Source organism: Myotis lucifugus, unplaced genomic scaffold (assembly GCF_000147115.1).
Source record: "Myotis lucifugus unplaced genomic scaffold, Myoluc2.0 scaffold_10, whole genome shotgun sequence".
Lineage (NCBI taxonomy): Eukaryota > Metazoa > Chordata > Mammalia > Chiroptera > Vespertilionidae > Myotis > Myotis lucifugus.
Window position 1 is genome coordinate 7,746,953 of NW_005871058.1, and position 71,318 is coordinate 7,818,270.

The 71,318-nt window shown below is 48.0% G+C and overlaps 1 protein-coding gene across 1 annotated transcript; it reads left to right on the forward strand.

The window, feature by feature from the left end:
* Window positions 1–1,408: 1,408 nt before the first annotated feature.
* Window positions 1,409–35,559, forward strand: CD9 (CD9 molecule). Its single transcript, XM_014451608.2, has 8 exons — window positions 1,409–1,611; window positions 23,403–23,505; window positions 30,156–30,253; window positions 30,994–31,068; window positions 32,867–32,965; window positions 33,092–33,181; window positions 33,852–33,935; window positions 35,041–35,559. Exons 1-8 carry the CDS (start codon window positions 1,546–1,548, stop codon window positions 35,104–35,106), a joined length of 681 nt encoding a protein of 226 aa, XP_014307094.1. The 5' UTR covers window positions 1,409–1,545; the 3' UTR covers window positions 35,107–35,559.
* The last annotated feature ends 35,759 nt before the right edge of the window (window positions 35,560–71,318 follow it).

Genomic DNA, 71,318 nt, shown 5'->3' on the forward strand with positions numbered 1-71,318 from the left:
ACCATCTCTCTCTCTCTCTCTCTCTCTCTCTCTCACACACACACACAACTCTGATCCCCTTGTCAGGCTGCCTGAATCCCTCCCCAAGTGGACTCAGAGCTCCTGGAGGTCAAAAACAGGACCAGCTCCTTTCCTGTTCCTAATAATAGGCCCTCATAAGTAGATAGTGAAAAGTGTTTTGAATGAATAAGTCAATGAGACTAACTTGCAGTGAAAATAAACAACTAAATAAGAGCTACGAAATGCTAACACTGGCTTTTCCTGGTGGGTGAATTGTTTGCTTGTTGATATTGTCTGATGTTTCTGTAGTGAGTGGTTCTTGCTTTTGCAATACTAAAAAAAAACAAAAGAAGAACACTAAAGGGAACTTCATTTTGATAAAAAAAAAAAATAACAAGGGGTTTGAGGATTGAAGACTTCAAAAGAAGGAGGAATCTCCTCTTTTGGGTGAGAAACTAGAAAGAAATGTTGAAGAAGCCACGGAATTTCTACAAGTGAAGAGGGGAGGGACAGCCTGCACGCAGGCGCAGGCAGAGCTGGGTGCAGGTGTGGGTGCCAGGTGGAGCAGAGTGTCCCTTTACAGATGCAAGATGAGAAATTTCAACTTCGGTCATTGAATGGAGGGAGGCAGACAGCTTCTGAGCAGAGGAGAAACGCTCCGCACTCCGCATCCGGAGCAGTAAAGAGCTGGCACTGGGCAAAGTCCTAAGGGCAAGAGCGAGGGTGCTGTGGAGTAGAGGCCGGAGCAGAAGCCCAGCTACAACTCTCTCTTCCCCTCTGGGGGAACCAAACCGCAAGTCCAGGAAGCGCCCCCGGACTGCCCGGTCCTCTCTCTGCCTGACCACTCTTCGGTGACGGGCATTTGAGAATTACTCCCATAAACCGCCGACCTATCTTCCCACCTGGACGACAGCGCTTCTAACTCCTCCTGCTCCACAAGGTGCCAAATACGAGTGTAGTCAACGAGGGAAGTTTTTCAAGGAGAAATAACGCCTGGCAGCTCCCCTTCAAACCGAGGCCGAAACCAGCAGTGCCCTCACCGTGCGGACAGCCGGCCTCGGGGGGACGGGACTCTACCCCGACGACCTGACCGGGGGAAGGTCTCCCAAAGTAGAGGCTCCCGCGGGCGGGCCGGGCTCTACCAGGCGAGGTGAGGCTCCCATATAACTCAGGTAGAGGCAGCAGGGGCTGGGGGTCCCGGGAGGTGGGAGGGAGGAGGGGGGAGCGGGCTGAGCCGGAGACCATGCGGGAAAGAGGGAAGGGCGGGTCGGGGGGACTGTTGGAGCCCGCATCCCCGGAACCTGGGCGGGGGCGGGCCTTGGGGCGGGGGCGGGGCAGGTGGGGCCGGGCGGGGCGGGGCGGGGCGGGGTCCACGGCACATGCGCACCGCGGCCGCCGCGCGCTGTAAGGAGTGGTACTTTTTAAAAGTGCAGCCCGGAGGCCAGCCCGCAGCCGCCAGCTCTTCGCTCCTGACCTGGTCCTGCTCGTTCCGGCCGCGCGCCCCCGTCCCAGACCAGTGCAGCCCAGGCCCGTGCAGCCCTCGCCATGCCGGTCAAAGGAGGCACCAAGTGCATCAAATACCTGCTCTTCGGCTTTAATTTCGTCTTCTGGGTGAGTGAGCGGGACAGCCGCGCGCTCCTCTCCGGGGGCACCTGTCTGCCCCCCGAACCCTCTCCGTGGTCGAGGGTGTCGGTAACTGGCACTGCCCGTTGGGTAGGCTCGAGGCAGAGGAGAAAGGGCCCTGCGGCCACCAGCTGGCTGCTCGGCGGAGTCCGGAGACGGGCGGGGCGGGCGCGTTCGTTGGGGGCTCTCCGAAGCCGGGCAGGCGAGGGGACGCGGGGGCCCCGGTGAGCTGGGGCGTGGAGACCGGCCCCCGCCCGGCCTCTCCTTTGCCAAGGGCGTGGGCTGGGGTGTGTGTCTGCCCCTCCGAGTGCAGGGGGTGGGGAGAAACAGAGCACCCCTTTCCTGGGAACTCAAGACCGGGGCCAAAGAAGACCGGGGCGGGCAGCGCAGTTCGCGCCCGGGGTGGGGGTCTCACAAGTCGCAGAGCCGCGAGCGGGGAGGACGCGGGCGCTCAAGGATCTCAGGTGGCGCCGGACGCTCCGCCGAGGGCTGTGGGCACTTCTACCCGCGGGAGGAGGGGCGCGCGGCCGTCGGTGGCCGGGTCCTCGTCCCAAAGTTGGAGTCCGGACCACCCCCTCCACCCTCGGAAGAGGAACCTTCGGCCGCCCCACCACCACCACCACCACCCCTCCGCCCCTCACACACACACACAACCATTCTCAAACTTTGATTCTGAGCCGCTGTGAGAAAGGCCAGGCTCCCTCGAAACTACCTGAAAGACTAGCTTGTCTTGATTTTTTTTTTTCAAAGGTTTGATAAGTATCTGACTGGGGAGAATTCTGGGAGAGTTGGGGAGGGGAGGGGCAGAGGCCCTCGGGCGCTTTTAGTGGGTTGAGCCTCGGTTGAGTCTTGAGTGTCTCCATTTCCGGGAGAGATCAGGTGCTGGCCCCAGGGTCTCCGCCTTGTGCCCCCTCCCACCCCCGTTCCCCCACCCGTTCTCCCCTCCCCAGGCCCCTGGGCGGCCAGGTGGGGCCTCCGGGAGCGCACCTCCACCCGGGCAGTCCGCTCCCTCGGGGAAGCCTGAGGGAGGCAATGGAAAAGGGGAGTCTCCCCTACACACCTCCCCTTAGGGGATTAAGGGACCACCCAGAGACCTAAAGGGGGAGAGGGGATAGGTTCAGAGGGCCACCTCCCCTGCACACAGATGGACAGTATTTGCTCCTCTGCCGCCTGGAGTTTGGAAGGCAGCCCCAGCGCCACTCAGATGTTTGTGAATACAGGGGCGTGCCACTCGAGGCTCGTGGCAAAACAACATGTACTTATTCCCCTGGAGCTGGTCACCGGGGTCCCGATGAACCGGGGCAAATCTCCTGAGATTTAATCCTCTCTGTGGAGCTGACCAGATAAACTGTCCTTGCAAGAGTCACCACATCCGCCCAACCTTTGAACCAGGAGGTCTCCACTCCATTCCCGGTCAGGGCACATGCCCGGGGTTGGGGCCTCGGATCCCCAGTAGAGGGCGTGCAGGAGGCAGCCTATGAATGATTCTCTCTCATCATTGTTGTTTCTGTCTCTCCCTCACCCTTCCTCTCTGAAATCAATAAAAATGTATTTTCAAGTCACCACATCCAACACATGCCCTAGTGTGGATGGCACATAGGTGTGCCCCCGCCCAACCCTTGGCCGTCAAGGAGACCCTCCTGCGGTGGGCACCTCCCCTTCTTGGTGTTCCCAGCAGCCAGCCTGCTAGCTGCCAGGCTTGGCTCCCTCCTCTCACCAACTCCTGGCACCAAAAAAGAATGTCAGAAGGCGGGCCGGCCCTGCCCCACCCTTGTCATTTAGGGAGTTTTCCTCTCCGCTCCCTAGCACAGTCCCTCCCCTACCAGTCTGCTGGTTCGTCCTCAGCCACCTGCCTAGGCTGCATCAGGGTTTGGGGTTGTGGGGGACCACTGACTTCGTGTACCTCCGCACCCCTTCTGCACATGCAGAAGCCGGATGGGGGGCTCCCAGGGCCACTTGTATCTGCTCAGCCTCTTTCTGTCTCCAGCCTGCCACCCCACCCATATTCAGAGCTGCCCCTGCCTGGACAGCTATGTCCTCTGAAACAGAAATGACTCGCTCTGGTAATGTTTGGGTTTAGAATTAGGAATAACTTTAGAGATTATCCAGACCAGCCCTCTTATTCACAGTGAGAAAGCAGGAAACCCGAGAGGGGGTGATTTGCCCAGGACCACAGAGACAGCCAATACTACAATCCCTGGGCCCCTTCCTCTAGTCCAGTGGTTCTCAACCTTCTGGCCCTTTAAATACAGTTCCTCATGTTGTGACCCAACCATAAAATTATTTTCGTTGCTACTTCATAACTGTAATGTTGCTACTGTTATGCATTGTAATGTAAATATCTGATATGCAGGATGGTCTTAGGCCACCCCTGTGAAAGGTCGTTCAACCGCCAAAGGGGTCGCGACCCACAGGTTGAGAACCTCTGCTAGTCCTTCCGTCTCCACCACAAAGCCAACAAGGGGGACCTGATAATAGGCTGGTGGGGAGGGAGTGGGCGGGTTCAGGATTAGCTGTGTTTTTCTGAATTTATTGTTTAGTAGTATCGAGGTCCCTGTAGAGATGAAATCCTCATCCCCTAGGAGATGATGGAACAAAGGAACACTGCGATGCACTTGTGAAGTACTTTGTAGTCTGCAAGTTCAAGCCGGAGCTGGAAGTATTATCCCCATCTTACTGATGGGCAGGAAACTGGCCCCCAGAGAGGTTAAGTGACTTATCCAGGGTCATGGGCAGGATAGCGTCAGAATGCAGTTTGAAAGCAGATCTGGTTGGCTTCAGGTCCAGTGCACTCGCCATCCCAACCTTCCATACCCAACCGAGTGGGAATGGAAGAAGGGTGGCAACAAGCTCTTAGACATCTTTTAAGGGAACCTGTGGTGTAAGGGAACTGCTTGGATTGTTATGATGTCAGCACTTTCCTTTCTCTCTTGAGAGAAGGAATTTATAAACGTGGAATTGGGAACCTGATGTGGGCCTTGGAAAGCGGGAGTTGAGGCCAGGGTGCCACCAGCACCTCCTGAACAGAGGATGCTGAGGAAGGTGGTCTAGCAGGGGTCCAGGGAGAAGAAGCCCACCTCAGTGGCAGTGGGATGATCGGGGCGGGGTAGGCATGTGGGGGTGCCTCTTCCCTGGCCTCCACTTTCGTCCCTGTGGGACCCTCAGTGACTGCCTGCGCTGCCAGCCCTCCCCCAAGCGGGGCCTCTGATGCCCACAGCCCAAGCAGCAATCGGTCTGTTCTTCCAATGCCCCCGGAACCCTAACTTCCCAGCTCTATTCCAGTTGTTTCTCCATTTCCTTCAGACCTCCCTGTCTACCCATCCCCCAAAAAAGGTTGCAAGGGAAAACATGTTACTGTGAGAGTGGTGAACTCTCAAGCTGTAAGGGGGGAACCAAGGCTAGGGTCAGGCCAGGAACCTGTCTTCCTGGTCTATTCCCCATCCCCTCCCCCCAAATCCTAAGCCTGCATTTAGAGGGCTCAGTACCCACCCCACACCTCCCTCTGCCCCTTTATTCACTGCCTTTCACCTCTTACCCACCCTCACTGATGGGACTAGCCAGGGACTTCTCTTTCCCAAGAAATGGTGCTGCCTTGGACCTAACGGAGGCTTCTTAGAAGCATGAGCAGAGACCCGGATGGAAATTCAGAGATTGGGTGTTAGTCCAGCTGTGTCCCCCACACACTTTGAAGTCTTGGGCAGGTCATTTTTGTGCTCCAGGCCTCAGTTTCCTCATCTGTAAAACCAGTGGGTTGGAGCAAATGGTCTCAAGCTCAATCTGTGAAACCAACCCCTTCCCCACTGCCTAAAGCAAGAGGACTTTCCCACACAACCCCAAGTGGAGTCAGGCAGTGGGATGTACTATGAGTACTGTGGCTTGTCCTCAGAGCCGGGGACCTTTACCTCTGGGGCCTGCTTCTTACGTGTCTTTCCTGTTAACCTCGCAGTTCCCTCTGCTCCCCCTGAGTGGGGTCTCTCTGTTTGGGGTTCTCTGTTTCCGTCGCCCTCAGCCATTGTGGTAGTACAGGCTAACGGTCGGAGCACCAGCTCTGGATTGGATTTAGCCATCACCAGATGGAGCTGGAGCCTGTCCCATGGGGGAGGGGTGAAATAAGAGAATGTGTGTGATGCTCTTAGCACTCGAGGCAGAGTAAACTTCCTGTAGCTATTGTTGCTCACAGTGGAAAGTAGATCGAGATGATGCAGAAGGTGGGAGCAATTTCCTAAAAAGTGTGGAAGAGCAGACCACAGGTTAGCCCGGAGCACACTCTCAATCCACACGTGTTCTGCCCGCTCTGGATTGGGCGCTGACTCCATTTCATGTGTGGCTATGCGTTTGAGGGGGTGGAGGGTGGGGGTGCCCCACTTCTGAAAATAAAACTGGAGGCAGAGACTCTGGGTCTGGGCAGGGTGTGGACTAGTGGGCTCGGGGTGGTAAAGCCCCTCCCAACCAACCTGCCGCTTTCCCCAGAAACTGTTGCCTTCCTTGTTGGGCTGAGCCAGCTGCTGGGGCGGTGAAGTGAAATGGCTTCCTGAGTTTGGCACCCGGACAGCCGAGCTCTGGGAAAGCCGGCTGTGTTTGTACTGAGGCTGGCAGCTTTGGGGAGAGGTGAGGTGAGGCCAAGTGTCCGCATCTGCTAAAGAAAATCAGACTTCTGCCCAGCCCAGGATCTTGATGGCTCCCCCCACTTTTTCACAATGCTTGTGAACAACAAAAGAATCTGACTCCTGATTTTTAGGGGGTTGGTGGGGAGGATTCCTCTACACATACACACTCTGCCCCTTTCTTTCCCAAGTGGCCCACGGGCACCGTTCCAGACCTTACTCTTTTGTACTCAAAGGAGGCGGCCACTATTTAAGACCCGAATTTGGAGCTGCTTTGAGAGCAGCCCTGTTGAGGGCCACCCTTGCCAGAGCACCTAGTCTGCAGTGGACTCCTCTGCGGCCACAGACCACAGATCAGCCTTCTCACGTCCTCCTGTGTGTGGATTGTGAGTCTTCCATCTTATACACAAAGCTGTGCGTCCAGGTTTGATTTGTCTCTTTGTTTCCCCGTGTGATTCCCTTTCATAAGGAGGCGTGGCTTTTGGAATTGGTTGCACAGTCTGGAACTTAATAATACCTTAGACTTACAAAAGCACCTTTTTTTCTAAAGAACACAAACCTTGACGGCCTTTCTCAGGTGTGTCGACTGTGAGGGTAAGGGACCTGGGATCATGGCTCCCGTGGCTTCTGCGGTCCTGTTGCCTGCTTGGTGGCTGCGTGTTCTAGATCTGCTTGTGTTGACTTGGAGAGCAGAACAGTTTCAGGAAGTTACATACAGGGTGTCTCCCCTCCGCCCCCCGCCCCCGCCCCCATACACACTTTAACAGCTGACAGCTCAATTTTGAAAATGAAATGTGTTTTAATAAACACTGACTTTATAATTATTCAAAGTGTGTGTATACATTTTTGGCGGGGGGACACCCCATATTTATGTTCTGTGTTCCTCCCCTCCCCCCCCCCAGGTTGGGGTCAATGGGGCTTTATGTGGACCTGCCACAGGTCTTTTCAACTAAAGTCCTGCAGAAACGGTCTTTACCTCTCACAGAAGAGTAATGACTATTGTTTTGAGGTTTGGAAGTCTGGATAAGAGCCTATTGGGCCCATGTCCTCAACTACCCAGAGCTGTCCTCTGCAACCGAAGGAACCCAGAAGACCAAAAGGGCTAATCTTAAGACGCGTTTTAAGTTTATGGTTTTGAAGTCTGACTGCTGATCACTTGCCTGTTTCATTCTGTGGAAAAAGTAATGCCGGTCCAGGGACATTTTCATTTTCCACCGAGTGATGGCATGCAGCTGTGGAAAGCAGCATCCTGTCTCCAGATGAGGTAATTTTATAATAATTACATCCATCCGGTAATTCCTCTCCTCGCCCCCAAAATTACTTTGTTCTGGATAGTTGCTAAGTACTATATGCCGTCATCTACACTAGTGGATCTTAGCCTTTTTAGGGAGTTCCATGCAATCGATGGGACCTGCCTCCAGAAACATGTTATGTCCGTTGTTATTTTATTTTACTTTATTTTATTTGCTTTTTCTCTGGAGGCTCATTCACCTCAGATTATGAACCCCCTGTATTGGGTTTGCTCCCTTGGTTTCCAGACAACCCCAGCTCTGTCTTGAATCCCTTTTCTGCCATGAGAAGCGGGTTGCCTCCCTGCTTCCTGGGGATTGCACGGGGGCCTAATGGGAGGACTCTGAGAAAGGCATTCAGAGTCCTAAGTGCCCCTGGTGATCAAGGCCTCCCCACCCATCCTTGCTCTGACTCTCAGCTTAATCATTGCCCAAGGAGTGGCTTTGACTCTCGATTAATTTAACGAGTGTTTTGCATTTCTAGTCCACAAGAAGAACCCAACTTTATGAGCTTCCAGCCAAGTTTGGCTTCTTGGGTTAGGGTTTCCCATAGCGTGGGTGATTTGTTTTGTTCGGGAGGAGTGGAGCTCTCTTTCCCTCCTCCTCCTTCCCACCAAATAGAGACAGAAGTCTTCCCTGGCCTTGCCCCTGAGGACTTTGGGAAGGAAGAAGTGTCTCCAGGGGGTCGTTTGGGGACTTGGACTCCTGAGGAGATGACAGTGGGCAGATTTATTTGATTCCAGGGAGGTTGGAGGACTGTTGCCTTTGAGAAAAATCCGAAATCTGGGCTTTTAGGGTCCCTCTTGTTCAATCTTTTTGACAAGCATTGTACAGGGGAGTAGAAACAGTGTCTCTTGATGGCTCTGTTAGGAAAGTAACCCTGCAAAGCTTACCCAACGTACATCACGGTTCCAGTGAACCCCTCAGGCCCAGGCCGATGGCCCGTGACTTGCTACCAAGTCCCTGCCTCCAAACTGCTCAGGAGGCAGCCCCTTGCTTGTCTTCCAGTCTCAGCTGCATGTCAGAGTCCAGGTGCAGAAACACAACACGTGGACCACAGCAGAAAATCCTTGATGGCGGGTTAAAAATATGATAAAGTAAAGCAGACCGTTATCTTGAATTCAAAACACATTCCTATAGCATTTTAGTGTTAATTCATCTTTAAACCTACATTGATTGAATCAGTAGCATGAAAGGTGATGAGATTGATTTATTAACACTTTAAATGAAAAGATCAGCAAAATCATACTTAGTTGTGAACTCATTGCTTTTCAAGTCAATAGAAATTTGATGTTTTTACCAGTAAAAGATAGTTTTCTATGGACTGAATGTATAGCCCCAAAATGCATGTTAATGCTAAAGCCTAGTGCGATGGTGTTTGGAAGCAGGGCCTTGGGGGGGGGGGGGGGGGGGGTGATTAGGCCTTGAGGATGGAACCCTCACGAATAGGATAGGCACTTAAAAGAAGAGGCCCCAACGAGTGCCCTCTTTCCTTCCACCATGTGTGATTATAACAAGAAGACAGCCCTCTATGAACTAGGAAGCAATTCCTAACCAGACACCAAACCTGCTAGCACCTTGATCTTGGGCATCCCAGCCTCTAGAACTATGGAAAATAAATTATCGTTTGTAAGCCACCCAGTGTATGGTACTTTGTTATAGCAGCCCTAATGGACCAACACAGAGTTATCTACAGGTTCAAATCAAAATTACATCTTCCCTTCTAGGTGAGCATTCACAATGTGCCAGTTTTCACGGGCACCTCATGTCAGTGCCCCCCTCTGGTTGGTGGCAACCCCCAACCCCCCTTCCTGGCAGCCCCGCTCCTGAGAAGCGCTGACCTCCTAGAGAAGAATGTGTACTCCACACGCAGGAAACCCTTCCCACTGAGTGTCTTCCTCCTGCTCACCCCAGTGCAATGGAAACAATTTCCTCGTGACGCGATTTCCTCGTGGATTTTAATGTTCCACTCACACCTTTTAAAGCTTCTTTTCTACAAGCTGGGGACATCTACTCGGTACTCTACCTTCCCCCTCTAATCAAATTATGGCCCCAACTCTAGACCAGAGAACCTCTGGTCTCCCACAGACCAGAAAACTCATTCCAAATAGAAATTAAATTATCTCTAGCCGAAATCGGTTTGGCTCAGTGGATAGAGCGTCGGCCTGCGGACTGAAAGGTCCCAGGTTTGATTCCAGTCAAGGGCATGTACCTGGGTTGCGGGCACATCCCCAGTAGGAGATGTGCAGGAGGTAGCTGATCAATGTTTCTCTCTCATCGATGTTTCTAACTCTCTATCTCTCTCCCTTCCTCTCTGTAAAAAATCAATAAAATATATTTTTAAAAAAAGAAAGAAAGAAATTAAATTATCTGTAATGTTTTAGAGATAAATTATTAGAGGTGATTTAGGGAGGGACCCTGAGTCTTATAGGAAGCTGGCATTGTCTGTGTGTTGTAGATGCTGCCAGGACACCAGGCACTGACCTGCAGTGATGCCATCTCATTCCCTTTGCCAGCAGAATGGTGCTTTGTGGAAAGGGCAGAGGCTCTGGGTCCCACTTTGGGGGTCATTCCTACAGAGGATACCGGGCAGTGGCCACTTGATGGACCACAGCCTCATCTGTGAACATGGTGGCCAGTGGGCACTGCAACAGCGTCTGCACTTGCTGGGCCTGCAGTGGTAGTGAAGCGAGGATAAGAAGAAAATGTGCCAAGTTACTCCAGAGAAGCTGTTGCCCAGGCCAGTGCTTGTGTCCACGCTGACATTCTGGCCAGCGCAGCAAGGGTGTGGCGAAGCTCTTGGGCCAGAGGCCAGCAACAGAAAGTGCAGGCTCGCTCTCTAGATCCTGTCACCTGTGGCTCCCCCAGGCTCAGATGGCACCTGCAGGCCACATGGCCTTTGCAGGTGCCTTCCTGTCGGTGAGAAAGTAGAGCCCTCTGCTCTTGTAGGTGGGCTGTCTTGGGGCCTTTAAGGATAGAAGATGGCACTTTTGATATGAGATCAGATGTGGCTGTGAGGGAGAAAGGGTGGCAATGAGGGAGAAAGGACAAAAGTGAAAAAAATCTGGCTCTTAAAAATCACCAAATGATTCAAAAAGACAAACAGGGAGATGAGAGATATCTGTAGTACTATCCACAATAAAGAATATACTTTTAAAAAGACAAACAATTTACCAAAATGATTGAAAATTTGGGCTTTGCACTCAGACTATTTGGGGTTCAAGTTCTAACTCAGCCACTTATTTGCCTGTGATCTCAGACAAGCTTCTTTAACTTATGTGTTCAAGTTTTCTCATTTAAAAAGTGGAAGTTAATATTACCTACCTGGTGGGTCTGTTGTGGAAATTAAATAATACAAGAAGCGATTTGAGCGGTATATGGGACATAGCAAATAGTGGGATGCTTGCTATCTAGTAATTAAGAGACCTAAAATGAAGGCAGGGATCGTGGCAGAGGAATAGGCAGGTAATAGATTAGACACAGCAGTTTGGGAACCTTGACTCTTGTCCCCTTGCTGGCTTGCTACTCAGAATGTCCTATGATGGGGAAGGAGGGCCATTTGCCAACACTGCCGATCCATGCACCATGTGGCATTGCTTGGAGTGTGTAAAAGAAGGGGCGTCTTCCACTACCCAGGGCCTTGCAAGCAGCGTAACCGGTTCCAGAGATGGAATGAAAGCTGGCTGGTCCATATGGCTAAAGTGCATAAGCAGGAGTGTGTGTGTGTGTGTGTGTGTGTGTGTGTGTGTGTGTGATCGCCAGACATCTTAGTGAAGCGAATGCAATGGAGAACAAATGAGCGGTGTTCTGGAATTTAAAGCAAAACTTCTCCCAAACACTCCCCCACATCAGATAACTTTGGTTAAGATCAGAATGCCTGCTTTCAGCAGAAAGTGGATTTAGGGGCTGGCTAGTATATACTACACGTCTGGCAAGCAGGCAGTGGAAACTTGAAATGAGATTTCTTGTTTAGAAAGAGGTTACCTTGGGCACAGGCCTTCCCTCCCAATCCCTCAGCCCCAAGCTGCTTAACACCAGCACATCATATTAGCTGAAGTTTTTCTCCTCTCTTAGGCAGAATAGGAGCTCTGGTTTTTAAATGAGGCTCACTTTGTTCTTGGAATGGAGGATTTCTCAACACTTGAACTTGTTCAGACCAGGTCGCTCCCTAATTTCCATAAAGTGTGCTGAGAAAAAGTTTACAAGGCTCTTCATCCTCTGCCACACCCCAGAGGAGACCAAGCTACCTCCCTTTCACCAGGGATGAGACTCAGGCATGACAGAAGGAGAGCGCTGACAGCTAAGTCAGCTCTGTGTCCCTGGGCAAGTTACTTTACCTCTCTGAGCCCATTTTCCTCATCTCACACTGGGATGATCAGAACTGCCTTGAAGGGTGTCAGGCTGTCCCACCAGCACTCTTAGGTTCCAAAGGGGTGGTCACAGCCTTACCGTAGAACTCGTCTTCCGATATTCCTCTTCTCCCTGGGAAATCTCTCACTTGCTCCTACAGGGAATGTGCCTATTATCCCTGTACTAGCCTGAGCCCAGGCTTAAACATTCAAACACAATTGCCCAAAAGAGCAAAGCATAGCGAGAGGATGGCACCCACAGTGTAGCTATTGAGCCACCGTCACCCCTCCTCCCCAGGGAGCCCCCAAGAGCACTAGAATCCCCAGAAAGGGAGGTTGCAGGGCCAGGGACAGGCTGAGTATGTGCTTAGGATGCCAGCAATGCAGGCAAGCAAGCCCAAGGAATTGTGGGGCATGTAAGCACTATTGAATTTATATATACTAATTTTTTTTTTTAATGTTGATTTATCTAGGCGGTAGGGTAGGTGCCATAATCTTCTCAGAGTCCAGGGCATTAATCTGGCCACAAAAGGCAGAAGTTGGCTTCCCCAAGGGACCTGGCTTCTGGCTTCTCGGGGATGGTTGGATTTTTTTTATTATAGTCCACTTCCCAGCCTGCCATGGTGTGTAAAAGAGCAACATGTGGTACCACAGACACACACACACACACTCACACTCACACTCACACTCACTCACATACTCACATGGTGATTGTTGGGGAAGGGGAAGTTGACTTGTTAGAAATGAAGATTCCTGCCGAGACCGGTTTGGCTCAGTGGATAGAGCGTCGGCCTGGGGACTGAAAGGTCCCAGGTTCGATTCCGGTCAAGGGCATGTACCTGGGTTGCGGGCACATCCCCAGTGGGAGATGTGCAGGAGGCAGCTGATCGATGTTTCTCTCTCATCGATGTTTCTAACTCTCTATCCCTCTCCCTTCCTCTCTGTAAAAAATCAATAAAATATATTAAAAAAAAAAAGAAAAGAAATGAAGATTCCTGGCAGCAAAGTGGTGACTCTTTAAGCCTCACTTTCCTCATTGTACAATGAAAATAATAATACAACCAAAGTCTTAGGATCCATCAGGAGGAATAATGGGGTATTTAATGCAGAAGCCGACATATGAGCAAGAGCCCATATGTCAGCTTCTGCAGCTGTTGTGGAGTTACTAATATAATACCTCTCACATTTGTTCAGAGATTGAGGTTGTCCTAAACGTTCACTCTCATCCATAGCTTATTGCTTCAGTTCTGTAAAGCTGCATCGCACAGGATTGCTGAAACTTTACAACTGGGCTTCGTCCCTTTCAGAAGATGAATTAGAGCCCCAGCTGGTGTGCTCAGTGGTTAGAGCATCAAGCCACGCACCAAAGGGTCACCGGTCCAATTCCTGGTCAAGGGCTTGCACCTGGGTTGCAAGTTCAATCCCCCTTACTCCCTTGTCAGGGCATGTGCAGGAGGCAACCCATCCATGTGTCTCTCTCACAATGATATTTCTCTCTCTCTCTCTCTCTCTCTCTCTCTCTCTCTCTCTCCCCGCCCCTCTCTTCCACTCTCTCTAAAATAAATCAATGGAAAAATATCCTCCAGTGAGAATTAACAAGCAAAAAGAAGATGAACTAAAGGACTTGTCTTTCTGTCTGTCTACAAAATGCCCATTTCAGAGATTGCCCCAGTCTGGGAACAATGGGTGAGGAGAGGTATCAAGTTTGCACTTTGCTGGAAATGTCCCCATAAGACTGCCCAGTGGGTAGAGGCTCCCCTTTGGAACTGAACAATAGGAGTCGAAAGAAGAAATCTAATCTGCTTGCAAACTAAGAAACGTGGTCTCGGCACCTTTCCTTCTGTTCACTTATCTGGAACTTTCTTAACCTGAAGCAGGTCCTAGAGGGGGGACAGAGCCAGTCACCATTGCTTCTGTGTGGACACCAACGGGAAGAAAAGAGAGGAAGGGAGAGCTGGCCCTAACGGGTGCGTTGACCCTGGGACCCAATGACTGTGGGCTTGAGACCACCACCTCCCAGTCTCAACAGCAGGAGAGAGAGAAACCCAATGGAAAAGTTCATGGCCGGTGCCCTCCCTGCCTCTTGGCTTCCCCTCAGCTGGATGGATGCCCTGAACCTGAATCACCTCGCTGCAGCGGCAGATTAAGGTTTAGGTCACATGCCAAATTCAGCATGTCCAGACCACCCTCTTTTTTCTCAAGAAAAGTTCTTAGGAATTCCCATTCTTCCCCTCACCAGGTGGCACAGTGCAGGAGGGGGGCGGGGAGGGGGGTGTAGAGGAATGCTGCTCCGAGTTGTCCCGCCTGGCCCACTGTGACCTCTGCCTCCTGCTGGCTGGGTCTTTTTCAGCGAATTGTTGCTTAACCTCTCAGAGCCTGTTTCATCTAGAAAATAAGAGTGACGAGAGGATTACATGAGATAATATATGTAAATCACCTCCTATTACGTGGGACACACAGATGATAATTGCTACTATTATTATGTTGTTTATTTCCCTTTCCCTAGCCTCTGGAGGGGTTGCTAATGGACAGAAAAGCTTGCCAGAAGTCCGATTAACACTAAAGCGAAATAACCTACAACGTCATTGCATTTCTTAAATTTTTCTCTTTTTTGTAGAATGTTGGGTGGTTTGAGGAAGAGGCCCCTCCCATGCTTAGCCTGGCCTAGGGAGAATGCAGGCTGCAAAAGTCAGGGTGAAGTTTCTAATAGGGTGTCCCGCTTCAGACACTGCAGGAGTCATCTTGGCATCTTGCGGAGCAGCATTCACAGGACTGAACCTGTGTGCTGCATGCACTTTTGGAAGCCAAATGCAGGTTCTGACTTGAACCATTTACGATGAATTCCCAGGCTCAGTGGGTTTAAGGTGGAGTTGTCCAGCCAATATCTGTATGCTTCCTCCCTGCTTAACTGTCCTGTATCCTCCCCCTTAACTGTCACCGGGCAGCAGTTCAGGGGGTCCTGCGGCTGAGTCCCCATGGCTTTACAGTGCCAGGCAGGGCATCTGAGCCACACTCCAGATTCCACAGTGTAACGTGGAATGGTGAGATTCTGCTCCCTGCTGGGCTGTGCCTGTGAGCTCTCACTGACACAGGAACCGTGAGCCCAGAGAAAGCTCACAGCCTGCTCCAGGGCTGCCTGCCCTTCCTCGCTGGCCTCTGGGTTCAGAACCCCTAGAGAGAGCTTTTCCACGTCTTCCCGATTGTTCAGCATTTTATATGAAGACCTGGAGTGGTGGTTGTCAAACTTGAGCAAGCGTCAGAATCATCTGGGGGCAGTTGTTAAAACACAGATTGCTGGGCCCCACCCCACTCAACTTTCTCACTGAATAAGTCTGGGATGGGGACAGTGAATTTGCATGTCTAACAAGCTCCCAGATGCTACTGCTGCTGCAGCTGGAGACCACACGTGGAGGACCATTGGCCTAGGAAAAAGTTTCCCAGTGGCCTTCAAGGACACCAGCTTCTGCAGTTTCCCCCGTTACTCTAAGATGGGCTCAGCAGAAGCCCCAAGAGCAGAATTTCCCTAGAGGGGCGAAATGCCCCAGGGGGATCTTTCTGGGGGGGGGGGGGGGGCGGGCGCGGGGAGTTAGGGGTGGGGGGAGCTTGTTCTCCAGAATGGTGATTTCTGGGGCTTTTCAACTCAGTAAAACTAAAGTTAGTGATGTTCTTGGTTGATATCTTCAAACTTTGCCATGAATTAACAGTTTACTTGTGATCCTTAATGAAAGCAAATCGTGGTTTTGCTGCTGAATAGAGTGGAGCTTGGTTTGTGTGGATGCTTTACTGTGTGGTGGGACCGCATAAGGGAGGACGCTGAGACCTCTGTTCCTGCCCGAGTGGCTTTGCCCTTGCAAAGACAACAGCTCCCGCCTTCACTTGGAGTTGGGGGAGGAGGATACAGGAGAGGATTAGAAGAGGTGGTGGGGCTGGGGCTTAGGCGCCTGTTTGTTCTTGCTGGCAGTGCCGGGCCCAGCCTCCTGACAGTGAATCAGCCCATCCAGGCTTGGCATTCAGTGGTGAGCCAGGGTTGCCATGGAGATGGGTGAGGCCCGGAGCCCGCAGGTCTGGGTGGCCTGACTTGTTTTTAACTGTTGAAGCCTGTGTGAACATAGAGGCCCTCATCCCCACTGCCGAGGCCTTAAAGCATGACTGGTATTTTGGGCCCGGAATAGGCTGGTAGGGGAAACTTGTATCCTCGATATTCAGTCTCTTGCTAACTTCTGGGCACCGTGGGCAACCATGCCAGGGGTCTCCTAAGTCCAGGACATTAAAAAACAAACAAACAAACCCAGGGCTGATAACCTGTCTTTCTGGAGGGAGGAAGTAAAGCGGTAAAATCCCTCCCTCTCCGTGATCTGCTCCTTTAATAACTCCCTGTTGCAGAGTTAATTCGCCCACAGAAGCAGTCTGTGATCCAAGGAAGGACAGAGGCCTCCAGTCTGAGCCAACAATCTCCCTTTAACCTTCCTTCCCCACTTTTCTTTGGCCGTTCCCATCTGATCCCAGCAGAGCTCCAGAGACCGAGTATGGGTGTGAAGAAGGTAAATTTATCCACCTCCCCACCACACCACACTCACAAGCTCTCACAGAAACCAGAAAATAGAACCCCAGTGTCCTAATTACCTTGCTCCCGCCCAGCCACCTCCTCAGATCACAGGAGGACACGCAACTGACGTCCGCCAAGTGCCATGAATTGCCCCACTGTCGTCTCGTGTCTTTCTCAAGGGTCATTGTGATTGTTGTCATTATCATTCCTCACCCCACCCCCCCCCACAGAATCTGCCTGGCTACAGCACTTCACAGTTTTCAGACTGTTTTATATGCATCGCCTCATTTAATCCTCACTGTCAGCCTAGGTCAAAGGCAGGACAAATATCATACAATTTATTATTATTATTATTGTCTAAAGTTTTTTCCCCCCATTGACACCCCCCCCCCCCAGCCATTCCCATCCTGGCCAAGCCCCCACCACCCCAGTGTCTGTGTCCATTGGTTATGCTAATATGCATGCATACAAGTCCTTTGGTTGCTCTCTAACCGCCCTCCCTCGCTACCATTTGTCTCTGGATCTATTCCTGTTCTCATACAAATTTTTTTTTAACAAATGAGTACGCTAGGGTTCAAAGAAGCTAAGGAAAGTGTTTAGTGTCATACGGCTCCTAGTGGCAGTGCCAGAATCAGAGTCAAGTCCACACCCTTTGACTCATCCAGGCCCTCTCGACAGGGTTGTGTAGCGAAGTCACCTGAATTACCTAGGAACACAGACTCCCCTGGGATGAAGGTGAGGCAGGTGCGTGTTTAGAATTCCCCAGGTGATTCTGACAGAAAGCCTATGGAAGCCAGTTCCTGGGTGACACAGGCATGCAAGTGTCAGGTAACAGAGTCAAGGTCACCTGCCCCCTACGAAAACTTTTACAGCATCTCTTAGACCACAGCCTAACCCAAGTCACCAAATAGTCCTAGCTGTTGCAGGAAGACAATGGGACATACAAAAGAAAGTGCTTCCATCTTCCCAGACCCCTTCCTGTTGCCACTGCCCACCTCCAACCCCTCCCAAAGTAGCAGCTGTGACCACAAGTCTGAGGCCAGCCTCACCGAGAAACCACTGTGGGGAATAAGCTGCTCTCCGCGTTCTGGCTTTTCTGAGACAGCTGGACAGAGAAAACGAAAGGAGTATTTTGTCCTTTTTAAAAAAACTGACCAGTCAGGTCATATTACAGAAGAAAGAAGGGACCTAGAGGAAAGGGTGGGGTTGTCACCAAGACCACCCAGTTCATTTGCCACTAGAGGAATTTTCACTGAAGTGGGAAATGTCCCACAGGCAGATCCTTTCCACCTGAGAGATGGGATACAGGATCACCCTCCACAAACTCCTCCCCACCCCCAACACACACACAGAAACATCCTCATCGTTAGCCAATTGCTCTTTTCCTTCCTGTCACCTCCTCATCTTTCTCCACATTCACTTCAAGTGTTTCCGTCAATAGGGCGGCCTCTTCAGAAACAGCTCCTCAGGTTCTAACTGGAACTCGTTTTGCAGACTCGGGCGTGGGGCCCAGAGCAGCCAGGTGCCCCTAAGCGGCATTACTCTGATTTGTTTTCAGCCTCCTTTGGAACTGGAGCTGGTTCCTTGGACTCCAGGTGTGCGTTTCAGTGTAAGATTTCTGGGCCTGTCCCTGTAGCGAGACTGGTGTGACTCACAGAGATCCTGGTCTTCGCGTGGGTGTTTCAGCACAGTGTTTACGGTGGCGAGAAAGGAGACGAGGAAGCTGCTCCCTGTGGGCCCAGGCTTGGGGAAGTGCCGAGTTTCATGGCTCCTGACGCGGTCATAAGCCCCAGAGACGGGGTTACCTGTGTTGTGTGCTCGTAAAATGTCAGAGTGTGTAACTGGATTCTTGGGGGGGAGGGGGGTGAAACAGCAGTGAAGGGACTTTTTATAAACTCTCATTTTCAAAAGACTTTATGTGGACTTGCTCCTAAATCTCACTGTGACATTCACCACGTACCCTCGTGGTGAATTGTTCTTTGTAATTTCTGGCTTTTCTTGTGAGATATTCGAAGGTGGGTCTGGATGAAAACTCAGATGGGAAAGGAGGCTTGCCAAGGGGAGAGGGCCAGGGAGGAAATTCTGGTGGGTTTCAGAGATTCTCTTTCATTGAAGTAATCCTTCATTTGCAGAATAATTATTTACTAATGACCGTTGTGTCCGAAGTGTGAATGGGGCAGGGGAGCCATGGAGGTGAGTAAGTGGCCCTGCCCTCAAGGAGCTAAGCTCTGGTTAGAGACACAGACAAGCACACTCATGAGAGGAAGGGAGGGTGTGAGGGTGCTGCAGAGCCAATGTGGAGCTCAAGGGATTGAGGGCATCTTGGAGGGGAAACAGCAGGCCTAGGTGGCCAGGACCACATTCCAGGAGGAGGGACTTGCAGGAGCAGAGGCAGGAGCATACGAGACATATTTGGGAAACGTTGAGTGCTCCCATGCACGAAGCAGGTGAGGAGGAGGCAGAGGTGAGTGCTGTCATGCTCCTGGGAGATCAAACAATGTGAAGACAGAACAAAAAGCCTTAAAAGTTGGTGACCGACCTAAGCTGTCTGCAGCCTTTCGGAGTGAGATTGAAGGAAGAGAGGTTTTGTTTTCTGTTTGGTGTTTCAGGATAGATACACCTGCCCATGTGTGTTGGCAAAGGATGAGACAGTGGCAGAGACAGAAAGCAGAGGCAGGAAAGAGGTGGATTAATGGAGCAGGTTCTTGAAGGAGACGGGAAGCCTTGAGAGAGGCCCCATCTTCTTTATATTAGATACACACACGTGTAGTCCCAGGATCCCCTCCACAATGCACAGGACAGTTGTCAGTCTCCTTCATCTCCTCTCATCTCCTCTGGTCTATGCCAGTTTCTGTCTTTCTTTGTTTTTCGTGACCTTGACCGTGTTGAGAAGTTCTGGTCAAGTCTTTTGTAGAATGCCCTCAGTTGGGTGTGTGTCTTGTTTTTCTCATGGCCCATCTTCTGTGAAGAAAAAGAATTTTTTTAAAAATATATTTCTTTATTGATTCCAGAGAGGAAGAGAGAAGGAGAGATAGAAACATCAGTGATAAGAGAGAATCATTGATCAGCTGCCTCCTGCACACCCCTACCAGGGATCTCGCCCGCAACCTAGGCATGTGCCCTTGGCCGGAATCGAACCTGGGACCCTTCAGTCTGCAGGCTGACGCTCTATCCACTGAGCCAAGCCGGCTAAGGCAAGAATTCTTTGAAGAAATGAAGACATTTCCAGTAGAACAATAGAGAGAAAAAACACCACCCTTTTTCTCCCTGCACTATCAAATGGGTGAGACCATTTCTAGCCCACAGGCAAAGGAGCTTGGCTGTAATTGGAAACGAGAGGTAACCAGGCAGGGCAGGGCACGGAGTAGAGGTGCTGGACTCTTTACTTCCATCCCCACTGGACCAACTGGTGATCTTGGGCAGGTCTCTGTCCCCTTTCAAGGGCTCTATGAGCAGGAGTTGTCTAACTGAGCATCCATATCAAACCTGCTCAGTTCAGATCCTACAAGGATGGGCAAGAGTAAAGTAGCAGCCATGGCAAGTGGATGGCCAACATTCCTGCCATGTGTCAGTTATTAGCCTGGGAGGAAACCGTCAACTTCTTGGCCTCCCAGGCCCTGTTTTCTTATTTTATTGGAGTCCCTTAAACATTGACTGGATGCCCTTTTTAAAGGTCAAAGTTCTCTTTTGATTCTTGATGGTCCCTCCCCATTTGGTTTCTTCTAGTGTTCAAGTAAGTGGAGGTGAGAGCCAGGTGTCAGGGGCTAGGGAGCCCCTCTGTGCCACACCAAGAAGTGAGTTCTCCTCAGAATACTCTGCACCCCTTAGATAGTGCTGCCCCCACAACCATGTAAGCCATTACTAGGTGGCGACAATTATACTCATTTCATGGCCTTGTGACCCAGCCAAATGAAGCACTTTCTCCAATAGCATTACAGAAAATGGGGCCGCTAATGGCTTACACAGCATCTCCTCAGGCCAATTAGCTCAGTGATTCAACCAAAAAAAAATCAGCAGGGCTCATTCCTCTGGTGAACCAAGTGCTCCCGGTCCTGCCCCTGACCTCCCTTCCCCCTCTCTTACGGTGAGGCTTTAGGTATGAGACTGCCATCTATCGCCGCTTCTTCCATTTCTCCAGAACCAGCTGCTTCTTCCCCCATTCTGCAAAGTGTTCGGGATGGGGTCCAGACATGCAGGACCTGTGTTCCTGTATCTGGCCTTGTCTTTCACTGGGTGAGAACTGAAGTCTTTCCCCTGCTGGTTTCAGTTCTCTGGGAAATGTCCTTCTTGCCACCTGTGCGTGTAGACCAGAGAACTGACTGGCCGTCTACAGATTGACTTGGGATCCTTGAAATTATGAAATGGGAGAGGCTTAACCGGTGGAGGTTTTGGAGGGAGCCCCATCATTATCAAGCATGCGTCACTCCCAAAGAGACCCAGCTCCTGCCCATGAGAAGCTTCTGTGCACAGTGCAGCCTTCCATCACCTTTTGTAGCTTCGTTCCTTTGGGTGGGATTGTTTTTATTCTTTTCATGGTGACTGACTTAAGAACTTTGCTGGCAGAGGAAGGGGTGGGGCGGTTGGGGAACTTTACCCACTGGAAGAATGAGATGACTTGAAGATAATTCTTTGATAAGCACAAGCCTAGAACAGAAAGGACCATAAAGGACACTGCCTCAGCAACAGCAGCAACAAGATGAGGGCGAGAGGGAGGACTGAGGAGAAGGTCTGTGGCTAAGTGCTAACCAAAACCTGGAACAACCTCTGGCTGTGTGTGAAGCTCCAGCCTACAGGGTTCTCAGGTTGATGCTTGTGTGTCTGCAAGGAGGCCAGCAGCCTGTCTCCTATTTTCCAAGGGTCTGATTGGGCCTCCGTGTGTTCGGGTGGGGGAGTGGGAAAAGCATTGCCTTCTTTTTTTAACTCTCCAGGACCCAGGAGAGCTAGGCCAGGGCCTGCCCACCATGAAGTCAAGTGGGTGCTTATCCAGTACCCAGTATACGGGGAGTCCTAGCTGGCCCCACCTAACGGCATGTCCCTGCTCTAATGAATCAGGACAACCCAGTCTGAACCAGAGTGTCCAGACTGGGAATGGGAGAGAGACTCACGGAGCCATGTCCATTGTCTTTGGCCTAAGCCAGGAGATCCTCGCTCACCTGCATGTCTTGTCTTAATAAGAGGGAAGACCTGCCACATTTGCTTGAACCTAAAGCTTTCTGGTTTGTTTTAACTCTAAAAGTCCTGCTCCTTCAAGTCTGGCACCCATGAGTTTTTCTTTTCTGTACTGTCCGACCATGGACCATTGGTGGTGTGTCATTTTTACTGCTGCTTGGTGTTGCCTTCCCTAAGGTGAGGACTGGGAGGTTTGGGAAGATGCTGAGTGACTGTCCAAGGGGGTAGGAGTGTCGTTGTGGTGACCTAGATGCTGACAAAGTTGTTCTCACAATCACTTCTAATACTTGTAATATATAGTCTCCTTTATTTGTAGACATACTTAAAAGGCAAGAAAGGGCCACCTTCCTGGTTTACAGGTGAGAGACTGAAGAGTAGAACTCTGAACAGGAATTCCAGCCTGTCCCTGGGGAACACACCCAGGACAGTGTACACCACTGCGGGTCTCGGCAAGGTTTTCACTACTGCACGCGGAGGTCTTGGGTCACCCTTTCCACTGCTGTCTCTCCTCTTCCACCTAACTGCCAAGTCATGGGGAAAAGGAGGGGAGCAAAAAAGGAAGGAAAGAGAGGCCTGTCCACACCACTGGGCTGCCTCAGCTCTCCGGGGGCAGAGAACCAAGGTTCCTGAAGAGCAGGGCTCTGACGTAGGGCGTCTCTGTTGAGAAGGGTGGGCCAGTGAAACCTGGTGCCTGGGCGTTGGCCCGGAGCCCACCCCCTCAGGCATCCAGCTGGCCACTACACTGCAGCCTGAGTCACTCCCCAGCAAGCCCTGGTACGAGCGTGAGAGACGGAGCTCAGCTGGCCCTGAGGGTGGGGAGAGGGCTTGGCAGGAGGCCACCTCCACAGGCATCTAGTTCAACAATGCCAGGCCAGGATTTGGCACCTTAGTTTGGTTCTTTATTGGGAAAGTCTGCCCATTACAGTCCAGTATCTCAACTTGCCCACCTATGAAATGGGATTTCCATAAGATTGGAAGATCACTTGGAGGTTTCTCATCTGATGTTTGTAAGGATCACTGGTAAGAAAGCAAGTACCTAAAACCTAGAATTGGGCAGGTCAGCTTGTAAGGTTTCCCTGTGTGGAAAGGGAAAGGAGCAAATGTGGATGCCCTGGGGGGGGGGGGGGGGGGGACTCTGAGATCTGATAGGAATCACAGCTGCCTTCATTGGCACATGGGTGTGCCCTTTGGCCCGCTTATTTCTTGTTTTATTGTATGGTATATACACAGAGCAGTGCATAAAACATGAATGGCTTAAAGAATAACTATGAAGTGAATATCCACGTCACCACCACCCAAGTCAAAAGCTGGAATATTGCCAGTGCCCCAGACCCCGCCCCCAAGTGCTCTTCCCTGATGAGAACTCCTCCCTCCTACTACAGGTCACCACCACTCGACTTTATAATAATCACTTCACTTTTTTCCCTTTGTCATCTATATACCCCTAAACAGTAGAGTAATATTTAACTATATGGAATATATTGAATGTATTCTTGGGGTTCTTCATTTGTTTAACATGGTGAGATGCACTATAGGATTGCATATTGCTATAGTTGTTCATTTTCTCGGTTGTATAGTATTCCATTGTTCATAAAGTAACCATTTTGCTGTACTGCTAGTAGGTAATTATTTACAAGTATTCCCAGCTTACTGATATTTTTAGCAAATGGATTGATCCCCTACTCCCAGTCCTACACGGGCTGCTGCTACTATAGGTACATGGGTGAGGGGCAGAAACCAAGTGTGGTCTCACCTTCAGCACTCAGAGACCGTGCTCTCCCTGGCAGCCAGAATTAATGCCAACACCGTGTATTTCTTGCAGCTTGCTGGGATTGCAGTCCTTGCCATTGGACTATGGCTCCGATTCGACTCTCAGACGAAGAGCATCTTTGAGCAAGAAAATAGTCATTCCAGCTTCTACACAGGTGAGCATGGGGAGACTTGGTGCTTCCTCCAGCTGCGGAGATGCCTTGTTGATCCAGGGAGTTGGCCTTGGGAAAGACGTTTGCTCTGGCCACATTGGTCAGTCATGTTCCTTTCAAGCTTTGCTTTTGTGTAGTTATTTATGCCCATGAATTTGCATTTGACTGATGTGGTTTCTTTTTCATGCTGACTAAGTCTGGAGTTTCAACTATTCTCTGATGTGAAGTTGGCTCCACCAGAGTTGCTGCCATTCTTGGGGATTTAAGAACCTCTGTCCTGCCCTTGCCAGTGTGGCTAACTGGTTAGAGCATCGACCTGAGCGCTGAAGGATTGTGGTTTTGATTTTCAGGTCAGGGCACGTGTGGGAGGCAAACAATCGATGTGTCTCTCTCACATTGATGTTTCTCTCCCCCACTCCCTTCCACTCTCTCTGAAAATCAATGGAAAAAATATCCTCAAGTGAGGATTAACACACAAAAAAAAGAAAGAACCTCTGTCCTGGATCCTGATCCCCTCTTCGTTTCATGTCTTCTGGCTTAATCATCTCCTCAATTCAAAAAGCTTTGTCCTGCGGAAACCACAGTGCCAGGCAAAGGAGAGGTGACTCCTCCCCAATTGTTCAGATAGGGGCTCTGAGACCCCAAAGACCTGCCTCCTGGATAATAACAGTCAAAATTAGTAAGAGAGACTAGTAGAGACGCTAGCCCTCTGGACCCCTGGTGCTGGTGTAAAGGCCAAGCACTCCTGCTTTAGGGAAAAGGTTTCCAATTTAAGCAAGAATTGACTTAACATGCCCTGGCTGGTTTGGCTCAGTGGACGGTGCGTCAGCCTGCAGACTGAAGGGTCCCAGGTTCGATTCCAGTCATGGGCACATGCCCCGGTTGCGGGCTCGATCCCCAGTGGGGGACGTATGGGAGGCAGCGATCAATGACTCTCTCTCATCGTTGATGTTTCTGTTTCTCTCTCCCTCTCCCTTCCTCTCTGAAATCAATAAAAATATATTTAAAAAGAAAAGAAAAGAATTGACTTAACGGGATTCTTTGTACCCACAGGCCCCGTGGCATTTTTTCTAGCATCATTCTGTCACTTTTCACCGCCGTATCGCCACGTAAACGCCTCTCTAAAATGAGTGGGAGCATTGAGGGAGCCTGTCAAACGCAATTGCCCAGTTTCTGGGACGACACAGGCTCTGCTACTCTACTTTCTGCCCAATTTCAGAATAGGAAACATTTCATTTGCCAGAAACAAAAGCAGCCCCTATTTCCCCTATTTTTAGGATGGTGTTGTCACATCATCAGGCTCAAAGTATAAGTTTGGTCACTTCCTTCCCGCCCACAAAAGAAGTTATTTAAAAAAAAAAAAAAAAAGATGAAGAAAACAGTCTGAAGAAACTTATCGCCCAGGCCTTCAGGAAGAGCGTGGTGGCTGCCAGCCTGCAAACCTCCTCCCCGCCTCCCAGAGTCCAGGCACATGGTTCCAGGGCCCCGGGCTCTGTGGATGGTTTCCAGGCTTTTATTATTTTTTGTTGTTGTCGTTAGTTGGGTTTTTTAGGGTGTGCCTCCCTATTGTGAGAAAACAGTGAGGGGAAGAAAAGCACAATGTGTGCATTTTTTAACTGTGCACAGTTTTTAGGGAGCAGGTCTCCATAGTGCCCCGACTTGTTTTAGCAACAGCTTGCTTTTTGTGAGTTTGTGGCAGCCCTGGAATGCCGCCTACAGAACTAGAGGGGCGGGGGCGGGGTGCTGGGGGGAGACTGGGAGCACTCCATTTCCTGTCATGTCATGTCATGTCACACCAGGCTGCTGGGAACCCTCTGCAGGGAGAGGGGAGAGCAGATTTGCTGGAGGAATGTGGAGGCGGGGGCAGCCATTCCCGGCAGGTCCTCCTGAGGAGCGCCCCCAGGCACCTCCCATAGTTCTCTGCAGGGGGCCTAGCTCCCACACTCTCCCACTAACCCTTCTCTGTGTGTCCTTCACTGTCTCACGTGTGGTTATGTACTGTAATCCCGGGAACTCTTTACCGTACATGGAGTGATCCCCATCTCACTGATGAAGAAACCGAGGCCTCGGGAGTTAATCACCTGTCCGAGCGCCATGCCCTCAAAAGGCAGGGCTAGGATTTGAACCCAGTCCTGTGAAAGTTGCTTCTTGTATTACCTGTACTGGATTGTGGGGAGGCCTCCCCTATGTAGGAATGGGAAATATCTATACTGACCGGATGTTACCCAGGGGTGGGGGCAGGGTGGGGGCTCTTTGGGCCTTTGATTTTGCCCAAATTGTAGTTGGAGGTGGGGAAACCGCAAGTATCGGTGGCCCCAGCCAGCAGATGACAGGTGGGAAAGTCGTGTAGAGTGTCAGGAGAGTGATGAGCACACTGTCTGGGGGAGCCAGGACCTGCTTCTGGGAACCTCACAGGTCATTGAAGGCCCTCCCCACCTCCCACCCCCCATGGCCACTGGTCCTACCTTCAGTGACAGGATAGGGATTGGAAGGCACAATCCCAAAGAGACACAATGCATGTGGGGGTTTTATTTGCATTAACACAGCCTTAAGCTCTAACAGAGGAAATGGACCCTTTGCAACTGGACCCCCTACCTGGGAAAGAGCTCAGCTTGCAGAAGCTCAGGGAGCAAAGGGTGATGCAAGTGACACCAGAGCATCAGGCAGCTGGGGTGGCCACTTGGGTCTAGCCTGGCCCTGCCCTTCCCTGAACGCTTTCTGAAATTCAGTCATTATGGTCCATGGGCAAAGAGCTAAGGAGGCCTCATACACTGTGTCCCCTTCCACTTGGACTGTGACACCAGCCTTGGTATTGACCCATTGCCCTTCCAGTAGCGTGCCAGCTCTACCCCAGCTGCTATTCCCAGCATCAGGAGGTGACCATCCCTTGCCCAGGGGCACTGACCATCTGCAGAGCAATCCACAGGCCAGCCTGACCATATAGCTGGCCCATCAGGAAACCTGAAGGACCACAGCTTTGAAAGTAGAGAAAGAATGGATAGCCAGGCAGAGAAGCAAGTGAAAAAGAAACGTTCCAACACTCAAAACAGGCCGTAGTGAAGCAGAACAGCTGACAGACGGCCTTATAAGGGCCTAGTCTGCTGTTCAGGCCCTGGGAGAGTCGGCCCGTCAGCAGTATTCGTGATCCCAGGCTGCAAACATGCTGGGGAACTTCATTTTCTTGGTCTCAGGCCAGCAGCCCTTCTTAACTCCTTGGTGTCCTCCCAGAGCATAGCCACTGTGAGGGCATCTGGCGGGGAGAGGGGGGATTGGTCAACCAGAGGCCGTGGGCATCCACACTCTCAAGGGCCGTTCCCCTTTTGTGACAGGGTACCTGACGCATTGCCTACGTCAGCTGACTTCCCTGTTCCCAGCTTATGACTCGGGACAGCTTGTTTTGTTGCTCTGTGTCTCTTTGTCTTCCTGTCCTAAAGCTGGCAGAGTGTACACACCCACACCTCTGGGAGGCAGAGAACTCTGTGCTTGGCAGATGGGGTTCGCAGTGGCGCTCATTAATGAAAACGGCCATCAGTGGGATGGAGAGGGACCGAGAGAGCTGTTGGGGTTCCTGGGAGCCCTGATTATGTTCATTGGAGATAAGCAACTATTCTAAGCAAGTGGAGGCCAGGAGCTCTGCTGGGTTTTGTTCTCCACACAAACAGGTATGGTGAGTGCTTTTTGCAAGATGGGGTTGAGGTGGTGACAGGAGGCTGATGTGTCCTCTGTCCAGCCAGCGCCGAGCCCTGATAAACAGGTGAAAGGACACCCTAGCATCTGCCACTGCTACACCAAGGGCTTTATTAAACACTAGCAGCTATAATGTCAGCCTGAAAGAAAAAAGGCAGAATAAACAGCCCTTGAGCAAACTGACACAGTAATCCTAGAGAAGGCTCTGTGACAAATAACTTTTTCCATGAGTCAGATGGAAAGCCCACATTCACTTGTTTTATAAAGGAGAACGCTTTGTTTTCTGGATGGCCAGCCCTTGCTAACGAGCTGGGGTGGAGGCTAAGAGGAGCTTAGCAAGGAGGATCCCTGCAGGGATGGCCCTTTTAACAGCAGCCCACTCCCCTGACTTCAAGGGGGGGGGCGCTTGCAGATGAGCCATCTTATAGCTGCTGCTAAAATCCCCATAAACAGCTGCCAGGGAACTGGAGAGGGTGAAGCCGAGACACCCCAGATCTGCAGCTGCTTGAGCAAGATTTAAAGCCAACAGCAGCCTTTGTCCTAAAGTCTTCGTCCACTAAGCCCAAAAATGAATATTTCTTATTAACGGAGGCCCATTAGGAGACTATCCTTTCTTTCTTTCTCTCTAGCTATCTATCTATCTGCACTGGAAATGCTTTTCCCTATCACAGATCCCTAATGCTACTCACCCAACTCCCCGACTTCTGCCAGGGTCTCCAGGCCTACCAACTGGGATCTGGACTTAGAGAAAACATGCCTGTCTGTTCATTCCCACTCAACGGATTTTGTGTGTTTGTAAATCCTTTAGATCTCTTAATAACCCCTATTTACTCAGTCCCTGCTATGAAGCTCAGAGGAGTGACTCATCCTCGTTGTCTTGTCCCGATAAGATGGGGAGAAGCTGAGGCCGTGTCACTGCCTCGACGGACGGACGCACGGGTGTCCTCGTCTCACAGCCCTCCTCCGCAGCGCCCGGGGCTTGGGCCCCGCAGTATGGAACTGCCCGGGAGGATGGGACTTGACTCAAGGACAAGCTGCATTTGTCCCCTTGCCCAGTCTGAGCCAGGCATGCACGGGAACAATACCCATATTCATACAGCGTAGGGGTTTGCCAGTAAACCCACGTGACTTGACATCACGACAGATGTGGGGCAAAGGGGGCAGAGACACAAACGCTCCCTTGTGTGCATTCTGCTCGGTGCTGCCCGTGAGCTTCAGCTGCAGGCAGACTGCACGGTTTGTGGCCTGCAAAGCCTCGGCCCCGTACTAGGGGTCCAGATGTGGACCAGTGAAGTCACAGACACCTGCCCAGGGTTCTCACTGCAGTGTCCTGTGTGTATTGTGTGGAAATATCAGATTCTCTCCCTTTCAGCCCCTATTTCAAGAAAGTCGCCCTGGTCCCAGTTAGCAGGGAGGGATCAGCAAGTGTATAAAAATTCATCATTATGATTCATAATCGTCACCCATCCCTTGTATTCTTAAGATTAGCAGTAGCTTGGATTTGTTGTGCACATCTTGATGACATGTCACTTAATCTTCACAACCACCTCATGGTGGACATTGCCATCCCCGCTTTGCAGATAGAGAAGTGATGCTCAGAGAGTTAGGTGGCATTCCCAGGGTCACAGAGCTGGATTTCAAACCCAGTTTTCCTGGGCTTCTGAGGTAGAAATGCCCCATGGGACCTGCGTGAGGTGGGTAGGGTAGTCCCTGCAGAACCGCTGTGACTTCTCCAGAATATAACTGCAACCTGGGCCCCTCTGGGCATTCCCGGGGGGTGACTAGGGCTAGTATGCTCCACCGGGTCCCCATCCCAGGAATATGCCTTTTGTTGGGCATAGTCAGAAATTGTAAAAGGCACTGCCCTTCTCATCACCCCCTCTCCATTGGTCACAAAAATTGAAGGCTTAGAACGTGTCACTCACACCCCCCCTTTAACAAGAGGATAGAGCCTTTTCACCCTTCACCTAGAGCAGGGGTGGGCAAACTTTTTGACTCGAGGGCCACAATGGGTTCTTAAACTGGACCGGAGGGCCGGAACAAAAGCATGGATGGAGTTTTTGTGTGAACTAATATAAATTCAAAGTAAACATCATTACATAAAAGGGTATGGGTTTTTTGGTTTGTTTTTTTGTTTTTTGTTTTTTTTAGTTTTATTCATTTCAAACGGGCCGGATCTGGCCCGCGGGCCATAGTTTGCCCACGGCTGACCTAGAGTAACCGAATTGCAACCGCAAGATCTCTGTAGTGGGCTCTAAGAGCAGGATCTTTTTAAATTTCCTAGCAGCCAACCTCTCATTTTACTGATAAGGAAGTTGCGGCCAAGAGAGGGAACATGTCTTACCCATGATCACACAGAACTTAGTAGCAGAGTTAGGACCCAGTCAAGGGTCTCCTGACACGAGGCCTATCTTCTCTGCACTAGAGCAAGCTGCTCTACCTTTGCCAGCATGAGCCCTTGGGTGTCACTAACTGTGCATGCCTCGCTGCCACCCATGGCAGGGCCGGCTGCCCCAGTGTGCACAGCCCTTTGCTGCTGGAAGCTTGCCCTGACAGCCTCTTCTGCCAGGTAGAGGCTGGCAGGGGCTCATCAGAGTCCCAGGAATTTACCCTGAGTTTGGGGGGTCTGTTTTCATTAGCGTAAGTGGATTCATCTAGCTGGAAACAGGTGACAGACTAGGCCAGTTTGTGTCCTTCGTAGAATCTGGGGCTCCCAGGGATAGTCTTTGTCCCAGTTAAGGGGTATAGGCACCCTCCAGGAAGGCTGAGGGTAAAGGTAGGAGTGAGGACTTGATGCCATGGGGTCCTGGAAGAGAGACTGGTGGGAAGGAGGCTTGAGAGCAAAGGTGGAGGGGGACAGAGAGATGGAGGCAGCACAGTCATATCGAGGGAAAACGGAATTGCAGGAAACAGCTGGGCCTCCACGCTAATATCTCCATGTCCTGTCCTCTGTCCTCTCTCCTCAGGAGTTTATATTCTGATTGGAGCCGGCGCCCTCATGATGCTGGTGGGTTTCCTGGGCTGCTGTGGGGCTGTGCAAGAGTCCCAGTGCATGCTGGGATTGGTGAGTATCCTTTCTGTGTTCCCCACACCCACCCCACCCCTGCCCCCGAGATCCCATAGAACAGATGGGGTGGGGTGGGGTGGGGTGGGGTGGGGGAAGGAAGGGGGGTAGAGGGGGTGGGGGGAGGGGAGGGTGAATAGGATACCCCAAGGGCATGAGCTGTCCTCAGCACCCCCAGGGTCCCTCCGCTCAGGGCCCTACCCCAGCCTCCTGGCCAGGCAGCTGTCTTGTCCTCTCCCCTGTGGTGATGCCTCCCTCTCTTCCTCTCTGGAGTCTCTATCTTATCACTTTCCCTCAGGTGACTAAATGCCAGGACTTTGTTTTCCCTTTTTTCGAGGGCCACGTTTGCTTTCTTTCCCTGAATCCACAGGTACCTGTGCCTTCTCTTTTTTCAAAAACTTGTTACAATTTTCCTCAAACTCCAGAGTGTTCTCACTTTATTTCCTCAAATCTCTGTGGTTTTGTGAGTGAGCAGTGGTATTTTATCTTTGACTGACTCCTAATTAACTCCTTAGACATACCAATGCTGGGGCCCCCTGTGCCCAGGCCTTCCCTGCTGCGGCTTTCGCTCCTCGCCCGGGCTTAGCTCTCTCAGCTCCCCCACTTCTGGGAACGGCTCCATTTGTGTCCCCAGATACCCGGTCCCAGCGAATTGCTATTCCTCCTTGTTTGCCAGAATACCCTTTACTTTTCTGGTTGGCTAAGATTGTTCCTCGCCCCACCCACTTTTTACCTTCTAGTTCTTTATGTTCCTCTTGGTGATATTTGCCCTTGAAATAGCTGCGGCCGTCTGGGGATATTCGCACAAAGATGAGGTAGGTGCTTTCTGTAAGATCTCGGGGCCTCGGGTGATTCGGGTTTGGGAGTTTGCGGATGAGGGGTGATGCGGGCGGAAGGGTGTCCTGGCTGCCCAGCTTGGTCAGCTGTCATCGCGCCTCTTATTCCACCACGTTCCCACATGCCCTCAGAACGTGAGCTTCCCCAGGGCAGGGAATGTGAGCGTTATACTACCCTGGGTGGTACTGTGCCAACCACTGCTTCCAGTTCCCCAAACGGTGTTGGCACAGAGTAGATGTTCAGGAAATAGTCATTGGGCCAGCGTATCTGTGCATGTGTCTCACACCTCGACAGCCTTTCCCCAGTTCTTCTGGAAAAGACAGCTTAGGGCAGCGGTTCTCAGCCTGTGAGTCGCGACCCCTTTGGCGGTCGAACAACCCTTTCACAGGGGTCGCCTAAGACCATCCTGCATATCAGATATTTACATTACCATTCATAACAGTAGCAACATTACAGTTATGAAGTAGCAACGAAAATAATTTTATGGTTGGGTCACAACATGAGCAACTGTATTTAAAGGGCCAGAAGGTTGAGAACCACTGGCCTAGGGAAACACGCCTTCTGGGCTGGGCGCCCTTGCTCCTTTACGTAGTCTATAAATATGAGCTAAGCGCCACACGAACTGTTGCTCTCATCTTAAAGACCTTTGCCACCTAGTGTGGCAGACAGACATGCATTTGGTAAGTGTCACAGAAGTCACTTATATCCAAAAGTCCCATGGGATTTGAAAGGGTGGGGTAGGAAAGGGGACTCTCTGGCTTCCTGGGGAGGAGAGCATTGGCCTAAACCTTGAGTGAGAGAGATTTCAGGAGGAACATTGGTAGGAGACAGAGTACTTCCCCTCAAAGAAAGGGCCTGAGCACAGCTGAGCTTGGGCTCCATGGGGAGACCAATGCATTATGGGCCAGGATGGCCACATCAGAACAGTGTTTTAGGAAGGACTGTGTTATCATGTTGAGCAGGAGGGAGGAAAGCAGAGAGACACTAGATGCGGGAACCCTGTTTCTAAAAAAAAAAAATGCTTTCATTATTCAGATGATAGAAGCCACAGTCATGGAAATAGGAAGGGATAACGATGAAAAATACTGAAGGAGGGAGGCTGGACATTGGTCAGCTTATTGATATTGTGGGTGGGGGGGGGACCAAGAGACAGGCATCCATTAAGTTGGAACAAACCCAATTACGGGAGGATGGTAACATCTCCTTTCTTTCATAATAGGTTATACTTATTCCCCAAATTTACTTTGTACCAGACACTGTGCTACGAGCTTAACATGTAATGTCACATTGAAATTTTCACCGTAATCTCTCGGGTAGGGATTAATATACTCTCCATCCTAAAGATGCAGAAAGCGAGGTTCCGAGGGGCTTGGTTAATTTGCCGAAAGTCACACAGCCTCTGAGTGAAGAAAACAGGAAGACGGAAGCCTGAGGAGCTAGCCAGATCAGGAGTTCTGTTTTGTTTTTGTTTTTTAATTTAAGTTGAGGAGATACCATTTTGTTCATAGATAGAAGGGAAGGAGCCAAGTGGGACCAAAGGGACCAACCATAGGTGCAGGAGAAGGGGGAATGACAGAAGCAGAGTTCCTAGAGGATGTGGGAGGAGAGCGAGGGGTCCCAGAGATGGCAGAGGGGACGTGGGGGCGTGGGGATGGGGGCAGCCTGCTCGGTAACATTTCCCGAGCATGGGAATTTGTTGGCTGAGTGTGAAGAAGTCGGAACAGGTGACATTTGTTCATTTGTTCTGCTGCTCTCTCATCTGTTGGTCCATCACAGGTGATTAAGGAACTCCAGAAATTTTACACGGACACCTACCAGAAGCTGAGAAACAAGGACGAGCCCCAGCGGGAAACGCTGAAAGCCATCCACTATGCGGTATGTCGTCTTTGCATCCTCAGAGCATGTGCACATGGGCACTTGCTGTCCCAGACCAGTGCATCTCTATTTCAGTCACTTTTGTGTTTGTTTCTCTCACCCACATCCCTGCTCTTCTCTCTGCAGTTGGATTGCTGTGGTCTAGTAGGGGGAGTGGAACAATTCATCTCGGACATCTGCCCCAAAAAGGATGTACTCGAAAGCATCACAATGAAGGTAAGCGTGAAGAGCAAGTGCCCCTGCCCACTTGCTCTGGGCAAATCCCATAAGGGTAGAAGTGAAATTTGCCCTCTCGTTCTGGGAGGACAGGCATCTAAGTGCTTCACAAATATGTCTTCCACCTGCAGCGTCCCAGGGTGGTCATCTCATTTCTCCACTGCCTTGGCGCCTTCTGTGTCCCCAAGGGCAGCAAAACAAAGGCCAGACCAGGGAAATAGCAAAGTGCTTCTAGCTGCCTGCAATGATTTGGCAGCTGGAACTGCCCAGTGCTGCCCCTTGTTCTGCCTCCCCCAGCACTCAAGGCATCAGGGACAGGTGTGCTCTGAGTCAAGGACATTGGCTTTGTAGACTTGTAAATGGCTCAAGATTGTAAACTAGAGCTCATGTCCAAACTGCAGAATGATAAGATGTAACCCAGATAAGAAATAGACCCAAAGCAGGGGCTTACCCCTCTTTCTTCTATAATTTCTTATCCAAATATGTGGGACCCACCTCCTATTCCTCTCTTGGTTCTCCTTTCTATGCACCAACCAAGACACCTGAACCCTCCTGTCCCCTCCCCTTTCCCTGGAACCACCAATTCTCTGGGTGTGAAACGGGTATTGTGGGAGGAAGGAGGTGTGAGCAGGGATCGTGTGTGACCAGGGTCTTGGTTTGCCCCTCTAAGCCCTGCCCTGAGGCCATCAAAGAAGTCTTCCACAACAAGTTCCACATCATCGGCGCCGTGGGCATCGGGATCGCCGTGGTGATGGTGAGTGTCCTGGACATCGGGTTGGGGGGTAGGAGGGGGTCCTCTTAGTAGTTAACATTGATGAAGGGTATGCTCTGGCCAGGCACTATCTTAAGTGCTACACATTTATCAGCTGATTGAATCCTCACCATACCTATGAGGTGGAACTCTTAGCATTCCCATTTTAGAGACTAGGGAACAGAGAGACAGAGAGGTTGAGTAAGTTGATCAAAGTCTCTGAGCTCATGAGTGAAGCTTCTGGGATTTGAACTCAGTGTTCAAATCCATTCTCTTAACCATTAAGGTTCAGGGGTAAGTGTAAGGTGAAGCCACTACTGCTGGTCCACAGACTGTGCAAGGGTCTGGATCACCCCAGACCTGTTAGTTATCCTGGGATGATCTTCGAAACATGTTTTCATCATGCACCTGCTCTTCTTTCCCCCCCCCAAAAAAGTAGTTCAATGAAAGCTACATGGATGTGAATTGTTTCATCTCCCTCTATAGTCTGAAAGGCATCCAGAGTGGAGAGCCCAACGCGTCAAATAATCTACTCTCTAGTAATCAGCTCCCAGGAACCATCAAGGGTTGACGAGGTCCCCTGGGGTTTCCCCTTCTTCCCCCAGGAGGGGGTTATGAGAACTCTTCAAGGGGCACAGCCCTTGTCTGCCCTCACAAGACTACCCCAAAAGAGAGAATTGCTTCCTTTCTAAGTGGTTATTTGTACCTCTCATCTGCATCTAGATGAGCTTGGCACAGCTTTCAGTAAAAGAGATAACCATACTTTTTAAAATAGAATATAAAACTCACAAAAACACAAAGGTGGAAGTGAAAGTTCCAGCCTGTGTGGACTATGGAAATATCTGAATTTGAGCATTTAATTTAGCTCTGAGTGTATCTGTCTCACCCTGAAAGTTCTCCAGGGAAGTTACTTGCATTAGCAAGTGGCTGCAGACACTCAGAATCCCACCTGTCAGTGATCCCGCCCATTATCTAGCCTGCACGCCCCTGCTTTGATATTTAATTCATTTGGCCTCTGATTCTCATAGTCCTTTGTCTTGGCCTGAATGACTCATGTCTTTCCCTCAGCAAAGCCACTTTGTTCCTCCTATTCCTCCCTGTCTTCCAGGTCTTTGGCATGATCTTCAGTATGATCCTGTGCTGTGCTATCCGCAGAAGCCGAGAGATGGTCTAGAGTCAGCGTGCACTCCTGAGCAGGAAAGTTTACCCCTGAAGATCGTTGGTTATTTTCCTGGGGTTTTATTTTTGTTGTTATTGTCTTGTTGTTGTTTCTTTTTTTCTTTTTTTGCCACTAACTTTTAGTATTCATCCTGCATTTATAAACAAGGAAAAAAGTTATTCTATGTTTATCTTTTTTAATGCTTTATTCATATGGATAGTTGAGAGATTGAGGGACTTGTTTTGCTTTGGTTTATAATTTTTGGTTTGTTTTTGCTTATTATGTTAGGCAGAAATCCTGCAATGAAAGGTACTATATTTGCTAGACTCTAGACAAAAGATATTGTACATAAAGAGATTTTTTTTTTCTTTAAATAGATTTAAAAAAATGTCTATCAAATTTAATCAGATTGTAACTTATGTTGAAGACAATTTGATACATAATAAAAGATTATGACAATATCCTGGATTGGTTTTGGGGTTTCGTGGCTTCCTTTATCTTTTTTTAGAGCTATGTATTTCTCAGATGTCTTTCAACTGCTATCTGCTTTAACTGCATTTACATGAAAAGTAGGTTGGAAGGTTGGTCTTCCTACTTTACTAATGAAAAAAAATCAAAGTGTGAAGAGATGAAGGGATTCTGACCCAAGGTCACACAACTGCTAATAGGTCAACACTAGAACCCCTCTCTTGCAGTGTGTTGTGTCTTGGGGGTACAGCAGTAAATGTGAGATCCCTGGTGGCAGGGACTTTGTTTTATTCACTGCTGTGCCCCCAGCACTTAGAACCTAGTGTCTGGTACATAGTAGCTGCTCAGTATTTATTATCCATTAACATTTGTTGGTTGATAAATGAGTACGTACCCATTAGGGTTTGATCCAAGAAGCAGAATATTAAATATTATGGAGAGAGAGAGAGAGAAAGAGACTTTGCTACAATCATTGGAGCTGGCTAAGCAGTCTCTATAAGACGTCTTTGCATCTGATGCTGGAGCTTGAAGCCCACAGGGCAGACAGGAAGGACGTGAATTGGGGATGGGAAGGCAAGAACAAGCTAGAACTCGCAAGCACAAGCCCACAGAGACAGACAAATCTGTGTGGGCTCTTGTTCCTCTGATGTTGGTGGTATGGGTCCTACAGAGACATTGGCCAGGAGTTGGAGAAGCTGAAGTGCGCCAGCAAAAAAGCAACTATTTGAGCTACAAAATGGCTGCTGCTTTATTTCCCTCCTCCAGACCTCCCACAAGGATCTTCTGGGTCTCCTCCTGCTCCACTCTAACCAGAACCGTTCAGGAGGGGCATGCTGGGAAGTATAGTTCGGCTTAACTAGGTTGAGCACTCACTGAGCCACCAGTGTGGGAGACGTGGCTCTACTCAGAATGTCTGCAATCTAGCGGGCAATTCAAAGTTAGGCAGGCAATTACTACAGAGGGAGATAAACACTATGAGAGGATAAGTACAGAGGCATACGAAACCTGTTTTTATTCTCCACCCCTTGATTCAGTTTGGGTTCTTTCTTAGTGTTTAAAAAAAAAAACCAGAACACCAATGTTCCTAGCAGCATTATTCACAGTAACCAAAAGGTGGCAACAACCCAACTATCCATCAACAAACAAATGAATGGATAAACAAAACGTGGTATATCCATACAATGGAATATTATTTCATACTAAAAAGAAATGATGCATTAATACACATTCTACATACAACACAGAGGAAGCCTGAAAATATTATGTTAAGTGAAATAAGCCAGAAACAAAAGAAAAAAATGCTATATGATTCCAATTATATGAGGTGCCTAGAATAAATATATTCATAGAGATAGAAAGTAGATTAAGGATAACCAGGGCCTAGGCGGGGGGAGAATAGGGAGCTATTACTTTAATGAGTACAGAGTTTCTGTTTAGGATGATGAAATTTTTCTGGAAATAGTGGTATGGTTACATTGTGAATGTACTCAGTGCCACTGAAGTGTACACTTAGAAATGGTTAAAACGGTAAATTTTATGTAATATTTGCCACATTAAAAAAAAAATCAGCTGGGTTGGCATCCTGGGTTTCATTGCTGTTCTATGGCCCCAGGTCCCTTATTTAAGCATTTGAAGTCTTACTACTATTTGTGGAAATAGTAAGTTAACCATTGGTTTTATGTACGAGTAAATGAGACTACGTTGACATATGGCATCACGTACCCTGCTTAATTCCAATACCCACTGTTTGCCAGCTCCCTCTGGGAAAAGCAAGTCCCATATACACACTTCCATCCTGCCTCTTTGCTGCAGGTGGCTGGAGTCAGTATAACAGATTGCCACTATTTAAATTGAGGGCTACCTCGGTGTTATACCCCCTGTATTTTCAGTTTGTTGGAAATAGCAGACCAATGGGCTAGCTTAAGCAAAAGCAAACAATGTATTAAGAGCACAGGTGGTGTCTTATGGAACCTAAGAATAGAAACAGTTGAGCCATAGGAAGATCCTGGACCTGTGGACGAGGAACTGCAGCTCTCCACTTGTGTGCCGTGTGCTCTCCAGAGACTAATTGTTTCTGCTACTCTGTCCACATGGGGTGGGAAAGGGCTGGCCCTCAACTCCCAAGCTTACAGAGAAAACCTCCATTAGCCCCATTTGAAGCTTTAGGAGAAAACATCTGAGCCAGTTTTAGTCAAATATCTATCCCTGTCTGGTCAGCTGGCAGTGAGGGGGGAGGGGTGCATGTAGTAAAGACAGGGCCACTCTCACCTGTAGACGGCACCCAGGACCCTCCACCCTGCCATCGATCCAGTGAAACCAGTTTGCCTGACTCCTGGCCCACAGGTCCAGGTGATGCTCTAGAGCAGTGGTTCTCAACCTTCTGGCCCTTTAAATACAGTTCCTCATGTTGCTACTGTTATGAATCGTAATGTAAATATCTGATATGCAGGATGGTCTTAGGCAACCCCTATGAAGGGGTCGTTCGACCGCCAAAGGGGTCGCGACCCACAGGTTGAGAACTGCTGGTCTAGAGTTAAGGCAAAACCAAGCTGCTACATAGCCCTCAGGACCCAAAGGTCTTATGGAGCAAAGGCCTTTAGGAAGCTTTAGGTCACAAAAAGGCAATAGACTGCCAATAACAACAAGATCTTTGGGTCCAGAAAGAATCACTTTAAGCAAAAGAGGAATGCACCGCTGAGTGTGTTGGCCTCTGGTTCAACTGTTAAAAGCCGCCCAGGGCAACACATTTGAATAAACACAGCTGGATAGTAAAAGGTTATGACTTCACCCTGTGCCCTTCAGAACTGAAAGTGCTTTAAAATCCCTAAACTCCTGGCAGTCTCCTCACAAGGGCCCATCTCCACATCCCACGTCCTTCTACAGCGGAATGGCGCAAGGGTGGATCCAAGACCCCACGCATCCCAGCACTGGTGCTGCTTGCTGTCGCTTCCTTGGGAAGGGGGTTTGACTAGTGCCGTGCTCGGCAAACTGCGGCTCGCGAGCCACATTCGGCTCTTTGGCCCCTTGAGTGTGGCTCTTCCACGTGCAGGCACGCATGTACAGTGCGATTGAAACTTCGTGGCCCATGCGCAGAAGTCGGTATTTTGTGGAAGAGCCACACTCAAGGGGCCAAAGAGCCGCATGTAGCTCGCAAGCCGCAGTTTGTCGACCACTGGACTAGTGCATTAAGACACTCCAGGAGTTCAGGCAATTTTTGTTTCACTAAAAGTTAGGTGAGGGCATCTCATGAGCTTCATGGGCAAAGATGGGGAAGTATGGGAGGACTTATAGTATAATGAGGCAGACCCCCCCATACAAGGGGAAAGGTCTCTATTGATGGGCTAAGGGGTTCCTGCTTTGCCTTATCCTGGTCAATGTTTTAAATGGTAACTTGAAATATTGAATATTGTAGATTTCACAAAGCTCTGAGGAATATCCAGTTATTTGGGTAACAAAATTATGGTTCAAAGAGAGATTTCAGGGTCTGGACTGATGGATTATGATACCAAAATAATATATCTTAATAGGAATAAATAATAAGTAAATGAAATCAAGCAATCTACAGTGTCTGATCCTTATAGCTAGGATAGATTTGGCTGGTTAGATAATGGGATTTTTCCCCCATATTAAGTCTGAAGACAACCACTGTATTGACTTGGCAGCTAGGTACTGTCAAAGATGGCATCTCTGATTCTCTTAGCTTGTCCCCCATGGTTACAAAGCAGCTGCTGCAGCTCCAACCATCTCTACATTCACAGCAGGAAGTGAGGGAGAAGGACAAATGCCGCTAAGGCTCCTACCCCTTTTAGCTAAAATGCAAAAGCTTCCTCCAACAAAAGCCAACTTCCATTTGTGAAACATTGGCCCCAGTCTGTCACATGGGTACTCATAACTATAGGGGAGGCTGAGAACACATCTAGTTTTTCCAATCTACAGTGAAGGTAGGAAAGGGACAGGTCAGTTGTGAATGTTTTCTTTCATTTTACTGTTCGAGAACTTGAGGTTCGGAGAAAAACATTTGTCCCAACATCATACAGTTCATATACTGGATACAAACTTGAATCCAGGTTTGTCTTTCTCCAGTTTCAACCAGGCTGCCTCCCAGGATTAATATCATAAGAGGAAATTTAACAGAAACAAACTGGAACATCTTTTGCTTGGAAGAACTCATAAAATGCAGGAGATGGAGAAACAATTTCCCTTGAAAAAAGACATGGAAATGCAGCTTACCACAAAGTTAAGTGAGGCTGCCTGGGCTCCATCCAGAGTCACAGACGCAGTGGTTGAGCCGGAGGGCGGTATGATGCTCCAATCTGGGGCCACTCCTTAAAAAGGAAAGTGCCAACCAGAGACCTGAAGGGGACAGACCTTATTGGGGAGGGGCCTACAATCATGTCACCCCAAGAGGAGAGTGAAGGCCCAGAGAATTCTAACCTGGGGTTGGGGGAGAGGGAGCAACAACACAGTGATCTTTGTTTTCAAATATCTACAGGGCATAAGGGCTATACCAGGGGCATGTATTATCTCAGAGGTCACAGTAAGAACTGATGGGTGGAACCCACAGAAAAACAAATTTTGACTGAACACAAAGAAAACTCCTTAAAAGCAGGGATCTCCAATGGAGAAGATACTCTCCAGGAGTAGTGTTCCCCCCAGGAGAGGCTGGAGATGGGGTTATGCCAATTCTTGCACTGATGGGGACTTGAGGAATTCTTATCTCCCTTCCACCCCTAAGCACTTATGAAGATGTAGGTCTCTAAGCAAAAAAAAAAAAAAAAAAAAAAAGTTCATTATGGAGGGGGCAAGGGTGGGGGGAGGACCTCTAATAAAGGTTAATGTAAGAGTACAGTTTCTGTTTCTATGGGCAACCCCAAAATATTTCAAAATAATGCTTTATCTCTGAAATTGTTGCATTTTTTCGTACTGAGTGCTATTCGTGGGCTCTTGGAGATGAAAGGGAGAGAGCACCGGAAGCCTTAAATCATGGGGTTTGTTGGGAGGATATTCAGCATCTCAGCAACCACAGCACCACTTCTGAGTTCCTGTGCGTTATAGCCTGGCCTGCAACAGACCAAGCAGAGAGGAGACACTGGCTCGTCCCAGCTCTTCATATGGCCTCTGCTCCCCTCCCTCGCCCTCGCATCCCTAGGTCTTTCTGCAACCTCATCCAAGTTCGCTTAGCAAAAAGGTTCTAAACAGGTTGTTTGGCACCGGAGCTGCTGCTGCTGCTGCTGCTGCTGCTGCTGCTGCTGCTGCTGCTGCTGCTGGCCCTCTATGACTGAGCTGGGCCCCGCCTCTCACCCACTCACACCCTCACCTGCCCCGCGGGGCCTGAAGGCCTGGCAAGTCTGCATTCACTGCGCCCCCGCGCCACTTCCTGCGCCTGTGAGGGCCCCTGGACAGCCCTCGCCCCACATGTGGGCGCTGCACCACCCGGGAGCCTGGCTCCAGCACCGCGGCGGCCGGGGCTTCCACATGGCCTGCTTCCTGAGCTGGCTGCCTGGCTGGTGGTGGGGCTGCCTGCTCTTCTCCGTCAGAAGCGACCGAAGTTTCTTATCAAAGAAAATTTGGTTGGAATCCCCAGAGCTCTATGAAATAAGAACACTCGAAAACTTTGCCTCTCTCTGACTTGCACAAATTTAGTTTGGCTCATGCATTAGAAGGGGTGGAAAGATGGGTGGCTGTCAATCACATTAACTGCTCAGCGGATAGGCTGTACTTACAAGATTCAGACTTTTTAGAACGTCTTTTGCCCACTGGGGGGAATAATGACTGAAGAAATGATGAAGGAAGGCAAGAAATTTCACCCAGTAGTGATACGCAGTCGCCACGTTTATAGTATCCAGGTGACTGTCTAAAGTATAACCGTGTTTATCCTAAGAACTAGGATAAGAGCTATTTGTAGTGGATTGCTTATTTGTAAGCTGGCCAATTTCAGTTACTTGAAATTGTGCGAATGAATAATGCAGGTTGACTAGACTTGCTTAGAATTTAAGGAACCCTGTGCCTGTAAATGTTACAAATAGTACAGTTTTCATATTCCAAGTGTATCATGGAGCTCTCTTGCTTCTTCTACTTTTTAAACTTTATGGTGTCACACAACTATAACATATTAATGATCTTGTTACCAAAATGAGAGGAAAAACAAACTTTTCACCAGAGTTTCCACTTCTATATTGTTTTATTACCAAACGATTAGATAAGCTGTTCTACTGCCGTTGCCTTTTAAATGTCCAGGGTATTAGCACTTTCCTGGATGTGCTTAGGAGATCGAGCTATGAATTCCTTGGATTTTCTGCTGGAGTTCATTTAAGGGTGTCTGATTACATGATGAACAGTAGACTGAGACGACCTTCAAGTGACAATGTCATGATTTTCTTGTTATGTTTCAGCTTGATGATTAAGATACAAGTCTGTTTAAAACCAAATAGCATTAAAACAAAAACAAATAGCATTAGTTGTAGGTTTCCAATTTGGGAAACCTATTTTAGTTAATGTTTCAAAGAAATATGAAGCCTTAACTATTTTTACTCTGGAATGCTAATGAAACAAATAGATTAGAGAGATGCTGAATTATTCATCATTTAATGGTGTTTATTAACAACTAGAGGCCCGGTGCACAAATTCATGCACAGGTGGGGGTCAGCCGGCCTGCCCCGATCCTGGCCGAGAGGAGGGAACATGGGAGGTTGGCCGGCCGGCTCCGCCCCCTGGTCGAACTTCCAGTCAAACTCCCAGTCAAGGGGACAATTTACATATTACCCTTTTATTATAAAGTATGTTTATTTTCAGTATTTAATATGGGTAAAATTTTTCACTTACTCTTAAGAGGAATAATGTTTATTGATTAAAGTGGGAAATGGCAAACAACAAGTACTGGCGATGACATGGAGAAAAGGGAACCTTTGTGCACTGCTGGTAGGAATGCAGACTGGTGCAGCCACTGTGGAAAACAGTATGGAGTGTCCTCAAAAAAAAAAAAAAATGGAACTGCCTTTTGACCTAGTGATCCTAAGAATTGTGAAACACCAATCAGAAAGAATATATGCACCCCTATGTTCATAGCAGTGTTTTTTACAATAGCTAAGATCTGGAAATAACCCAAGTGCCCATCAGTAGATGAGTGGATAAAAAAGCTGTGGTACATTTATACAGGTATACTACACAGCTACAAAAAAGAGGGAAGTCTTGCCCTGACTGGTTTGGCTCAATGGATAGAGCGTCGGCCTGCGGACTCAAGGGTCCCAGGTTCAATTCCAGTCAAGGGCATGTACCTTGGTTGCAGGCACATCCCCAGTGGGGGGTATGCAGGAGGCAGCTGATCGATGTTTCTCTCTCATCGATGTTTCTAACTATCCCTTTCCCTTCCTCTCTGTAAAACTTCCTCTCTGTAAAAAAATCAATAAAATATATTTAAAAAAAAAAAAAGAGGGAAGTCTTACCCTTTGAGACAGCACGGATGGATCTGGAGAGTATTATACTAAGTGAAATAAGCCAGTCAGAGAAAGACAAATACATATGATCTCACTAATATGTGGAATCTAATGAACAAAGTAAACCGATAAACAAAATGGAACCAGAAGCATGAATACATGGAAGAGACTGGCCAGTGCCCAAAGGGAAGGATCAGGTAACTGGATAAAGATGATGAAGGAAATAGCTAAAGAACATATGCATACCTCATGGACATGGACAATAATTTGGTAAAAGCCAAGGAAGGGATTGTCGGGGGAGGTTGGAGGGGGGTAAAGGGGGGCAGGGGGCAAGAAATTCCTGCAATAACAACATTTAAAAAATTTTTAATAAAAAGATGGGAAATTATTAAGACACCAATTGTATTTCAGATCTTTGACTATATTATGCAATAGATTTCATTTTTCATGAACTGTCTTAGCTTTTTCTACTTGTAAAGTAGAGGTATTGATGAAAAAAAAAAAAAGCATCCCTATTATTATCTTTTGTAAGGACATGGATCCCTGGCCCCAGTGCTTGTGGTTAAGGGAGCAATATCAACATTGAGGATCCCCCAGGTCCTTCCAAGCACAGGAAATTAAGCAGAAAGAACTTCCTGGGACACCGTCCCTCATTAGAGCTGACTGGCTCCAGGACAACCTGGGACCCACCCCATAGTCTTTACACCCTAAGGAAGTCTGCAGTGGAATTCTTGGAGTAGATATGCCTGTTGAGGGGTATTCCCCTAAAATAAGTATGACCACACTCCAAAAGAAGTAGGACTATGCATGTGGTTCTTTGAGAAAGCGAAGTTACAGAGGGTCTGTGAACAATGGAAAAATCAGTGGAGAAAGAGTTCATGGATCCCAAGCCAAGGATCATCAGAGTCTAGGACTTATTGCACTAAACTAAGTTTTCTCCACCTCCTCCCCCAGCCCACTTCCACCCACCCTCAGTTATAATGCTGTCTTGGAGAGGCCTGAGCAGCTAATGGAATAGTTTTCACTCAAGCTTTGGCCTGCAAACCCCTGGAGAACTAATTTGATTTCTTTCTTTTTAAATTGGATTTCCCCAAATCATCTGCTTCCCCTTTGGCTATGCAAACAGGATCAGATCTTATCCCAGTGTAGAATCTTCCCTATTCTGAAAGGCTCCCAGGAGCCAGAGCCAACCTTCTGGCCAAGCAGGGCAATGAGGGACCAGTAGGGCTGTTCTAACACACCGTGCAAGGGTGGTACTGGTTCGAAACTCTCAGAGGTTCCCAGATGAAATCCAGCTCAAGCGTCAACTAGCAGTCACATCCTTTTGATAACCTCTTCCAACACCCACCCCTCATGACCAGCTCTTACCATGTCACATGCACTCCCCCCTCTTCCACAATGAGGTCTGACTAGTCAGCAAGGGGTTTCACTAGCATGGAGGAGGCTCATTTGGCAGCTACCTGGCTGCATAGGAGGCAGATGCTGCAGCAACAATATAGGCACATGCAAGAGGAAACACAGATTAGATGATTCCCAAAATAAGTAACAATTTTCTCTACCAAGAGTCGTGATCCCAACCATTGATTTACTAAGTCCCCTAGGCTAGAAAGTTGAATCACTAAGGGCATTTATTAGAGTCCTCATGTGATTTAATAAAGATGATACATTAGCAAATTCATCAGATATGAACACACAACATTCTGTTTGAATAATGTCATCGGTGCCTTCTTGTGATGCAGTAATAATGTCCAAAGCCATCCTATTTTGGAGGAGTTTATCTCATTAGAGACACTTCAGTTTTCAGTACAGACAGGCTTCTCTGGCTATCTTGCTGGGGAAGGGTGAGGAAGGAGAGGAGCGGGGAGGATAGAGAGCAGAGGAGGAAGTGAAGGAGGAGGAGGAGGAGCACACAATTTCACTGAAACAGTGGTGAGTGGCAGCTACAATGATTAGTAGTTCTGGTGTTTGGACAAAAGGCACTAGCATTGACCTGAACACCATTGCTTTGGTTTAGAAATAAAGAGGTGCCAACGTTGCCTGGTCCACTTTTTTTTAATCTTTGAAGAAGTTATCAGCAACGAAGAAAATGAACAGGAAAAGAAAGATGCAAAGATGGTATTTCAGCAAATCAAAGTTAAGAATCCTCTGAATCTCTCCAAAACAAACCCAACCCCATGATGTCAAAAGAAACTCAGGGGAACTTTTCCTATATCTTCTACCATGCCCCCTGGCCCCTCTAGACCTAGGAAAACTTAGGCTCAAATTCAGTGGCCATCACCCTTTTTTATCAGGCTACACCATCATTTCCTTCTGGACCAGCACGGAGTCCCCCATCACCTCCTTGCTCCCAGGTCCTGGTAATGCGGATGTGATGGAAAGTGTGTTTGTAGTTTGACTCCTGAGTGACATATTGGGCACCCTCTGGGTTTAAAGCAAAGGCAGCGGAGGAAGGTCACAGCCCTTCAGTTAAGTACAGATATCTCTCTCCCAGGGAAAGTAGTTTATCAAACCCTGGCTGACATAAGCAAATGTTTAATCATTTTCTTCATAAATAAGTGGCTGTTAAGTTTAGTGTAATTTACATCTCCTTTCAATTGCAGTGGATTGGAAATTGTTACATTACCAATGTATGATTAGAGTCTGGTCAAGAAGACAGGATCCGAAATAGGTAATTCCTCAGAGTGAATTTGACATAGGAAATTGGTTAAACAAGTTTTGGAAGACTGCAAAATCAAAACGAGAGCAATGAGGGAAGGCAGAAATAATAACCACAGGAAACAGCTACCAGTGTAGGGCTGGGGGCATAGAAGGAAGGGGTTGGGACCCAGACCTCAAGGAGGAGCCATGTCCCCGCTGCTGTGGGGACCTCTGAGGGCTGTGGAGAGTCTGATTCTGAGAATAGTGCACTCTCTGCCTCTGATCATTGCCGGAAATTCCTAAAACCTTCTCCAAATGGGAGCTCAAAAAATGCAGTGAGGTGAGCAGGAGTAAACAGACAGGAGAGGAAAAGCTGGCCATACCTCGTTGGCAATAGCAGGCCTCCACTGGCATAAGGAAAGTGGCGATAACTTTGACTATAATTGGAAGCTTTGACTATTACCTGTCACTGCACCCTGCAATTCTGGAATGAAGACTGTGTTTGGCAACTCAAAGTCACTGTAGTACTTGTGAAAACAAATAAAGAAAACCTTATTCAAATAGAGTCAGGAAGTCCTGAAAGTGTAGCTCTCATGAACATATGACCTGATGAGCTTACTTTACAAATTTGGGCAGGAAGAAGCTTATTTTACTACCCCAGCAACAACCCAGCAAAGGAGAAACCACCACATTCAGCCAATGAGAAGCCACTGCCACTCTGAACTCTCATTCTCCTTCAGTGGACTTTTGCTCATAGTCACCCCTCCCAACTTTCCCCTTTTTCTCCATAAAATAACTTTTCACCATAGCCGGTTGGGCTCAGTGGATAGAGTGTTGGCCCTCGGACTGAAAGGTCCCAGGTTCAATTCCAGTCAAGGGCATGTGCCTTGGTTACAGGCTCGATTCCTGGCCCTGGTCGGGATGCTTATGGGAGGCAACCAATCCATGTGCCTCTCTCACACTGATGTTTCTCTCTCTCCTCCTCCTCCTTCCCACTCTCTCTAAAAATCAATAGAAAAATATCCTCAGGAGAGTATTAAATAAATAAATAAATAAATAAATAAAAGAACTTGCCCCTTTTCTGTTCTTGCCTGTGGTTTGCTATCATTTGCATGTCTCAGATTGCAATTCCTCTCCTATTCCCAAATATACTGATTTTTGCTGGTAAAATAACTGGCTATTTTATTTTGAAATTTGACAAACTTTATCCTAAAAGTCATCAGGAAAGTCATGGGACTGCCACACACCTAACCTGGGCAAAGAAGAACTGCCCCCACAGAACACAACTTAAGAATAGGGCAAGACAAAAGAGAATGGCTGTAAGATTGCAATCCATGAGCCCTACTTGTTTGGCCTACTAGGTGCCAATATAAAGTGCCTGGCACATAGTAGAAACACTATAAATGGCCTTATTATTGAAACCTAGGGCTCTGACCCCTCCCACAATGCAACACTGACCATTACATAAGAGTGTTAGAACTCCACCTCAACAAAAGATGACAAAATCCTCAGCTCTCAGTTGTGCTGGGAGCAGCACTGTCTGAAAGAGTACCACAAGCTCAGCTTTCCACAACTTAACAGACTGCAACATTCCCTGGGCTCCAGTCCCACATCCACAATGGCTAGCCCTAAGCAGCCTCTGGGTCCTGTCATTAACAAAGTTGCTTCCATATTTGTCCTATAAAGAAAAGCAGGGTCTTGCTGACCTGGTGCTTGTAAATTTTCCCTTTCCTCACCTTTTCCATGCCATGGGATGCTGTGGAATTCATCCTGAATCCCAGTGATTAACAGGTGGGGACCCAGATGGAGGCCATCTGCATAACAGTCCCCAATCAACTCTGGGGAACACAAAACAAAGTAGATTGACACAGATATTCACAGCCTTCTATATTCTGGTCTCATTCTTTCTACCCAGATTTATATATCTCTCCACCCCAAATGCAGGCCCTACCCCAATTGGGTCTCCTTTGAATCAGCTCCTTACCTTAATACACACTGTGCCCATCACCACTCACTGAAAGGCGGAATTGTAAGTCCCGCCATCCATGAAATGTAGTGATTTGTAGTTGTATTGAAGCATGAAATCTGAATGTCATGCTGTGAGGATGGTCTGTAAGAGTGAATCAATCAGCAGGAGAGGGAGGCTGTGTGGTCCAATTGCAAAGGCTTGGCTGGGGAGTGAAACAGACCTGAGTTTAAATCCTGGCTCTGCCACTGAACCACCTGAGGCAAACCATTCAACTTCTGAACCACCGCTGGCTCTCCTCCATAAAGTGGGGGGCAATCTGTACCTGCCAGAGCGCTACAGAGCAGGGAAAGGGGCTCAGTAAACAATGGCTGACCTTAATAGTGTGCTGCTATTCTCACTAATGAGCACACTTGGAGAGTATGAGTGAGAAAACCTGACCCCTGTGACCTAATATCAGAGGCAGGTTGCTAGGGCTACTGAGGCCGGTTGGGATGTACTAGTGGGGAAGAGGGGGGCTCCCCCAAGAGCCAGGTGCAGGCTCTGGGCTGGGGAGGGGCAGGAAAGGGTTAGAACTAGAAGTCTGAGCAAGGAGTAAGAATGACCTTGCTGTATCCTCTACAGACTCCTGGGACATTTTTTGAAGAGTTTTAACCCTGTATTAACATCTTTCCCTCCAGCACTACGCCTGTAAAGTCTTGGTGATTTCAGGGTTCACAATAAAATCTTTCCAATGGCCTGGTGTCTCTCTTCTTCGACCTCCTCACCCGCTTTCATGGCCAGTGGCTTTCAAACTTGTTTGTCCATGGCCCAACCATATGTGTGACTCAGTGCACACACACACATCATATATAAATACCCACGTCTACACATACATAAATGAAATCAAGTTTTATAATATGATACTTACCCTTGCTACATGCATTGTGCTCTGCTATTTCCTATTTTGTTCTATTTCATTTTTATAGATGCACTAACTTAATTTTGTGATTCATTAATGGTTCTGTCTCTCAATTTGAAAAACACTGCCCTAGATTTTTTCATTACATCACTGCAGTTTTAGAGACCAAAAAGCTGGGGAGGAACAACAAGGAGACTGAGATGAAGTAGCCAATGAGGTAGAAGAACAAACAGACCCTTCATTAGCACAATCCAAATACAGTCATGTGCCCCATAATGACGTTCCTGTCAACAGAGGACCACATATAGGACCACATATAAGATTATAATGGAACTGAAAAATTCCCATCACCTAGTGACATCATAGCCGCCGTAACGTTGTAGTGCAACACATTACTTACTATAAATTTTTTACCTGATATAATTTAAAAGGTTATAAAATACTAAAATAAACTAATTTATCATTGAAAAAAGAAAACATTTTAAATAACTTTAGTGTGGCCTAAGTGTGCAGTATTTATAAATCCACAGTAGTGTACAGTAATATCCTAAGCCTTCATTCATTCACTCACCACTCACTGACTCATCCAGAGCATCTTCCAGTCCTGCAAGCTCCATCCATGGCAAGTGCCCTATACATATGGATATATTGCTTTTTAAACCTTTATACTATATCTTTATTGTACCTTTTCTATATTTAGATATGTTTAGCTATACAAATACTTACTGTTGTGTTACAATTGCCTACAGTATTCAGTACAATAACATGCTGTGCAGGTTTGTAGCCTAAGAGTAATGGGCTATACCACATGGCCTAGAAGTGTAGTAGACTATACCATCTAGGTTTGTATAATGCCCTCTATGATGCTCTCACAATGCAAGACAGAATCACACTCTCTAATCTCTTCCTGTCACTCAAACTCATTGGCTCTAGTACTCCAAGTTCAACTATTTTCCAACCCCACCCAGTGCCTCCAATCTTACCACCTTCCTCTCATGATGTCACTTCCTCTTTATCTGATTTAGATTACCTAGCTCATAGTAATCATCCGTCAAGTGATTCATTTAATAAATAGTTGCCGAGTTTTCCCACTCTGTGCCAAATACTGTTCTAGGTGCTGGGGATACAGCAGTGAACAAAACAAAGTCCCTGCCTATGAAGACCTTTTTATTGGAGGGAAAACAGACAATAAGCAAATCAACAAGAACAACTAAGCTATCTATATATATAAAAGCCTAATATGCAAAGTGTCCCCTTGGGAATTCAACCAGGAGACCGAGAGTTCACTCGCTCACTACGACGTCTGCTGACCACCAGGGGCAGTGCGGTGAGGAACAACGGAAGGCCCAGATCAACCCTGATTGCTGGCCAGGCCTAGGGACCCTACCTGTGCATGAATTTGTGCACCGGGCCTCTAGTCTCAGTATAATAGCCAGTGCAAAACCTAAAGCAGAAGAGCACCTACAGGTCCCAGGGACAGCACAGAGGCTAGCAAGCCTGGAGCAGAGTGAGAAGAGGGGGAGGAGGTCAGAAAGAAAGCAAGAAGCCAGATGGTCTCCTAGTCTATTCCAGGGACTTTGGGTTTTACTCTGAATGCGATGGGCTATCATTGCAGGATTTGAGGAAAGGGAGCATCCTGATCTGGTTTATGTCTTTAAAAGCCTCCTCTGTTTGGAGAATAGATGGTCGGGAAACCAGGGAAGAGGATTCAGATTAAGATACTATTGGATGAATCCAGGTGAGAGATAATGGTGGCTTGGACCAAGGTAGTGGGAAGGAGGTAGTGAGAAGTGGATATAATTTTGAAGGTATAGCTAATAGAATTTGCTGATAGGATAGTGTCAAGGGTGATGCCAAGGCTTTGGGCTTGAGCAGCAGAAGTATGGAGTTGCCTTTTACTGAAATGGGGAGACTTTAGGAGGAGTTTTGGGGTTGAGGGAGTCAAGAGTTGCATTTTAGATACATCAGTTAAAAACCCAAGTAGAGAAATATGTAGTCAGCATTTCAATATATGCAGTTCAGGAGGGTGGTCTGGAAAGGAGCTATAAACAGGGAGGTATTAGCATCTACTTGATATTGAAATCAGGAGACTGGATGAGAGGATCTATGGAATGAGTGAGAACAGGAGAGGGAAGAGTTCCAAGGATGGAGCCAAGAGGTCAAGTTGATGAGGAGAAAATGGCAAAGGAGACCAGAAAAAAGCAGCCAGTGACAGGAAGAGAGAAATCAGAGTGTAGGCTCCAGGAATGCTGGGAGAGAAAGTGCTTCCTAAAGGCGGGAGCGATGCTCCATGCCAAAGGAGGATGAAGATGCCCAGCTTTATCCGCAATCAGGGAAATGCACATCAAGTGCACAGGAGAGCCCTAGGCTGTTTGGCTTAGTGGATAGAGCGTCATCCTGTGGACTGAAGGGTCCTGGGTTCGATTTTGATCAAGGGCACATACCTCAGTTGTAGGATCCTCCCTGAACCAGGCCCTGGTTGGGACTCATGCAGTAGGCAACCAATCGATGTGTTTCTCTCACATTACTATTTCTCTCTGTCTTTTCCTTTCTCTTCCACCCTCTCTAAAAATCAATGGAAAAATATCCTCGGGTGAGTATTTAAAGAAAAAGATCACATTTATACCAGTTAACTGGTAATAATTTGAAGCCTGTGAAGATCATATGTGGAAAGAGACTTTATTTAGATACAGCAACAGGCTGTCTTATATATGACTGGTAGAAGTGTAAGCAGGATCAACCATTTGGAAAACAATTTGGCTTTCTTTTTGTTATGACGTTACAGGATGACATTATACAATCCAGCAATTCCTCTCGTAGGTGTCACCTTCTGGCCACGACCTTCATTTTGCAGATGGGGAACAGAGGCAAGGAGAGGGGAGGCCATTTGCACAATTAGGGACAGAACCAAGAGGAGAGCCCTTGCCTGGTAGTGTCATGAAAAGCCGTGTCATGTAACTATGTCAAAGAGAAACAAACAGGTTCCGGAACTGTCTCTAGATCACATTGCTGTAAGTGGTGGAGTTGGGATTTGAACTCCAGTTTCACACTTTGAAACCCTTGCTCTTGTCACCACCCGTTGATGTTAAGGTTAACAGACACCCCAGACAGGACACAGACACAAACCCACACAGATATTTGCATTCCCATGTTTCCGTTTCCATGCTTCTCTTTTTAACTTCTCTTGAACTAAACTACCACCTTTCAATTCTCCCCACCCCCAACACACACCCCCACAGTTCCAGACAGATCTGCCTCATGAAAACGTCACAGTGAGTGGAACAGCACACTTTTATGGAGCGCTGTCTCTGTGCGAGGCATGGTGCTCATCAGATCTAAAGGGCAACAAACTTGCCAAACTGTTATAGGAGGAGGACAGAACACAGGCAAGAAAATGGGCAATTACCATCCAGAATAAGAAGTAATTTGATAAGAAACATCTGTATTACTTTCAACAATAAAGATAAATTTCAAAAAAAGATTCTAGAGTGGGGAAAAAGAAGTGATCTCATAGAGGCAGAGAACACCAAGAGCCACCGTGAGGGTGCTGAAGCTGTAGGAGGGATCTTAGGAAATACTTCCCCAAGAAAGGGGCATTTAAGCAGAGACCAAGGTATGACAAAGGAGTTAACCGAGGAAGGGTACCCAACCCAGTGAACAGCATGTGCAGGGCTAAAGGCTTTCTAAAGCACTGATCCGATCAAACACCCTCTCCCCACCCCACCCCCATCCCTCCACCCCCATTAGCAGTCCTGCGTGGCCTCCCATTCCCAAATGAAAACATCCTAAACATGTCCTACATTCCGTTGGGGGCAACTTTGAATATCTATGGGACATCCAATGGAAGATGGTGAGTAGCAATGAGAGCCAAGAGTCTTGGGTCAGAAGGAAGATCTGGACAGAGGGATAAGAGGAAAGTCAGTTAGCACATAATGACCGTTGACATGGATGCGCTCACCTAAGGAAAGGAGGCAGAATGGGAAGAGAAATGGGAACACCAAGATTTAAGGAATCAACATGTCCCCAGCCTGGTTTTGAAACCAGCATTAGGACTGACTTCTTGTGAGTGGATTGTACTCCTGTGATTGCACTTAATCTCTCTGGCCTCAGTTTCCTAGTCTGTAAAATGGGCTAGTAATAGTACCTACTTCCTTGAGTTGTCTGAGTAGATGGGTCAATACATGCAAGTGCTTAGAACAGCACCTGACACATAGAGCTCAATAAATGTCCGATAAAAGAATGAGGAGCGAATGGAACTGGAAGAGGTGGAAGGTGCTGGGTGTAAACTAGTCTTTCAAGAAGTCTGACTCTGAAGTGGAAAAGAAAACAGTAGCTGGAGGTGAAGGGAGGAGGCGGTCATGAGAGGGTTTGCTTTTTGTTTTCTTTTTCCACCCCATGCTACTTTGGGAATTCCTCCCTTCTACATTTAAAAGAGTGACCCTCCCAGTTACTTTGGAAACCCTGTTCACCAAAGTAGTGGTTTCAGACCACCCCCTTCCCCACCCCCCACTCCTGGCGCTGTGGAGGGAGCCCCTGGGGCAGGGGTGGGCAAACTTTTTGACTCGAGGGCCACAATGGGTTCTTAAACTGGACAGGAGGGCCGGGGAGGGCCGGAACAAAAGCATGGATGGAGTGTTTGTGTGAACTAATATAAATTCAAAGTAAACATCATTACATAAAAGGGTACGGTCTTTTTTTTTTTTTTTTTTTAGTTTTATTCATTTCAAACGGGCCGTAGTTTGCCCAGGGCTCTGGCCTGGGGGCCACACAGTAAACCCCGCCCACCTGAGAGGGGACTGCCCACCATGCTGGGGAGGAAACCCCACCACGCTGCCCTGGGAACCTCTGTGCTGGGTAAGGTGCACCCCGTGCTACTTAGGAAACCCGCATTCTCTAGGGGGCCCAGGCACCACCGCAAAGGGGAAGGAGCCCCCGCATGCTACAGAGGGAGCTGCGGGATTTGGAGGGTGGCTCTCACCTCTCCATGGGGTGGAGGAGGCCGCCCAGCTACTTTGGAAACCCTGAGCCTCAGAGGGGCAGCCCCAGTTTCCCTGCACTTGGGAGGGGTCCCTGCACTATGGAGGAAGCCCCACCATCCGGAGGGGGTCCCGACCCCCAGCATCGGGAAGAGAGTCCCCCGCAATACTTTGGAAACTCCTTGCACCAGAAGATGGCTCCCAGCCCTCCACGCAGGAGAGAGAGAGAGCTCCTCCCTCCCCCTCCCCCCTGCCCCACCTCCCGCTCTACTTTGGCAACCCCGCTCTCAGGAGAGGGTTTACTTTTTAAAGACAGGAAAAATCTGAGCGTGTTCAAATGCTGATTGGAAGGAGCCGGGAGAGAGAGAGGTTGGAGACTTGGGGAGTTGGGGAGGAAGGCTAAGTAAATGGTAGAGCCGGTCCCTGAGGAGGCTTCTCTGCTCTTCTTTCTCTGCCCGAGAGAGGGCGGGAGGGAGGTGAGGTGGGGCAGATGCCAGTAAACGGGTGGGCGGGTGTGGCTGGGAGGCTGGGGAACCACCTTCTGTTTACTCCCCGTGGTGGAGGTGACCCATCAGCTGAGAATGTGGAGGTGGAGGAGAGAGGTTAGGGGAAATACACAAGACGCCCAAGTCTGTGGGGCGGAGAATAACCTCTCACTCGCAGGCCTGAACCATTCACAGGACAGTTTCTCAACGCGTCCTCATTCCATCCTCCCAACACCCCCAAGGAATGTTCTTGCCTTACCTCTCAGTGGAAGGAAACTGAGCCTGCGTTCAGGCCACACCCCTGCACAAACATGCACATAAACATTTGCGCCCGTGCACGGGCGCTCACGAAGAGACACACACACGTGCACACACACCCTCCCTAGGGCCCTGGGGAGTCCAGGGCTGCTGCCCACCACCCCCTCTCGCCCTGGCTGGAAGGCCTTTCAGGATGCAAGTGAGTGAAGGCCGCCTTGCTACAGGAGGTTCTCAGATCAGCCCTCCACAAGGAGAAAAGTTAGTAAATGATTCACAAGTGGAAAAAAACACAACAACAAGACTCAGGACAGTGGGAATAATATGCTAACATTTTTGTAATAAATGGAGTGGGAAGAATGTGTTTGCTTATATGTGCATAAAACATTTCTGGAAGGATGCCGAAAACTCAACTGTGGTGACCTCTGTCTGGGGAGGGGAGCTGCCAGCCGGAAAGGAAGGAGAATGTTCAGTGTATCCCCTTCTCTGCCTTTTGAATTTTGAAATAAATAAGTAAATGTATGCTTTAAATACAAACTAGTGGTCTATTACGAGTAACACCCCACAGCTGATCTACGTTGTGATGTCATGACTGAAAACCCTGTTCCACCCGTGGTCCCTTCACCCTTCCTTCCTCTCCCCCTTGGCTTCTGGTCCAACGCTTCCCCCTAAGGAGCCTGAGGCCTCCCTGTGAACCACAGGAACCAGTGACACAGAGTGGCGGCCACAACCCTGTGAGTGCGACAGAGCAGACCACGGCAGGCTCCGCAGTCTGGGACTGGCCTCATCCCCTTGGTTGCTATAATCACTCCTACTCAATTAGGTCAGACACTGGGGGATTCTTATAAGGAACTGGCAGCAAGAAGGATCTGAAGTATTCCAGGGAACCCAGAAACAGCCACACATGTGGGCCTCGTAATTCAGGAAGGGGACAGTGCTGGGGACCCAGGACACTCCAGAGCCCGGATCACCTGGTGGGGGAGGGGGCTGCTGCTTTCTCTGCTCTTTCTGCCTCTGCCCCCTCTACCAGAAGGCCCAGCCCATCACCGTGGCTCCAATATAGGCACAATCCCATCACAGGCCTTTGGGTGGGTGCCATTGCTGGACCAGTCAGAGATATAGTGTGTGTGTAGCCTGCAAGCTAGGTTCTCTGGTCCTCCTGGAGGTTCCTTGGGAATCAAATGTGCTAAAATAAATTTCTTTTCTGACCAAAGCAATAATGAGTTCTATATTTTGCAACTAAGAACACTGACACACACATATGTACAGTACGTGGCTGTTTTTATTTCAGCCTTATTGAGGAGTAATCTAGATATATAAAAGCCTAAGTGACCATCCCCCAGCCGCCCAGAGCTGACCCAAGGTGCAGGCAAGCCTCAGATGGCGGCTGCCCAACCACCCAGGGCCGCCCAACGCTCAGGTAACCAGGGCCAGCCGAGGCTTGCACTGCCAGCAGTGGCAGCAGCAGAGGTGTGCACCAGCACCAGCCCTCTAGTCCTATATAACCATCTGGGGCCAAAGGAGGCAGGGGCACGTGGTTCAGGACAGTTCCTCTCAGAAGGGGCGGTGAGCAGGATGGTCATATAGAATCACAAAAATCCTTTGGACCCTCAGTCCTGGAGCCTTGGTTTACCCCTCCAGGCTGGCCCGGCCTCACCTAACCCCTGGAAACTGTGTTCCTGTGAACAGAGGCGAGGATACCTTCCCCAACTCTAAGAGCCAGAAAAAATATCTCTGATATTTGTTACAAGGGAGAAACTCCAGATTTATAAATACTTGACTACAAAGGGCCCACACAGGCACACCCCTCCTCTCCTCTCCTCCTCCGCCACAGCCTCTGGCAGCCACCCTACTTGCTGCCTTTGCCAGGACTCCAGCGGTGGTGAAAACATTTGGAGATTTTGGACAACCCCTGCACACAAAAATAGAGAAAAGTAAGCCACAGAAACATCATGGGATTTTAAACCAGAAAGATCTAGATTTTATTTCTCTGTCTGCCACTGACTAGCTATATGATCTTAGGCAAGCCACTTAACCTCATTGAGCCTCAGTTTCTTTATCTGTGAGGTGGGAGTAATGAAACCTAATTCACAAGGTTGGCATGAGAATTAAAAGAAATCATGCATATGACAAAGCACTGATGCTCCACAAATGGCCCTTTCCTCCCTTCCCCCTTCTCGCTCCCCGCCCTTTCCTCTCCCACCTTCCTGCAATAAATTCCCTCTGTTTAAGTTAACCAGAGTCCGTTTCTGTCAGCTGCAATCGAGAGCACAGACTGAGAGAACCTGTGACCTTCTCTTCACCTCCACCTCACAGCCCCCTCATAGTGGACATGTCTCATGTTTTCTTGCTGCCCAACACTTTTGAATACCCTTTCTATGTTTGGGGAATTCCTGACTTGCATTCCACTTTTCCCAGGTAGAAGCCTGAAAACTAGGTAGCAGGTATGTGTCCCAGGCTCCATCACCCAGAGGCAACTAAGTGTGGTTTCAAATAGTGAGTGAAGAAAGAGTGTGAGGAGGCAGGAACCACGTGGGATGCAACTGGTGACGGGGAAACGGGGCAGTGGATTTTGGGCCACTGGAGAGGAGGTTCCAGTGTCTGGGGGACCAGTGTTGGCAGCATGAGATGCACTGCCCTTGAGCAAGGGTGGTGGCCTTCTCAAGGTGACGCAGTCAGAGATATGGTGTGTGTAGCCTGCAAGCTAGGTTCTCTGGTCCTCCTGGAGGTTCCTTGGGAATCAAATGTGCTAAAATAAATTTCTTTTCTGACCAAAGCAATAATGAGTTCTATATTTTGCAACTAAGAACACTGACACACACATATGTACAGTACATGGCTGTTTTTATTTCAGCCTTATTGAGGAGTAATCTAGATATATAAAAGCCTAAGTGACTGTGTGGGGCAACCAGGCCAGCAGGGGTTTAGTGAGGGACGACCAAATGACTGAGCAACAGGCTGCGTGGGGCAACCAGGCCGGCAGGGGGGTTAGTGAGGGACCACCAAATGACTGAGCAGCAGGCTGCAAAGTTGATGGCACCCACAGCCAATAAGGAGGGGATATGCTAATTGACTGCCACGCCCTCAAAGATGGCGGTGCCCATAGCCACAAGATGGCAGGGCCCAGTCCCCTCAGCCCTGCCAGGGCGGCAGGCACATGGCAAGGCTCCTGCCTCTGGAATCCCCCAGCCCCCCAGGGCTGACCCAAGGCGCAGGCAAGCCTTGGATGGCGGCTGCCCAACCACCCAGGGCCGCCCAAGGCTCAGGTAACCAGGGCCAGCCGAGGCTTGCGCTGCCAGCAGTGGCAGCAGCAGAAGTGTGATGAGGACATCACCTTCCCCTGATCGCTGGGTCACCTCCCATGCCTGAGGGCCCTAGGACTGTGAGAGGGGGAAGGTGGGCTGAGGGACCCCCCCCTACCTCCAGTGCATGAATTTTCATGCACCAGCCCTCTAGTCCTATATAATCAAGAGGTAATATGCAAATTGACCATCACGCCCTTGCACAAGATGGCCACCTCCATGTGGTCAAAGATGGCCATCATGGCCAGCAGGGGAGGGCAGTTGGGGGCAACCAGGCCAGCAGGGGAGGGGAGGGGAGGGCAGATGGGGCAACCAGGCCAGCATGGGAGGGCAGTTGGGGGTGACTGGGCCAGCATGGGAGCAGTTAGGCATTGATCAGGCTGGCAGGGGAGTGGTTAGGGGGTGATCAGGCTGGCAGGCAAAAGCGGTTAGGGGCAATCAGGCAAGCAAGCAGGTGAGTGGTTAGGAGCCAACAGTCCCGGATCGTGAGAGGGATGTCCAACAGTGGGACATTCCCCGAGGAGTCCTAGAATGAAGAGGGTGCAAGCTGGGCTGAGGGACACCTCTCCCCCCCAGTGCACGAATTTCATGCACTGGGCCTCTAGTTGACATATAAAATTGTAAGATATTAAAAGTGTACATTGTGGCGATTTGATATGCATGTACATTGTGAAAAGATTCCCTCATCTAGTTAATTCACACATTCATCATCTCACATATTTACCTTTTTTTTTATAAGATCTACTCTTTTAACAATTTCAATTATGCCATACATTGTCATCATCTATAGTCACCATGTTGTACATTAGATCCTCAGATCTTATTCATCGTAGAGCTGAAGGTAGTAAAGTCCCAACTATTATATTGCTGTCTACTTCCCCCTTCATGTCTGTTAATATTTGCTTTCTATATTTAGGTACATCCAGGATGGGTACATAAATATTTACAAGTGCTATATCCTCTTGTTGGATTGACTCCTTTATCCACTATACAATAAACTTCTTTGTTTCTTATTACAGTCTTTGGCTTAAAATCTACTTTGTCTTTTATAACTATAGTTACCCTTGCTTTCTTCTTCTTCTTCTTCTTCTTCTTCTTCTTCTTCTTCTTCTTCTTCTTTTGTTAATCCTCAACCGAGGATATTTTTCCATTGAGTTTTAGAGAGAGTGGAAGGGAGGGGAGAGACAGAAACATTGATGTAAGAGAGACACATCCATTGGACGCCTCCCACACACACCCTGACCAGGGCCAGGGATCAAGCCTGCAACCGAGGTAGGTGCCCTGACCAGAATGGAACCCGTGACCCTTCAGTCCTCAGGCCAACGCTCTATCCACTGAGCCAAACTGGCTAGGGCAGACCCTAGCTTTCTTTTTATTCTATTTCCATGAAATAGCTATTTCTATACCTTCACTTTAAGTCTATATGTGTCTTTAAAGCTGAGGTGAGTCTCTTGAAAGCAGCATATAGTTGGGTCTTATTTTTTATTCCATTCAGCTACTCTATGTCTTTTGATTGGAGGATTTAGACCATTTACATTTAAAGTAATTATTGATAAGTTGAGACTTTCTATTGTCAATTTATTGTTTCCTGGCTGTTTTGTGATTCCTTTGTTCCTTTCTCTTGCTTTTTTCCCTTGTTATATAATGATTTTCTATAGTAGTATGTTTAGAGTCCTTTCTTTTGTGTATTTTGATAGGTTTTTGCTTTGTGATTATCATAAAACATTTGCTTTGAGATTTACATAAAACATTGTATATTTACAAAACTATAGTTTATGCTGATAACAACTTAACTTTGGATGCATACTAAAACTCTACATCTTTACTCTCTCCATGCATATATTTTATGTTTTTGATGTCATAATTTACATCTTTTTACCTTGTGTACCCATTACCAAATCAGTGTATAGTTATTTTTAATACTTCTGTCTTTTAACCTTCATTCTACATTTATAAGTGATTTGCCCACCACCATTACATTAGAATATTCTGAATTTAACTATATATTTACCTATACCAATGAGATTTATTTTTTTATATTGATTTTTTTTTTTTACAAAGAGGAAGGGAGAGGTATAGAGAGTTAGAAACATCAATGAGAGAAACATTGATCAGCTGCCTTCTGCACACCCCCTACTGGGGATGTGCCCGCAACCAAGGTACATGCCCTTTACCGGAATCAAACCTGGGACCCTTCAGTCCGCAGGCCGACGCTTTATCCACTAAGTCAAACCAGTTAGGGCTACCAATGAGATTTATACTTTCATGTGTTTCTGTTAGTAATTAGCATCCTTTCATTTCAGCTTTAAAATGTCCCTTTAATGTTTCTTATAAAGACAATCTAGTGGTGATGAGCAACTTCACCTTTTGCTTGTTGGAAAATTCTTTCCCTCCTTCAATTCTGAAGGACAACTTTGCTGGGTAGGGTATTCTTGGTTGGTAATATTTTTTCTTTCAGCCCTTTGAATATATCATGCCACTCCCTTCTGGCCTGCAAAGTGTCTGCTGAAAAATCTGCTCATAGTCTTATGGAGTTTACCTTGTATATAACAAGTTGAGTTTTCTTCTGCTGCTTTTAAAACTTCTTCTCTTTAACTTTTGCAATTTAATTATAGTGTGTGTTAGTTTGGGTTTCTTTAGGTTAATCTTGCTTGGAACTTTCTGGGCTTCCTGCATGTGGATGTCTGTTTCTTTCATCAGGTCAAGGAATCTCTCAGCCATTGTTTCTTTGCATAAGCTTTCTCTCCCTCTTCTCCTCGGACTTCTGTAATGCAAATATTTCTACTCTTGATCCTGTCCCATAAGTCCTTTAGTTTTTTTACTCTTTTTTATTTCTTTTTCTTTTTGTTCCTCTGATTGGATGAATTCCACTCTCATGTCTTTGAGTTTACTGATATTACCATGTTAGTCTGTTTTTAAACCCTTCTGTTGAATTTTTCAGTTCAATAATTGTATTCTTCAACTCTGTGATTTCTGTTTGGTACTTTCTTTTATTTTCTATCACTTTGTTGAAAATCTCACCTTGTTTCATGCATTGTTCTCCTGACCTTGATGAACATCTTAATGACCATTATTTTGAACTCCTTATCAGAAAAATCACTTACCTGCATCTCATTAAGGTCTGTTTCTGAAGTTTTATCTCATTCTTTTGTTTGGTACGTATTCTTTATACAGTGGGGCCTTGACTTACGAGTGTCCCGACTAACGAGTTTTTCGAGATACGAGCCATCTCTCGGCTGATTTTTTGCTTTGAGTTGCGAGCTAAAATTCGGGTTACGAGCCAGCTTCAGATACCCCACCGCTAGTTGGCGCAGCGAACGTCACAGTGAACGCCACAACATCAGCCCAGCATCACGTGTCTCACTTGTTCACTTTTGATTTGACATACGAGTAATTTAAGTTACCAGCTCCGTCACAGAACGAATTAAACTCGTAAGTCAAGGCCCCACTGTATTTATATTTTATACTTATATTTCTTCATTTTCCTTGACTTTCCGTGTTGGTTTCTGTGCATTAGAAAAAATAGCTACCTCTTCCAATCATGAGGGAGTGGTCTCGTGTAGAAGACAAACATTATCATTTAGCCCAGCCTGAGTGCTTGATTGTCTCTTAAAGCTTTCTCATTATCCAAGCTGTCTCCTTTATTCTTAGTGGCTCCCAGTAGTTGGAGATGTGCCAAGACCTGTCAGTTTCCCTAACAAGGACCTAGATGTAGGCTAATTGGAAGCCAAACTCTCAGGCAGCAGCTCTTAAAGTATGCAAATAAGCCTCTTTCATGGAAAGATTGGGAGATGGATGTTTCTATCTGCTATCTCTGCACTGAGCCCTGTTGGTCCTATGGATGAAGCCCCATTGGTTTTCAGAGCTAGTTGTTTTGGGGACCCATCTCTCAGATGGAAATCTTAAAAGTTGGGTTACAAGATATTGGATCCAAACCCTTGGCTCCTTGAGGAGAAGGTGGGAATTGTGCATTCCTTCCCAATTACATGTTGCTGTGCTGGGACTGGATTTTTGGTGAAAGTGTGTCTCAGTCTTTTTACTCATTTTTATGTGGGCATTTTCTCATTCCTACAATGTGTAGAAGTCACTTGGCTCATTGCTGAATTTCATTCAGAGGGAATTATTCCATTTGTTGCTGTAGATTCATTATGTCTGCAGAAGCAGTGAGTTCAGGAGACTTCTATGTCACCATCTTGAACCAGACAGTACCTGACAGTGTTTATGTTTTTATTTTGTTCCTATTTATTGAATTTATTGGGGTGACACCAGTCAACAAAATCATACAGGTTTCAGGTACATAATTCTACAACACATTATCTGCAAACTGTATTGTCTAAGTTCTAGCTGAGCTAAGAATCAAATTAACATGAGATAGACTAACAGGAAGAAATGTCCAAAACTTATTATGGATGTACATTTGGGGTGTCATAAGATATGAGACTCAAAGACACTTTGGGGTTGAGGTTTATATGCCATTTTGAACAGAGGACAAGGGGACAGGGGTCTGGGACTTCAAAGGGAAAGCAGGCAGTTCACAGGCAGATGAGAGAGAACAAACATGTGGTAAATAAATTCTTGCTGGGCCACCCAGAAACAATGGGACACAGAGGGGAACCTAGCACACGGATTTTTGCTTGCATCCTCCTTATCCAGGCACACATAATTCAAATGTGCTAAGTGAATATGTTAAGATTCCCTTTCTGAAGTGGTTCTTCTATTTTAATTCCTTTTTGTAAGGGAGAGGGACAAAGATTCTCAGTTTGTTTGGGGTTTTTTTGGTTCTTAATAACCAGCTTAAAATCAATATCCCAAACGGCATATTTTGGGGTGGCAAAACTTTGGTCCCCTTCAATACCCAGTGGACTTGAAGAAAATGCTGAAGCCTAGGCCCTACCCCCCAAGAATTCTGATTGAATAGGCCTGGGGCTCAGTCTGGGCATCAGGATGATTCCAGTGTGAGCTGAGGTTGAGCCACCACTGCTCTGAGGGGTGAGTAGGTGGCTTTTAAGAAGCTGTTCATGCATTTTTCTTGTGCAGCTGTATTTTTAAACTTCTGGTGTAGAACTCGTTTTCTTCTAATTGGCTTTGAAGGGTGTCCTAGATTCTTCCAACAGAAGTACCCGTGTCACATGTGGGAACTGCTTCTGAAGGAGTCATGTCCCTTCTCAGCCTCTCCTGGCCTCTACCTTAGTTTAAGGGATTTCTCTCCTTACTACCCATCAGTATTCTCACCCACCAGTGGGGCTCATTTCTTGCAGGTTCTGGGCAAAGTGGTTACTCCTCTGAGCTCGTAACCTGGACCTGAGACCCTTGAACTTTAGAAGTTCAGACCAGCCAAGTTGGCAGCCCAAGGACCTTATTGAGCCCTCATGTCTGTCTTCTTACCACAGGTCTCCACTAGACTGGGTTATTATGACATGTGAGTTGCGTGGAATGATTGCTTCCTTCCCTCATTTTTAGTCTTGCATTATACCCTGGAGTAAAGCTATACCTGTCATTTCCCACCTTGATAGCCTTTCCTGTTTGTCTTTGAATACTAGGTGTTATCTTGGATTCTAGGTGCACATACTAGGTATTAGGCTAAGAGTCTAGGGACCTGGATTCTGGACTAACCGTGTTCCCTGGGTCATATCACATAACTTCTCTGACTTTCAATTTCCTCATGTATTAAATGGGCTGATGTATCCTGCCACCTCACAAGACTGCTGTGTGGTTCAAACAGGATAGTCTGCAAACATGTGCTTTGGTGGCTGCAAATTGTGACACCAATGTTACCTATATTCATCAAGTTGAAATCTCTTTCCTAGTTGGCAGAGTGAAGGGTAATTTGCCCTTTCTTAGAGAACACCCAAGCTGGTATTAAAGTCCCTGACAATGATATATCATAGAATCTTGTCTTCCTTCCTCATTGAATCAAAATGTATTCATTGAGAGCCTACTGTATGTACCCAGCATAGTGTTAGGTATTAGGGGATCCTCAGTCATTTGTTGGGAAGTAAGGCAATCCACATTAAAAAAGAGGTGAGAGAGTGCTATAAGCAGTGAATGCTTTAGGATTTCTGAGGGACAGTTTAGCATAAATGGTCAGAGAATAAATGCTTTATGCAGAGGAGGAACCTGAACCAGACAAGCCCAGAAGAACAGGTTGGAATTAGATGGAGGGAGAGAAGGATCTGGGCAAAGGAAGGTGCCCTGTGAGAGGATATAAAGCTGAGCTGAGAGGGAGAAAATTGGATTGGCAGGCCACCCTTCACCCCAGTTTCTATAGTAACCCAGCTCAGCCGGACTGACTGGGCATGGAGGCCTCTTAGGCACCAGCATTAAAAAAAATGGTGTCATAAATCAGTCACTGAACAAAGTTATGCCCTCACTCCCCCCCCCTTTTTTTGTTGTTCATCCTCACCCGAGGATATTTTCCCATTGATTTTCAGAGGGAGTGGAAGGGAGGGGAAGAGACAGAGAGAGAAACATTGATGTGAGAGAGACATATCAATTAGTTGCCTCCCACATGCACCCTGACCAGAGCCTGCAACAGAGGTATGTGCCCTTCCCCAGAATCAAACCTGGAACCCTTCAGCTCTATTCACTGAACCAAACCAGCTAGGCCTCCTTTGCTTTTCTAAGCAAAAAGACCATTCTTATTCCAGTAGTCTCCTCTGAAGGGAGACCCAGTGCCCTACCCCTCTGGAATCCGCCACTCATTAGTAACCATTTTTGATGCACTGACAAGGAAGGATGAATAAAAGCCCTTTCTTCCCATCCCACTGGCATGGGGCCAAGGCAGGGCAGCCACACTTTGATACGTCCTTATGTTGTCAACACAATAAAAGTTCCTATTGACAACATTGTAAATGTGTTAGGTTGCCAGGTCACTCCTCATCATGTCTCCCCTTCAATCCTCTCTCCTTCACTCTGGGTTCTCTGGCATCCCCTATGCCGCCTCATGCTGTTACTTCCTCCCCATTCCCTCCCTCCCCAACATAACATGGTCCTGCCCTGCCCAAGTGCCCTCTACCTTCACCTAGAGCCGCCATCCATTGTTCTCCTAATAAACAGTTCTTGGGATTGGGATGCAACTAGGGAAACCACTCTGTTTTGGGCCAAGGAGGAAGGAAAGAGGGACGGGATGGAAAGGGTGGGTGATGGAAAAAGTGACTTTCCCACCATTCCCTGGACTTGGGCCTGGAAGGCAGCTCACAGTAGTTGCCGTGGTGATGGCAACCACTGGTTCCCCTTTCAGAACTGAAGAATGTTGGCTGTGCCTTTCCTCCCTACTCCAATACCTCAGTCCCTTCTCCATCTGCTTTGCGACGTAGCTGGCTGATCTTTGAGACTTGCTTCTACTGGGCTCCCTTGTCCTCTGGCTTCCGATCAGCCATTGGGAGGCACCAGCAGGTCCTGGAGCATGAGAGGAGAGTGGAGCTGGCACTCAGCCTCCCTGGCTCACTTGCCACTGCATTGCTGATGGACAGTGACTTCCTTCTTCGCCTAAGGGCACAGCTTTAGGCCTTGCGGGCTCCTGCCCCCTTCCCCTTGCTTTCTCATGCATCAGCCCCAGGGTGCTTCACTATCACTGGGTGGTTTCCCTCAAGCCTGCCTGTCCCTCTATGATTAGCCCTTCCAATAAACTTTCCTCGGTCACCCCTATGGCTAAATTCCCTCTGTGTGCTGCTGAGACCTGACTGATACAGAGAATGTCTTAACCACAAGGAAGGAAGGTGGTTGTCTCAGGACTCCTTTCTTGGTGGTCAGGGCTCTGGCAGGCTGGCTGTGTGGGTGGGGTATCCTTTCAGGTATAATTTGAGATGTACCCAGAAGCCTGTCCTGCCCAGAAATAGCAAGGCTGCAATCCTGAAGCTAGAGGGCCATTTCTTTGGATTAAAATGTGTCTCTGTAAAGAGCCCACATTCCCTAGGAAGGAGAGTATTTTATCTCGTCATTCATCTCTCAACATGTCTCAGTTTCATCAGGTGAGAAGTTTGACTGAAAGCTCTATAAATGCAAGGACTGTGTCTGTTTCATTGTGCAGACATGGGTAGCATGGGGCCTGGTGAAGAGAGGCCTTAAACATCTGTTGAATAAATTTATTCGCCATTCAACAAGTGTGTTTTGAGTGCTATGTTCCAGGCATTGTTCTAGGTGCTTGGGATATATGAGTGAACAAAAGAAAGATCCCCCTCAAGGAGAGAAACAGACAATAAATACCCCTCAAGCAAAAAATATATACACACACATATATATATGTATATACATATAATGTTGTAAAATTATGAGTGCCATAGAAAAATAAAAAGAGCAGGTTTGAAAAATCAGGGGTGCTAGAGAGCTGTTATTGAAATTTTATGGAGGTTGGTCAGGGAAGGCCTTATTAGGAAGGTGACATTTGAGCAGACTTGAAGGAGTGGTGAGACAGTTCTACAGCTATGGAGAGGGCAGAGTGATACACACAAGAGGGAATAGTCAGGGCAAAGACCCCATGGCTGGAGTCTGCCTGGCACCAATGAGGAACAATAAAAAGCAAAGTATGGCTGACTGGTGTTGCTCAGTGGTTGAGTACGGACCTATGAACCAGGAGGTCACAGTTCGATTCGGATCAGGGCATCTGCCTGGGTTGTGGGCTTGGTCCCCAGTAGGGGATGTGCAGAAGGCAGCTGATCAATGATTCTCATCATTGATGTTTCTATCTCTCTCTCCCTCTCCCTTCCTTTCAAAATCAATAAAAAGATATTTAAAAAAAAAAAAAAAGGAAAGTGTGCTTGGAGTGGCATGGGGAGGTAGTTTGCCATGACATCTTCTTGTTTCTTTTTGGGGGCCTAACCTATCTTTCAGGGCCTCTCACCATGGCCCTTAGGCCTCCAAGGCCTGCCACCCCCACTGGAGAATACCACTGAACCACATAACCCCATCCAGACTTCCGTCCTATGCTCTGAGCAGCAAAATCTCTTCCTGTTTCTTTAGTGTCTCTGAACTCAGAGACAGTTTAATAAGAAAACAAAGTCTCCTTACAAATGAGGTAAGTGTGGCTCCTAGGAGTTTTATCAGTGGATATTTGAAAATCCACCCACACTGGTGAAATTCAAAGCAGTGTAACACACTGTATTAAAAACAAGCAATGAGTACATTCTGTTTCAATGAGGGAGGCAGACAGAATCCTATGATATGCCATTGTCAGGGACTTCGATACCAGCTTAGGTGTTCTCTAAGAAAGGGCAAATTACCCCTTACTCTGCCAACTAGAAAAGAGATTTCAACTTGATGAATATAGGTAACATTGGTGTCACAATTTGCAGCCACCAAAGCACATGTTTGCAGACTATCCTGTTTGAACCACACAGCAGTCTTGTGAGGTGGCAGGATACATCAGCCCATTAAATACATGAGGAAATTGAAAGTCAGAGAGGTTGTGTGATATGACCCAGGGAACACAGTTAGTCTAGAACCCAGGACCCTAGACTCCTAGCCTAATACCTAGTGTGTGCACCTAGAACCCAGGATAACACCTAGTATTCAAAGACAAACAGGAAAGGCTATCAAGGTGGGAGATGATGTTACTGACGAGACCTCGGTTTTGGCCTTCTTGAAGGAAAGGTTTCAGTCAAGAGACAAAGTGCAGCAAAGCAATCAACAATTTATTGGCCACAGCAAAAGCACACTCAGATGGGATGTTTATTAAAGCTGGGGCAGTGAAGCAAGGAAGGGCTTAGCATAGAAGAAGTAAAAAGAGAACCTAGGCTGGACTGCTTTGACTCACTGAGAAGTCAGAGAAAGGGGGGTCTTGGAGACAGGTTCAGGGGGTTAGACTATCACGAGCTGCAATAGCCTAGTGCTCCCCTCGTTGCAGGTTTCTGTGGGGTTCCTTCACCCCTGTGAGAGAAGAAGAGAGGGAAGAAGAGGGAGGAGGGAAAGGTGTGGGCTTGCTCCCCATAGGGAGAGGTGCTGGGTCCTTCATCCTGAAGGTATTTCTCTCTCTCTTGCAGGTCAGAATCTTAAGGGAGTTCTCAGGGGAGGATTTCAATAGACTATTTATCAGCTTTCCAGGTGTGCTCTTTCAGGGTTTCTGTCTCCACTGATTGGGGCCAGGACAGAATCATTAGTCAATACAGCTGATCCTGAGGCAGCCATGGTGTCATTTGTCTAGTTTTGCTGCTTTTCTGGGCCTGGAGCTGAAACACAACTGAGGCCTAGATGTTATCTTTGATGAGGAAAAGTCAGGGGACCTAAGCCACATGACTAGCGATATGAAAAGTCACGGGTTCAAACCACATGACCAGTGCTAGGGGAGCAAAGGTACCCTGGGGGCGAGGTCATTGTTTTCCCAGTTTTGCCTTTTGCTGGGCACGAGGGCTTTCCGCCCTAGTGACCTGTACCGGGCCCATTGTCCTTGCATTGCTCACTCTGCCTAACGGCCTATTACAATGACAGATACAGCTTTACTCCAGGGTAGAATGCAAGACTGAAAGGTGAGGGGAGGAAACAATTACTCCACCCAGCTCACAGGTCATAGTAACCCAGTCTAGTGGAGACCTGTGGAAAGAAAACAGACATGAGGGCTCACTAAGGTCCTTGGGCTGCCAACTTGGCTGGTCTGAGCCTCAGAGTTCAAGGGTCTCAGGTCCAGGTCGTGAACTTGTTAACGTAAAAAAAAACATTGAAACCTGTAAAGAATTTTGTGAGTTTATTTGAGCCAAACTGTCGACATATGCCGGGAAGCAGAACCTCAATGAATTGAGATAGTGCTCCGAAGAATGGTGGGGTTACAATTGTATTTATACATTGCAATCAAAGGAGGGACATAGGTGAGTTACATGAAATTATACTTAGGTGGGTACAGGAACAATTAACATGATAAATGAAGGAACCTGTGGTATCTGTCCTGGGGCCCAGCACATTTGGTTGTGCCCCAGGGGCTCCATAAAAAGGGAAGTCACAAGTTACCCAGACATTTCAAGGATATGTTATCATAGATGCAAAAAGACAGATAGGCTCAGTTACGGTAAAGGTTGACCTTGTCAGTGAAGATACTGGCCTAGGACGTAACTGCCCACCATAACTGCTTTTAGTTAAAGTTTAATTTCAGACCATCCTTTGTGGTTACTTTAGGTCTCCGAGTTTGCAAGACTGCCATGCAGGCCTCCCCTGAGCTTGTCAGGTCAGCATGTGGCCCCTTTCGTCCACAAACTCAAAGGAGTGACCGCCTTGCCCAGAACCTGCAAGAAAAGAACCCCACTGGGTGGATGAGAATACTGGTGAGTGGTAAGAAGAGAAATCCTTCAAAATGAGATAGAAGCCAGGAGAGGCTGAGAAGGGACATGACTCCTTCAGAAGCAGTTCCCACATGTGACACGGGTACTTCTGTTGGAAGAATCTAGGACACCCTTCAAAGCTAATTAGAAGAAAGTAAATTCTACACCAGAAGTTTAAAAACTTCTGTTTTAGCGGCGACCTATGAACCAGGAGGTCATGGTTCAATTCCCGGTCAGGGCACGTGCCCAGGTTGCAGGCTCGATCCCCAATGCAGGGCCTGCAGGAGGTAGCTGATCAATGATTCTCTCTCATCATTGATGTTTCTCTCTCTCCCTCTCTGAAATCAATAAAAATATTTTTTAAAAGTAAAACAAAAAACCCACACAGCTGCACAATGCATGAGCTGCTCCTTAAAAGCCACCGACTCACCCCTTGGAGCAGTGGTGGCTCAACCTCGGCTGCACACTGGAATCATCCTGATGCCCAGACTGAGCCCCAGGCCTATTCAATCAGAATTCTTGGGGGGTAGGGCCTAGGCATCAGCATTTTCTTCAAGTCCACTGGGTATTGAAGGGGACCAAAGTTTTGCCACCCCAAAATATGCCTTTTGGGATATTGATTTTAAGCTGGTCACTAAGAAACAAAAGACTCAGGAAAAACCTTTGCCCCTCCCCCTTAAAAAAAGGAATTCAGCCCTGGCCTTGTGGCTCAGTTTGTTGGGTGTCATCCCATGCACCAAAAGGTTGCCAGTTTGATTCCTGGGCAGGGCACATGCCCAGGTTGGGCGCTTGATTCCTGGTAGGGAGTGTGCAGGAGGCAGTTGATAGATGTTTCCCTCTCACATCGATGTTTCTCTTCCTCTCCCTTCCTCTCTCACTAAAATCAATAAAAATATTTTTTAAAGAAATTCAGATAGAAGAACCTGCTTCAGAAAGGGAATCAGCATACTCACTTAGCACATTTGAATTATGTGTGGCTGGACAAGGAGGATGCAAGCAAACATCTGTGTGCTAGATTCCTCTCTGCGTCCCATTATTTCTGGGTGGCCCAACAAGAATTTATTTGCCACATGTTTGCTCTTTCTCATCTGCCTGTGAACTGCCTGCTTGCCCTTTGAAATCCCAGACCCCTGCCCGCCTTGTCCTTTGTCCAAAATGGCATATAAACCTCCGCCCAGTGTGTGTTTGAATCTCATATCTTATGACACCCTAGATCAATGGTCAACAAACTGTGGCTCGAGAGCCACATGTTGCTGTCCACTGCCCTAGATGAATAGCCATAACAAGTTTTGGACATTTTCTCCTGTTAATCTATCACGTGTTAATTTGATCATTAGCCCAACTTAGAAGGTGGGAGGGAAATTGTTGTGTTGGTTTTTTTTTCGTAGCCCCACAGTTTCAATGTACAATCAAGGTTGAGAATCATTACTCTCCAATGGGCTGGGAATCTTTGTGTTTAACAAATGCTCCCCAAGTGATTCTAATGAACCCCAAGTCCACCTCACTCTGTTGAAAGGTATTTGGGAAACTTTGCTAACGGTAACTTTCTCTAAAGCGGCAAGGATAGTCTACCAAACCAGCAAGGGGGAATAGTGGGGGCTAGGTCCTGGGGCCATAGGGATAACTAACAAGGTAACCAAAGTCGCTCTCGGCGATTCTCTCCTGGCACTGTGGCCCAAGTTAAGGGATTTTCAACAAGGACCCGAGGAAAAACTACAGAGCTTAGGCCACTGCAGTAGCAGAGCCAGCAAGGCCTCCTCCCCCAGAGCTGGGAATAACACTGCTCTTCAGACTCCCTGAGGATGCAAACCACTTACAGTATATTCCTGGTGCTACCAAGAAACAACAGACCCAAAATGGAGTCACTTTTGCTAAGCCCCAGCACGACTTAACACCTGACCTAACTGCTGCTCCAGCCTCTCCCAGGAGTGGAATTTTAAACCAGTCAGTCTGGAATTTCCTGGTCAGCATTAGTCAGGTAACCTGACTGATAAGTCCCCCCTCCTGCCTTCTCCTAAGGGATGATGACTTGGCCTGAAGTAATCCACTCTTAACTTTCTTGTCCCACCCCCTTTCTGCCCATCCGTTTTGTACAACTCCTCAGAGTGCCCTTCTATGGCTGCTAGATTCATGAGTCCCTCAATAGAGCCAAGTAGGTCTTCAAATTTACTTGGTTTAATGTTGTTCTTTAACACTAGACTCCACCAATACTTAAAGTCAGGGAGGGGGTGGGGGTGGGGGGGGAGTCTGACTTTACTTCCTATACATCCTAGCTATGTGATCCTGTGCAAGTTACCTAACTTCTCTGAGCAGCTGTTTCCTCAGCTGCCATATGGGGATGATAATAGTATTTGTCTTAGTGTAGTTGTGAGGATCAAATGAGGTAATTAATACACGAAGAGCACTTGGAACAATACTCGGCACGCCATAAGTGCCCTATAAAGATTAGTTAATATCACACACACACACACCTGACTGCGTGCCAGGCACTATTTTAGGTACTTTCCATGCACCTTGTGAGTGGGAGGCCGGCACCCAGGAGCTCCGGGCTCCTCCCTGAA

Excerpts from the sequence above, each read along its gene's own strand:
- CD9 (XM_014451608.2), top strand. The coding sequence starts at position 1,546 with ATGCCGGTCAAAGGAGGCACCAAGTGCATCAAATACCTGCTCTTCGGC. Across the intron at positions 30,254-30,993 it reads CCCAGTGCATGCTGGGATTG|TTCTTTATGTTCCTCTTGGT; the intron begins GTGAGTATCCTT and ends TTTACCTTCTAG. Across the intron at positions 33,936-35,040 it reads TCGGGATCGCCGTGGTGATG|GTCTTTGGCATGATCTTCAG; the intron begins GTGAGTGTCCTG and ends CCTGTCTTCCAG.